Source organism: Athene noctua, chromosome Z, assembly GCF_965140245.1.
Source record: "Athene noctua chromosome Z, bAthNoc1.hap1.1, whole genome shotgun sequence".
In the NCBI taxonomy this organism is placed as follows: Eukaryota; Metazoa; Chordata; class Aves; order Strigiformes; family Strigidae; genus Athene; species Athene noctua.
Window position 1 is genome coordinate 90,259,387 of NC_134077.1, and position 71,812 is coordinate 90,331,198.

The following is a 71,812-nucleotide window of genomic DNA, read 5'->3' on the forward strand; positions in this document are numbered from 1 at the left end:
GCTCTCTGCGTAAAGAGCATGGCTTTTTTTTTTTTTAATTTTAAATTTATCCGCGTCTCAGGAACAACCCGTGCCTGAGACACTATCAGCGGGGAGGAGAAGGAAGCAAAGCAGGTTTTGGGGGAAGCTGTCCACGGAGAGATGACCTGCTGTTGTGCAAGAGGTTCCACCCGCTCCCCCCGCACAGCCCTCGTCAGTCACAGCCCAGACCTGCCTGCCTCCATCGGCTTGTTTGACCTCTTGGAAAACACAAAAATTCCCCAAACTGGCTTCAGAGGTGCAGCATCCTCAAAGAAAACGAGACTGAAGGCTTGAGGTTGCTTTCGTCCTTCTGCCCATCCACGGTGTGATGTTAGTGCGGGGCACGCCAGCACCCCCAGCGCATCCCGCTCCCCCCGTCGCTCCCACGTTCCTCGGTCCCAGCACAGGGTGGATGTGCCCGGCACCAAAATGTCTGCGGAGAGCTGCAGTGCCCGCAGAGAAGAAGCTGGGCCCACCCAAGGTCACACCTCAGAAATGTTTTCTGCTGAGGTCAGAGGCGATTCTGCTTGGTGACACTGGAGCGACGCGGAGGCGCTTGGTGGGGGTTCGCCCTTTGCCTTCAGGCAGGATAATCCTTCGCAGAGCTCTGGCACAGGGTGTCCTCGGAGGCTATTTTAAAATTGTGGAGCATTGTCAAAAGGGAAGAAGAAGACATGCTGTATCTGTTAGAGAGATGATGTTCAGACTGAGAATTTCATTCAGTTTTGGTTTGGTTTTTTTTTGTAGTAGTATTACAGAGATTTTTATAGGACAGTGATTTCAGTGTTACAGAGAAAATGACTTATTTTTAAGTATTTTTGAAGGAAAAGGAAAGTTGTGCCCTACCAAGGTGATAAGCACGTTATACGTACAGGAATTAGAAGCAGCTCAGATTGTGCTGTTGCTTAAAGGAATTGCTGTAGAGAGGGATGGCTTGTCCCTCAGCATCGCAATGATAAATGTCTTTAATGTGGGGATAATGAGGTCGAACCAGTGGCTCTGTCTACCTTTCACTTTTAACTGGAATCGGCAGGAAAAAACATGGTTTTATGGGGGGGTTTAATGACATTTCTCTTTGCTCCTCTATCGTGAGACGTTGTGAGAGAGGATGCCCCTCCAGCAGCCTGTGTGGGGCTCATCAGTCTGGCCCCAACTTTGTTGTAACAGCAGACGTTTACGTAAATAGTCACTGCTGCGGCGCAAGAAGTGGTAAAACAATTTTGGTAATTTCAGATTTGCTTTTGGCTGGGAAGCTGAGCGACCGCTCCCTGGGTTTTCCCCGTCCTCTGCGCTTCCACGTCTCGCTGCCTCGGGGTCATCCAGAGCTGGGCACGGCTGGCAGCGCCGCGGCAGCGACACGCTGGTGCCTCTAGACGGGGCAGGAGCCGTGACTCCACAGGCGACAGTTTCCTCCGCGTCAGTCCCCAAACTACAGTTTAATTCTGGGGTGTTGGGAGGCTGGAGAAACGAGGCGCAGCTCAGAGAGCCCTTGGTAGGAGGTAAAAAAGCAGTGTGTTCTAGTCTTGGTTTATTTCTGATTCTCAGAATAAACTTCTACCTAAAGTTGCCACGGAGATTCTGCAGGAATATTTAAAGTTATTTTCTCCACAAATCTATACTCTGCTAGATACACCCAAGAAAAATCTGTTTTTTTCTGGGCAGACAAGATCGGGCCCGAGGTGTGAGGCAGGGAGAAGCTATGGCGTGAGTGCTACATATTTTGTAAATACAAACTTCAGTTGGACTGAAAGTGGAGAAAAGCAAACTGCAGCATTAATTTAAGGTGCAGTGTAGGAGGCAGCTCAGAAAGGAGAGCCGCGTGCCTCTGAAGTTCTGCTCCCACACTGCACAACGCCGTGGCTCTGTCGGGGTTTGTACCCTGGATGCCGTCAGAGGCGATGTACTCTTTATCAAGAAGTTTTCTTCCTATTTCAAGCCCAACCAGGTTGCTGAGAAGTAAAAATTTTTTTGTTTTCAATGGCACTAATATGAGTATTTTTAATAATTAGCTAGCCGAGGCTCATTATCCGTATAGAAACAAGACAGAGCTGTTGCCTGTGGGAGTCTACAGCGTACTTAGGTTGTCTGATACCTTTTCTCAAGCACTGTGCAAACTGTGAGTATACAAGGAGCAGAACATCACTCCAAAGTGACTCCATTGTGTGAATCTTATTATCTCTACGTCATTAGTGCTCGTGTTACCGATGGCATCGCTCTCTGATGTGTCTGCATACACACGAAGAGTTTTTTCAACCAGAACCAAGTGCAATTAATAAATTAGGTGATTCAGCTCTTTATTCCCTTTTGTCCGTGGCGGAGCTGCATCGCGCCGCGAAGCACTGCAGGTCGTTGTGGGGCTGAGGCTGGGCGAGGTGTGTAAAAGTTTATCAACATGACCTTTATGTGTGCGACCTGTGGACTAGGATAAGCTGTTTTTAATAATCGTGGAAAAGCGCCTTTGCTGAATGGCCCAGGAATGGTCCTTTCTCTCCCCCCTCCTCTCCAGGCACCTCCGCATGGTGGGCTGATCTCCTTCTGTGTTGTGCACCACAATTTGCTTCTCGTTTAGATTTTTTTTTTTCCCCAAAGACTTTCTAAGGCCCAAGATTTGCAGGTAAGAGAGTTGCACTTGCTGTTCCTGCAGAGACAGCAATTTAATCCTCTATACACCGTACTGCCCTGCCAGTTCCAGCACTCGCAGCGGGACCTTTGATGTAAAGTGCTTTTATGTAGCCCGGCCACCGTTAGGCTGCATGTCAACAGGCAACTGGGGACCCGTGTGTTATGGGTGCAAGCAGATATCCAGCTTTGAAATCTGAGCACACAGAGTTCAGGGAGATACAGCGAGATGCAGCTTGACCTCTATTCAACAAACCATGCTGTCGTCTCTGAGAGAGTCTGACCTATTTTCTTTTTATATTATGCCTTTCTGGAAAGCTCTGGCAGTCCTTTTTTGCAAGCACTGGGTCACTGACTCGAAATGTCGTTGGTCTGAGAGGAAACTTTCTCTGGGTAGGGTGTTAGGCAGCTTTTACAGAAAACCTGAGATGTCAATGCTCTGGATCAAACAGCACATTTTGAACTGAATTTTGAAATTTTACCCTGACTACAGAAAAAAGGCAGACCCGGCCTCACCAAACAGCTGTAGATTCCGGTTCTCTCTGCCCAAAGCAGTCAGGGTGGATGCAAAGTACCTGCTCCCTCAGGAGGAACAGAGTATTGCCCAGAAAAAAAGGAGTCAGGCTGCTTGAGCATCACTCCCAGTGCATGTGCCTGCTATTCCTGTGCCAGATACGGCAGGAGAAAGGGTGAGGGCACTGACTCGGCTGCCCAAGGCGGTCGGCTGGTTTTTAGGACTTGGAAAACATGGCAAAATTTGCTTTGCAGGTGTTCTCGCACACCTTGGTGCTTTGGGCATCCGGCGGAGATCAAAGCTGTTTTTGTAACACTCCTGGCTCAGCCACAGCCTGAACCTCCTGCAAGGTCTTTCCACAAGACTGATCTTGCCAGCAGATATTGGAGTAGGAACAGGCTGAACTTTGGGATACCTGGGGAAAACCGAACCTTTTGATAGTCAGTGCTCAGTTAATTTCTGATGAAGAACAATGATAAATACTGCTACAGCAGTCTGCCACCCTACCTTGGAAAAACACGCCAGCCTGGGCATGGCTGCCCTGAGAAACGCAGAAGGCGGCTGGATTCTAGCAGGGAGCATGGCAGTTCTGGCAGTGTGGTTCAGGAAGGCAAGAGACCGAGTGTCACTGGTGGGAGCGGGGGGATTGTTGCTGTGCACCTTTCTCAAACTCTTCTTGTGACTGTGTTACATACATTGCTCCTATTCCCTTTTTCCTCTGGTATTTTTGTCTCTTGCTCTGTGCTTCTCAAAGGGTTTCATCCAACAAACAGCAAAGAGATGGCCAGCAGGGCCAGGGGGGATTCTCCCCTCTGCTCCGCTCTGGGAGACCCCCCTGCAGGGCTGGGTCCAGCTCTGGGGCACCAACAGCAGAAGGACACGGACCTGCTGGAGCGGGGCCAGAGGAGGCCACGGAGATGCTGGGGGGGCTGGAGCCCCCCTGTGAGGACAGGCTGGGAGAGTTGGGGGGTTCAGCTGGAGGAGAGAAGGCTCCGGGGAGACCTTAGAGCGGCCCCCCAGGGCTGAAAGGGGCTGCGGGAAAGGGGGTGACTCGTCATCAGGGGGAGGGATAGGACGGGGGGAATGATTTAAACTGACAGAGGGGAGATTTAGATGAGATCTAAGGCAGAAATCCTTCCCTGTGCGGGGGGTGAGGCCCTGGCACAGGCTGCCCAGAGCAGCTGTGGCTGCCCCCTCCCTGGAAGGGTTCAAGGCCAGGCTGGACGGGGCTTTGGGCAACCTGGGCTGGTGGAAGGTGGCCCTGCCCGGGGCAGGGGGTGGCACTGGGTGGGTTTAAGGTCCCTCCCAGCCCAAACCAGTCTGTGGTTCTGTACATTGGACATGTGGTTGAAAACTGTGGTACTACAGTGAACTGGGGGGGGGGGGGGGGGGTGTGTTAGAGGGGAGGAGGGACCCTTGGACCAGCACAAGCCCCTCGATGGAGGTTGTCTCCTTTGCACCCTCCTGCATGCTGTATGTGGATACCTGGATGCACGTACCTTCTCATAACTTTTCTGTTTTACTTGTCATTATATGTCTTCCACAGCTGAGGCAAGAGGGAGGGAAGGAAAAGTGATTAACCACTTCTGACATACAAGGTAATCTGAGTTGCGAAAATCAGGTCTGCGTGTACTAGAATTAATAAGATCTGACTTTCTACTGATTTGTCTCTTGTGGCTGGTTATCATTGGATCATCTAAGGAGGATGAAAGCTCCAATTAAGATTTTTTCCTATGGCTAAAGGAAATGATATGGGGTTTTTCCCCCAGGTTTTCCCTCTGAAATGTAGTAGGGCATGAGTGCGTCCTGTTGAAGTCAGCACACAGATGACAGCGGTTCTGTGAACGTCCCCAGTGATCTGTAGGAAGAAAATAATTTCTGAAACAGTCGCCTTCAACAGGGGAGGGTGTCCTTGTATAATCGGTCTTTTAGAGAAAGCATCAGCTTGGAAACAAGGGCAAGAAAAGAGATCTGGAAGAGGCATCGTGCACAAAGGTGTTTGGAAGGTCTGGGGATTATGGTGTTTTCTCCATCCCCTCAAAAAATAGTGGAATAAAAGCAAGATACCACTATAAATGTTGTTAAAATTTGTTAACATTTTAAGAAAATAAAGTCGTTAAAAGCACTGAAATGTTTGAAAAGGCAGTTAGGGTGCAGGAGGGGATGCAGCAGGTGCTGCAGGGACGTGTTGCACAGAAGTGTCCCGGGCGGAGCGGAGTCAGCCGGAGCCGTGCCAGGAGGTGGCAGGACTGGCCTTCGGAAAGGGGTTTTGCTGCGTGTCAGCTGCCCCCTCCCCCTGCGGAGGCAAACTGGGGCGAGATGGTCACCCTGCTTCCAGCCACGGCATCGCTCCTGCTGTGCTGGTGTTGGCTTTGCATCAGTGAGTGCTGGTCACCTCCACCGTGGTCAGTATTTGCTTATCAAAGGCTTCCACTTTCTGTCATTTCACAGAATCCCAGAATCACCCAGGTTGGAAAGGACCTTGCAGCTCCTCCAGCCCCACCATGACCCTCCCCCTGACCGTTCCCACCTCCCCCAGATCCCTCAGCGCTGGCTCAGCCCGACTCTTCAACCCCTCCAGGGATCCCGGGGACTCCCCCCTGCCCTGGGCAGCCCATTCCAACGCCCAACAGCCCCTTCTGCACAGAAATCCTTCCTCAGAGCCAGCCTGACCCTGCCCTGGGCAGCTTGAGGCCATTCCCTCGGGGCCTGGCGCTGGGGCCTTGGCTCCAGAGACTCGTCCCCCCTCTCTGCCCCCTCCTGGCAGGGAGTTGCAGAGGGCCAGGAGGTCTCCCCTCAGCCTCCTCTGCTCCAGACTGAACGAACCGTTTTCTGAGTGATTCCTTCCTTCCCTTGTCCATCTCACACAATATCCCTGCCCTGATATGGCTAAAACTTCACTGATAACTCTTTGCTCCTATCACTATGGCAGGTATTTACTGAATTAAGGAAAAAAAAAAAAAAAAAAAAGCAACAATACAAAACTGAAAGATATGGAGAGGTTCTTTTTAGGAAGCAAAGCCATCTCATTTTCACTGAAATGCTAAGGAAGGAAAAATAACTTCAGATTTTCCATAATTAGTTGAGGATGGAGGGGAATTAAATTTAAGTAAAATCACTTGCCTACACACGTCTGCCTCTTACTGACAAACACCATCCCATTTGCTCTCCATTGCGTATATACACTTGTGACTCTTGCAGTTCGCTCTTGTTCACGAGGTTATTTCTCACAGCAATGCCCTGTATACGACCTGGAGGGAATCACAGCAGCAGTCACTATTGGAAAAGGTGTGAATATAACCTGCTCGAATCCTTCCCTGAGCTGCCAAGTTCACGAGGAGGACAGAAAGAACTGCAAAGGGCTGCATTTGCTTCGGAAAACATCCTCATCACTGAGAAAGATCCTGGGTGTCAGGTGCAACCTGAAGCCCCTCTAAGAGGATAATAACAACAACAATAATAATAATAATAACAACATTAACAATAATAATAATAATAAACCAACAAAGAAACCCTCTTCAGCCTAAAAGCACAAAGATCAGTGTCTGGAGAAGGGGTCCCCACTTCCAGAAGATATTTTCAGCAGACCCGAGTGGGGTGAGCCCTCAGCATCCTCCAGGACAGGCCTGGTGTGGTGACAGGCTTTTAGCTTTTATTGGTTAATTTAGTTAACATCCGTTTGTCATGTTGAGACCGCATTGTTCCAGCTATATCTTAATTCTAACCCTATGCACTTCCACAGGGCAAACAGCCTCGAGGTGTTTCCCAGCTCTGATTGCAAAGGGCTGGTGTTATGTCTGCTTTTCCCTCCTGAGCACTTTGTCTCAAAGGCAAGGACACGATGTTTCCTTTTTTTTTTTTTTTCTTTTCTTTTTCTTTAAAAGTTGCTAGCATAATTTGTGGATTAACAGTGGGACCAGGATGGAAAGAAAAAAGGAGGGGAAAACGACATGAACCAGCAAAAAAGCCTCAAAATACCTACTTGAAGTGTGCTTTGGGTGACAGGGCGCTGTTGTAAGAGGTGGCTGAGCTGAGCATGAGGAGAACAGAGGTGCAGACCAGACTCTTCTTTATAGGAAAACTTGGTTATTTAAAAGTGAACTGATACAGCGAGTGGTGAGTTAAAAATCCTTTTTATGAACAGTCATTTTCAGAAGCTGGAGATAAAATGCCATACTTCTGGAAGGCCCTTTGGATACCCTGATACCCAGCCACAGCACGTGGAAGGGTTATGCATCTTTCTGCATAATCAAGTCTGAAACATCCATTTATGCAAGATGCTGGCTGATAGACTTTGAGGGCAGAAATCTCATACTGAGTAACCAGTCTGCTCCCTCACAGTGCTTACCAATGCAATGTCTACCCTTCTAAAAGATCTCAGACAAAAGATGAAACGTCTGTTCTCCACGTCTGCTTTCTGGCCCCATCGCTGAGATTTCCTGGGGGAAGAGCTTGGCTGAGGCAGCGCTGGGTCCCTCTGAGCCATCTCCTCATCCCAGCTGCCTAGCATGCAGGCAGCTGCTCTGCTTTGCCTTTACCTGAGTATTTTTCACCCTTGTGCCCTGTAATTGTCAGTGCACTGGATGCCCTGTGCACAATTTACAAACAAGGGAGGATGAGACAATCTCATCCTCCTCCCCTCCAAGGTGGGTGTTTCGGGAGAAGAGAAGACGACAGGCAGTGCCCAAGAGGCTGCCATCAGTGCCGTCCCGAAACCACCTTCTCAGATGTCCAAGCCCCAGTGTCTCTTGTTTTTTCTCCCTTCTACTCATGACAGTTTTACTGCAGTGTCCTGTGTGTGAATTCCTGGTGCAATGAGTCCGGGATGCTTCTGAAACACTGTGTGGAGTGTTCCTTTACCCAAGGACCTCGGTGTTTTGGAGATCAGCTTCCACAGTTTGCTGTTTCTCTATCACTAGCTCATGTTCTTCCCTGATTTTCATACCATTAAAATTCCCACAGTCCTTCAGCTCTGGTCTCTGGCATGGATGCTGAACAATTTGTTGGGTGTCTTGTGACTGCATGATACTTAGTCTCATCCTTCTTTTTTGGCAAACTTTAAAGAATTTTGTAACTCCAGCAGGAGTGTGGCCATGGCCACAGTTAATTTAGTGGTATGAGCAAACAAACAGGTCGTGTATACCGAGAGCAGGTGCCTGCAGTAACCTGCTCCTTAGCTGGATGTGCTGGCATGGCACGGGTAAGTGTCAGCCACGAGCAGTGGGCCACCCCAGCAGTACCACTGTGCTGGTCTGGGGTGACAGAAAAACTTCTGAGACAGGAAAGACACTTCAGGTGCAGTAGTGATCCTTGTCTGCCAGACTGCTCAGAAGATGCTTTCACTGGGAAAGCACACAGCAAGCCTGCTCTGAAACACGACAGTTGTTCCCACACATCAGATCATTGTTTTGGCTCTCAATGTGACTTGAAAGATACCTGAAAGGAAAACTTTGTGTCTACTGCTCCACAACTGCCTGCATTATCTGCATTTGCTCCTGATAGCACTGCAAGGTGTCCTAGGGGCCACCTTTGTGCTTCTCTTGAAGCACTTGCTTTCTTCTTTCTCTCCTGATCTGCAAAATCATCACTCCTTTCCAGTTCTCTCTTCTGCCCTTCTCATCCTGCGCTGTTTCTCCTAACGCTGTCCTGGGGGTGGAGGAGCTTTACAAACATCAGCCCCTCTCTGTTTTTCATTGTCTGTCAGCTTTTTCCAGTGATTCTGGAAGCAAGAGGCATTTCAGCCAAGGACACTGTTAAGACTGTTGATCTTATTTTTGCTGTCACTACTGTAAATCTGTGAGAACCCGCTCATCTCCTTTTTCCTATCATAAAAGCTTGTCTGGTGAAATTTTGGACATGTTGTGACGAAAATGTGCAACTGCCAGTGGCTTACTGTGGGATAGATGGATGGAGGGATGGATGTGTGCATGATTAGACGTCATGCAGTGGATTGGCATTAAGTTTGCTGCAGATCACCGTGGTCACAGCTGTCACCTTGTTTCTGGGTTGTGACATGGTGCACAGCTATCAGGGGTTACCTGGAGATGGCTTGTGCCCATTTCACAGCAATGGTAACAGGGGAAGCTCTGCCACTGAAGTGCAAGTAACACGGTAGTTGCTGTCCTTTGCAGTCTCACACAGAAGACCACAGTCTGTTTTAGAAAGCACTGCAGAAAGTGTTGTCACATGAAAGCAGACATATCAGCCAGTCCTGGTCTGCTCCAGGAGCCGCAGACTGCGAGACGGAGAAGACAACCCCCTAAGGCAGCAACACTTCCCCCAAGTATAGTGGGTTGGCTGATGTGGAAGATCGAGTTCTGGTCAAAGCTTTATTTTTAAAAGGCTTGCAGTTACTCTTCCTCTGCAGGTCAGTACTTTTGCTTTCCAGTGAAGAGACGTCCTTGTAGAGTTTCTTAGTGGATGGGTTTAGTTTTCAGTGCCATTACTACTAAAAGGCCTATTTTAAAAGCCTGTGTTTTATTAAGTTTTGAAGCTGCTCTTAGTCTGTGCATGTTGGCTATTCAGAAAGGAGGAGGGGGTTCAGGCTTAGTGATGGAGAGGTTAAAATCCCCTCCTCTAGTAGTGAGACCCTTTCCCTTTTCGCAGTTCTGCTCCTGGCTGCTCTCTCAAGCAGAGCTGCCCCGGGAGAACGTGAAGGGTCGGTTTATCCCCCCAACCCTGCTGAGCGCGGGAAGAGTCGCGGAGCTGGGGGCACCCAGGGCACCAGCGAGGGCTGGGACCGAGCGCGGCGTGTGGGAATTAGGTGTAAGCGCTGCGGGCAGCCGGCCGGCCCCGCTCCATCTCTGCGCGGGCTGAGGCAGCGCCTGGCGTGTGAGCCAGACTACATGCTTTTCTTCTCGACACAAAATGCACTCACAGGGGTGTTGGGAGACGGACGGGGGGGAGCGGTAGGCCTGTGGTCTGCAGGACACCCGTCCGGCAACGCTGGAAACAGCAGCTGAGCCTAACGAGGACAGCGCTGCCTCCGGTTCCGTCGGGAGCAGGCTGCTGGCTGAGTCCTGTGGGCGTCGGGGAGGAAGACTCGGCTGCAGGAAAGGCAGCCCTGATTTTGACTTTTGTGGCTGGCTGGGAGAAGACTGGGTGTTTCTTAACCTTGTGATCTGCAAATTTACCTGGGAGCTCCAGGGCGATGAACACATGAAGTTTTCTCTATTCTTTGCTCAGGATAAAGGCTTGTGGGCCGGCTCTGGGCAGTAAGTGCACAATCAACAACCATGTGAAATCTTTTACGTGTCCAAACATGCTCTGTTAACATGAAAAAATATCTGGACAAGCAGGGACCACAACAGCCCCATCCTCTGTGAAGAGCAGAGAGCCTCCAGTCCATAAATGAGAAATTTCTAAAGACTGGAATATCTTTGTATTTATGTACATGCTGCTGTCTGCTTTTCCCTACACCACAAATCTAGCTGTTCCTGTGATGTGGTGATTATTTTCTGAGCAGTAAACTAAGGCAGTTGGGGCACAACCAGAGCAGTCAGAGGCTGCCTTTATCACCCGCCAGAAAATCCACAGTCTTACGGCCGTGCAACACACATGACCTGACCAGGGTAAAGCTGAGGAGGGTCCCACAACCTGCCTGTGGCTCAAAAACCAGCCTAGAACAACTAAGACGCAGGGACACTGTGCCCTGCCCTGGTCCCACGGGCCTCAAGCAGCCTCCTGGCCTTCAGGGATGCTCCTGCTTTGCTCCCCAGCCACCACCACCCATCAGCGGTGTTTAAAATGTTTAACCATTAATAAAACCCACTAAGCTTTTGGTCGCTGTTGTATCTCACAGTGTTACCCCCAGAGAGTAACTTCATGTTGTCTTGATATTTCATTTTCAAGCAGGCTTTAGAGGAAGTGCTCACGGAGATGCCTCTGGCACCTCAGGAGATGATGCCAGCCCACCCCTACGTCCCGCTGGAAACGCCCAGCTGGCCACCAAGTCAGGGAAGAACCAGGAGCAGGGACCTCGGCCCCAGGATGTGTGACCATGAGCTGGGCACAGCCGAGTCACAACCCTCATCCTGCTCCCAGCCCTCCGCTTTCTGCATCAGGGCTTCGAGTAAATGAAAAAAAAAAAAGTTATTTCTATACCTGTTCACCATCAAACTTTGGATACAGCTTTCAGGACTGGGGCTCAAATAGAAAACTATGGAGTAATATAAATGCTGCTGGAGCACTGGGAGCTGAGGAGATGGACGAGTTAGATCCGGGCTACACAGAGCCCACCCACCTTACAAGATTATTTTTACCAGGGTTTTAAGGAAACTTTCCACCTTTCAGACAACTATGGCTTATAGGATTGGTGACTTTTTCACCAAAAACTTTAGAAGTGTTTTCTGGTTTAGGGTTTAAGAGTGGTGATTTTTCTACTCTTCAGGGGAGCATCATTTTGTTCCCGCTTTGTTTTCTGGGGATTTGATTGAGATGACAGACAGACACGCACAGGCCTATTAAATTTGTGGAAATCACACGTCCTAAAGGCCGTTTATGGGCACAGTGAAACATGAACCAGAATAACGGTATCTGCTTGTAAAAACCTTTCTCCACACATCAGCATCATATTTATAACCAACAATCAACTGTTGGGAGTGACGCAACTGTCCTGTACCAACAGTTAGTGAGCAACAGGTAAGGGATTTCTGTGGAGGAGAAAGGGCTGGCCCGGGCAGCACTGCTGGCTTCCTCCCCGGCGTGGTGGAAAAACCCCACAGCTTGGGACAGTTTCTCTTAAATTTGTGTTCTGCCAGGGCTGTGCTTTGCAATAAAGAAGGACAGACAGAAGCCCAAAGCTTGGAAGAGTGAGTAATCCAGAAAAACCCTTCCCCCCTGACAAGGGAAGGCCGAAGTCAAGACTGTAAACTTAACGTTTTATTGAACTTAAACTGATGTAGAACAGAGGGGCAACAACGGCTCAAGTGCTCATTAAAACCGCCCCGGGATGTTTCACGTACAGAGTCTTAACACAGTTTGTACAGAGACAACTGAAAAAGTTGTAAAATACTCTCAAAGTCAGAAAGGGGGATTCACCGCTCTCTTCTAAGCCTTCACATTCCCAAATATCGTCCTCCCTTGATTAACTTAATATTCTTCCACAAAAAAGGGTTAGGGAGGCGTTGGCAACATCCCTCCCCCATTAAGTACAGAAACAGGTAACAGTAAACTTATGAAAAAAAAGGTACTTCAAAGTAGCCACAGGTCTTTGCATGAATCAACACTTAGATATCTAGAAAGACTTGTTGTTACAGTACTATTTTTAGAAAGCTAACAAATGAGAAAAGTTACAATATCAACACTTTAATCCAATTTCTGTTTAAAACCTGTTGAAGTAAATTGCCTCCAATACTTGTCTACGTTTTACAAAACACTTCCAAAATATGTGAACATTGGTCTGTTGGGTTTAACACAAACAAGGTGAAGACTTAAAGAGTAGTCAAGTGATCTTCAAGTGACAGTTTAGAGCATATATACAATTGACAAAAAAATTACTTTGGGCACAGTTTTTCGCCCTCAAACGCCAGCCAGCTGGAAACCAATCTTAACCTATGGAGTTTTTTTTTTCAGCCAACTGGAAAGGGATATTTCCTCCCTTTCGACCACTTTTTTTTTTTTTTCTGTTAATAAACTGTAGTGAGATTCACAGTTTTCACGAAGGGGATGTGCAAAGTTGCCCCTTCTCTACATCAGTCATTTGCTTCGGATTTGTAGCAGTGTATATCCCCAGCCAAGATGCCACCATGGGCAGTGTTTGTTTCTCTGAGCGAGCAGGCCAGTTTTACAGGAAAGGCAACAACCCAGTCAGAGTCTCTGCTTCAGCAGGCTCTGAGCGTTTGCTGAACAGGAACATCAACTCCAGGAAAACAAGAAGTATGTACATTTACAGCACTATTTTGCAATACATAGGCTGTCAGGTATGCTTGTGAGACTTCAGAAGTGCTGAACACAAACAGGCAAAACCTTCGATTAAGGCCTTTACAGTAGCTTGTCAGGACTGACGGTGCTCTGCAGCACGGGGCCTCTGCAGCAGTGCTAACCTCCAGCAACACGTACACGGCCTCGCAACCAAAAGATGCGTGCGATGGTAAAAGGGGGCGGGGGGGGGGAAATCAACTGGCTGCACTGGGTCTCAGCCGTACAGCGACGGCACTGCGGGTGATCACCAGCATCGAGACGGTTGTAGCAGCGCGGGGTGTCCCGTCCTGGCGGTTAACATCAGACCAGGCACACAGCAAGAAGCCCAGAACTGCCAAACTGGGTCCCAACACCAGGAACTTCCCACCCCTTTAATGTGAGCAGCAGCTCTGTCTCTAGGTTGAAAGCTGAGCCCCCGGCGCGGGGGCAGTGGAGCGCACAGCCCCTGCGAGCGCAGGGACCGAACACCGTTGCTAAACCCAGACGAATTCAGCTCTTGGCGGGGAGCAAGACATCTGCCCTTCATTTCGCTGCTTGAAAAGTGGAGTGGAAACAGCTGTGCTAACCCAAGGGACGCAGAGTCCGCCTGGTCGCCCGTGGGTAGCACCACTACCGCAGCCAGGAGGCAGAAGGGGACGCGCCCTCCTCGCTGTGCCGTCTTCACAAACACGTACCGTCTCGGAACACAGAAATTTAAGGCAAAAATTCCGTCGCTCCCGTTTACCTGAATGCAGGTTTTCTGGCAGTCAGATATTTTCTGGTTTACAGTGATAATACAAAAGTTTTTTTCTGATGCTGGAGATGAAGTCTATCAGCAATACTACCAAAATTTTGGCAAAAGATCCAAAATCAGATTTGTAAACATAATGCTTCCCTTTTCAATTGGCAATACGTTGAAAAGACAAACACAGTAAGACACAGAAAGATGTTGCTCAGTTTTGACCAAATAACCTGTGTTTTCACCTGATAAAGTAAGCAATGATTTGCATCAAAATAAAAAAACTTCATCAAATGAAAGTTTGTGCTGTTTGGTGATCACAGTATTTTATAAATACATCTCTTCTTTGTTATATTCCTGGCACCCAGGAGAAAAATCTTTAAATATATACTTCATGTAGGCAATAGCTTCTTTGCATATCTCTCTTTAAAAAAAAAAATACTTTAAGTAGTATATAAATAGGTAACCTACATGTTTAGTTTCATAATCTTGCCCCAAAACTATATATCTGTTTCATTTTTGTAAAGTATCAATCTCCCCAATATTATTAAAGCTGACAAATGATTGAAATGGAAATGCTCTCGCCTTCCACAACAGAAGTAGCAATTCTGCAGGAAAACACCCACAGCAACACTCGTCAGTTGTTTTAACCTGAGCGTTTGGCCTACTTAAGGAGTAGCAGCTTTTTATTTGTTTTTCCTCCCCATTACACACGCTCACACTCACACACGTTTGCACACACACGGTACAGGCACACGCTTCCAGACGGTGACAGGCCACGTCGTGCTCCCCGGGCGCTTTGGCGGGGAGGGAAGCAGTGCAGCTCATAATTTAACAAACTAAACACACACAACCAAACACCTTAAGGCAACCACTGCAACGGGGGGCTTAAATTGCAGGAGTGAGTTTCTTTTGTCACAAAATGCACTGTACACAGCACATCTACGTGCTGCTTTAACCCTCCAAAACAAGGTGATTTTTTAATTTTTTTTTTTTGCTTTGTGCAAATTTCTAAACCTTCTACCATTTAAGGCAAAGAGTTTGCATTAACAAGAAAGGTCAGAAAACAGCCTTCTATCTCTCCATAAGCATTTCAATCTGCTACAATTTTTTCTTAATATGTGCACAACTTCATAGCAAAGGTACTGGCTTCCCAGTATCTACTGATAAAACTATATATACGGACAAACATAAATCTTGAAGAAAGGACCATAAAAAGCAGCTTTAAATACACACATAAGCAACATCAACAACAATAAAAAGGAGTTAAATCTGCTAATACTGAAACTTCTGTAACAAAAAGGTTCAATGCTAACTTTTACCATCTTAGAGAAACTAATCTTTATTTTTAAATAAATAAGCTTCTGTTCATTCACGTGTCCTGGTCGAGGCAGGAGTAGTGCTCTAACTCTTCTTGCTGTCTGTCAAATTCCCCTATTAGGTTTTTAATGTGAGACAGCTTGTTGTGGAGATACTCGCATCTACACTTCTCTTCAGAGTAGCTGGGGCTAGACTGTAAAGATAGAAGAAAACTGTGGCATGAAAACGTTTCTGCAGAGTTGAATATTTCATGTCCTTTGCTTAAAAGCAGCCTCGAGCCAGGCTCGGTGATTACTGCCTCCCACAAATCTGGTGTCACACATACCTCTTTTAACTTCTGGTACTCGTCTAAGACTTCCTCACAAAGCATCTTCAAGAAAAAAAAAAACAAACACAAAACAACAAAACACCATGAAGACAACATGGAGAACATTTCACTACTACCAGAAAACACAAAAATAACCTCCCGACCCCCCACATCACCCCAAATCTGCAATTAAACGTGTAAATAGGCAACAAAAGGGGCAGGTGTTTGACGATTCCCTTTGTCTGTTCGCAGACAGCTCAAATAGGTGGAGTTTGAGGGCTGAACAACTTTTTGCAGGCTTTTGTCAAGCGTCAAAAATCAGGGCTAGCCCACACAGGGTCTGAGGATGTATGACACCTCTAGAAGGTTTCCCTTTGTCTGACTGAGCAGTACCAGGGACTTTAAAATATTCCTGCTCACAAATACACTTGCAATCTGACCAAAAACTAAATAAAAGCCAGCCAAGAATCCTCAGCGTGCACACAGAATTAAAGAATTCTGGTTCTGAACATGAGGAATTTGTATGTCCAAATCAGGTAAGTCTGGGCTGAAGGCCAGAATATCAGGTTTTTAACACCCTTCTCTGCTAGAATCATAGCTGGGATTGGGAAGATGGGTAACCTGTGGCTGCAGGTTTAGTTAAGTGTATAAAACCGTGGGAAACAGAGGGTCAGGAAAGCTTTGGGATCACGTGCTTCCAACCCTCTCCCCGATCTGTGCACCAGCACCCAGCACGCCCAGGCCTCACCAGAGAAGCACGAGCCAGTCTGACACTTCCAGCCCTCCGACCAGTTACTCGGTCTCCGATGTTCTTTTTAAAGCCACGTCAATATAATTTAACAGATAAATATACTGAAAAGTCTGCCTGTGCTGAACGTGTGGGCTTTTGGAAGGGATAAGAAGGAGATGAAACACAATCCTCACAGTTTCATCCTTCTTCACCTTATATTCTTTGGAATCTGGAGAAAGCATGTGCCGTTGTGCGTCAAGGCTCATGAATTTCTGGCTGATACTCTCCATCTGAGCGTGCAAGTTCCTGTATTCATCATACTCTGCATAGAAGTCATTCTTGTAACGCTGGCGTTGCTCGTATGAGACTATAGCTGTGTATTTTCTAGTGGAAAAATAAGCACACATGCAATTTCACACCAAGGACATAATGAACATCAAGCACAGACACCCAAGCTTTAAGTCAGTTAACTACGTGACTGACTACCTCAAGTAAGCACACGTGCTCCAAGGGCATGTGTTTAGGTAATTACAGAAATCTACCGTATTTCTGTGAATGCTGTTTGCTCATATGTTACTTTTTTAGAGTTTTTATTAACAAGGTGCACAAGAAAGGTGCAGCATACTCAGAAAACTAAGTTTTGAAAATTCATTTCTATTACATTGTTGGAAGGGGCTACATTTACAGTGTTGGATGCAGCTGGACAGGCAAAAATGTAGCCAAAAGCCTAACAGCCAAGCATACTTAATAATAAAATTTTATTATTTTAGGGAACTCCAGTTCCACTGCTGTCCATTCAACTAAGGCACTTGCAATACAGCAACAAAAACAAACTGCAGAGAGGTCTGAAACAAAAACCCCAAACCATCACATCACCTCTTAAGGAGGGAAAAACCCTTAAATGCTTAAAGCCACTGATGCAACTGAAACTTTCTTCATTCCCCTCTCCCTCAAATCACCAGGAGCAGATTTAACAAGGTCGTTATGCAAATCCAAGATGAAGCAGGAATGCAAGTCGATACGATTTCCCACACCAGTGCTCCTGGTCCTCCTAGCCTAAAGACCCCGTTATCTTTGGGTGACACAGGCACCTCCACACAGGGACAAATCCTTCAAACCACCTGTAGTTAATTTTAACAAGCAGTAAAACTTTAACAAGTTGAAAGCCTGTACCAACGCAGACAACAACTTTGCTCAGTGATGTAAGCCCAGGCCAGAGGCACCTGATAAGAGTGCTGGATGTTTTTTACAACAAAACTAGAGATGCCCTCCAACATTCTGGGAAGTACTTGTGAAGCCTGTGCAAAGTTACATCCCACAGCAAGAGCTGAGCTCAGGAGAAGAGTCCAGCAGAGCACTTGTAATGTAAGTGTGTGCAGAGGGAAGAAATCAAAATAGGACGGAGAAAGGTGAATCTGTTTGGTTAATCTACCTCTTGCTTAAGATTTGCTTAAAAAACTTGAGTTCCTTTACTCTCATAATCTTTAGACTAAGATGGAAAGTGTCTTTATGCTAAAGCTGTGATTATACTCATGAATTATATAGCACTTAGACAGGAAGAGAAATTGGAAATAAACTACCGAAGTCCTTTAAACTGCATCAGGCTGTAGTGCTCTCAGGTTTCAGTCTTTCTGGAGTGATTAATCTGAAACAGCACAGCCTAATTTTTTTCCAGACCAGTAGATTATCTGTGAGATCCTCCAGATGTTGCTCCTTTCATAGGGAAGTCTTTGTTAAAGTTTTTAATCCCAGTAAGAGCTAAACCAACTTTATGAAATCTTGCATGAAGGAGGGTTTTTTTGTTTGTTTGGTGGGTTTGGTTTTTTATTTTTTTAAAAAAACCCCTTTTAACAGTGCCTATTGGCATCCAGCTTTAATACTAGATTGCATCAAATAAGCTTTCTCCTCAGTATCCCTGCCCTCAGCTGACTGGGAAGCAGACAGCGGGGAGCTGGATCTGTTCATTGTCACCCAGCAGAGGCCGGGAATTAAACATCGGTTTGAGTTCTCGTGAAGCACTAAACTGCTTCCCTGCAGGGCCAGACTTATTTCAGTCTTTTCGTGGAGCATCACTTAATGGAGTGAGAGAGACGCACGGCACTGCCGTGCCATCTGCTTCAGCACAGACAGAAGATGAACCCAAGTTAAAGTGCTATGGGGGGGCCTCACCCCCCTTGCTGATGTTGCTCCTCGGACAGAAGCTGATGAACTTGGCAACTGGCAGCATTTTAACAGACAGACACAGTCCTCCCTCCCCTCCTGCGCCGCAGACGTCAGCCCGGGCTCAGCGCCGCTGCTGCTGGGCAGTTGTGCTGCTCGGACGTGTCGGGCTCGTCCTGGCTTTACCTCTCGGGCTGCTCACCCCAGCTCTGAGCACCGAAGGGCCCTCAAAACCTTCTCAAACTCATCCTTCCAACCCAGGGAAGAGCTTTAGACTGCTGTCCACTGTGCCCATCTTCCCCACAAAAAGCGTATTTTATTAGAAACTGAGGTGGCGCTGACCACGTTATCCTACAATTATTCCATTGCGGCCTCCTTCAACTTTCACATTTTTACAAAAAGGCCACCAATAAAACAGTGGTGGAAAAGTCCAGACACTGGACCTTTGCAGAAGCTATTTCCCTGGTTTGCAACAGTAAAGAAAAATCCTCCTCATAGAAAAGTTTTTCTCCTGTAAAAAAGTATTGAGTCAACCAAATGATTCTGGTATTAGAGGTATTTAATTTTAAAGAAAGTTCTTTAACACTTGACACGGATAAAAAACTTTTTAATAGAGTGGGTAAACTTTAACTTTTTCAAAATATCAATCTGATGTTTGATAACTTGTTCAGGAGCCAAAATTAAACTTACCAGGAAGTCTTTCTGTAATTTTACAGACTGCAACATGGCAGTCACTGCAGGTGTGTTACCTTTCACATGCAAGTTTATTTTTATCTTGCTTTGTAGTCAAAATTAAGCAGGTAAAAGTTAAAATCTGAATCGAGGTTCTTCTGCTTTCTCTAGCTCTTTGGTCTGCAATTCTGTGGTGAAACTGGATATTTTGCTGTAGCTTCAAGTTAGGCAGTGACCATTTCACATCAAAGCTTTAGAAATAACTTTGATGGTTAACTCCTGTCACATATAGGCTTTGTAACTCTGGACTTTAAAGTCTGCTACCTTCCGCCCCCCCTTTCCACCTTAGATGCACTAAGCAGTGAAAACACAGGAAAGATGTTCAAATTTCTGTATTCTAGCATTCAGCTTTCCTCCTGTTTTGCCTTACCTCTAAAAAGAAAACAGCACAGGTTCACGTTCCTTTCTTATAGTGTTCTTGAAGAAGAATGAAATTGAATGTTTTAAGCCTTCTTCTAAAGTATATATATATAATCTTTTTTCTCACTTCTTTCCCCCCCACAATAATCAAGGGACAACCTCACAGTTTAAAACTTGCAGGTAGCTGAATAAAGCAGCTGGGTGACTTGAAGAAACTTGTCATTATTCTAAAATGACATTTTGGTAAATTCTCAATTTTGTAGCTAAACGAGAGTTTTTATAGGTGATTTTTCATCTGCTTCAATGAGTGGCAAGAAAGTTAATTGTTATTTTACTCACGTGAAGTAGTCTGGTGGTTCACTTGCTGAAGGAGAACCTGTGGAGGCAGTGCAAGTTTCTTCAGCTCCTACAGAAAAGCAGAACTTTGACACTTGCGATAAACAGATTTTTAATATAGCCAAACAATGCCGGCTTAATGGCCTTGAAAAAAAATCCTTTAGAGTTTTATTCTCACAGTAAATTACTTGGAATAAGCTCTGTAAGTTAATAATAGGGCTCATATGACCTTCTCCATAGTAGGCAGTACTGGGGTTTAGAAAGAGGGCACGGCTACTTTATTCTACAGGTTCTGCCCTACCGCAGTATTAACCCGAGGTCAGCTTTTCTTGTTTGAAGACACGATGTGGCATCTGCACAGCAATTCAAATTATGCAGCAACAGACGTAGCTGCACAAAAGACAACAGCTTGAGATGTATCTGTATCTACGTAGATATAGATGTATCTCAACGTCCAGGTTCCAGCGAGAAATAAAGCAGAAAGCTGAAGTTCTTTTCATGCCATGTTTTTATCCCTCCTTCCCTGCCGATTACAGACATCCAAAATTAGATTTAATTTCAGCACTCTAAGCAGGAAAGTCAAGAGCATTGTATATGGGTTACTGGCATTCAGGCTTCAATAACCTGCAACAAAGACTTGCTCCTCATTAACGCGGCAAAACTGGGTTTGAAAGTTATTTGCACTTGTAAATTGCTCTTTTGCTCTTTTAAATGGCATTATGAGAGCATGGTACACTTAATCTCTAGTCCCTCTTTTAAAAGGAATATTTCAGGAGCCCCCTATCTTTTTGATAAATAAGAAAAATAGCTGCCATAAGGAAAAGTTAGCTGGCACATGAAGGAACACTCAATATCTTGGTAATCTCTCTCTGCTTTTCACATGGGGTTTTGCAGTTAAAAAACACAGAGTCCTATATATTCTTTATTTTCTTGCACTGCCACTGTTTAAACTCAGTATTTCTTCTAAAGCTTAACTGTTCTTGCCAACCTCCAAGCTATCCGAGCTTTAGGTCATGGGGAAAAAAGAACTATCATGTCATGTTCTACTCTTTTAATATCATATGCAATACAGCAGGAGTAGAAAGAGTGGTGTGAAAATGGGGACAAAATTTGAGATAAATGCAAACAGTAATACTAAGAGTCGCGGTATGTACAATACAACTTAGGTGAAGAGCTTCACTGCAAGCGCTTCACTTCCAAAAATTCAGGTGACATGGCTCAGTCCATGCACCAACTTGAAATGCAGTGCAGATTTTTTCCTTCCCTAGCTGTTCAGAATGTCGTTACTGGCATCTGGAGAAAGATGGTCACCTGTATGTAAATTCATAAATATTTGAAAGCATAAATATTTGCAAAGAAATCCCAAGCCACGTGGGCACCGTGTAGTATGTCCGGGGTAAAAGTGAAAAGCGCATCTCAAAGCACTCTTGTCCACAAGCGCAACAGCGCTTCAGAGAAGCCCCTGCCTCGTCCGAACGTGCCTCCGGGCTATGGTAGGAAAGGGCTAAACCCGACTCCTCATTTGCACGTCCAAACTCTGAAATTCGACAACGCGCGTATTTAACAAAGGGACTGAGCTCTGCCCTGGTGTGTGTGTGTGTGTGTGTGTGTGTGTGAAGAAATCAAGTGTTCTCCAAGCGTTTCTGTTAATCCTTTCAATGCCATTTTCAGTGCGCACCGTTTCTGCACCTTTTGAAGCAATAAATTCTGCAGCTAAGAGAGAGAGGAAGGAGCTCACAGCACAGTTCAAACCAAAACTCCAGCAAGCCACATGGCAGTTTACGGAGGTTTTAGGCTCTCCGTGAAAAGGCAGAAGCTGAGCCTTGCATTGTGATACACGATGAAATACATTTAAGTCTGATCCATGTGTTTCAGTAAGCTAGCATGCCATAAACGTGTGACAGGTTTTTATCTGCAGCTCGCAGACTTTAAAACTGGCTCATGAAAAAAAAGCAGAGAAAGTTTCAGTGAGAAATAAAAAAAAAAAAAATCCATTCCTTGTGTTTTTCTAGTTCCTAGCTCTTGCTTTTAACCAGTTTCTGCCCTACAGCAATCCATTTCAGATTTTTTCTAACGGTTTTTGTACTACAGAGGGAGAATTCTTACAAATGAACCTAATTGTAGATAAGCTTCCAGCAGAACGCCTTCTGCTTTTTGTTGTTTTATTACCTTGTAAATGTGAGTTTAAAAAGAACAACAGCAGAAAAACAATGTGGATTCTTCATGACCATAAAGTATGGATAATGGCAAAGCACTTAACATACACTAAGTGAAAAGACAGATCATTCGCGTTTCCAGTCCCTCGTTTTACAGGTTTCTTTTCACCACGGTTACCCTCACAGTAGTTAAGAAAAGCAGCGTATTAATACCTTCACCTGAATCCAAAGAGGAGGATGTACTCAGCTCCGCAGTTTCTTCTTTTCTGAGGTCTTTCTCCTCAGTGCTCACACTCACAGCATCCTGCGCTTTGCCCTCATCGTTCTCCTTGAGCTCCTTTGCCTTCTCGGGCAGTTTGTGCAGCTTCTTGCCTGTGGATTTATGAGGTTTTGCCTGCACCCCGGCAGGCTCTGGGATCCCCAAAGAATTGCAAGAGGTATATTTTTGTTGCTGGTCCTCACAGGCCTTACTGCTATTTGGACTGAAGCTGTCCATGGGCAGGTTTTGCGTCCCCTGCCCCTCAGGGGTCCTAGGCGAGGTGGAGCTGGCAGTTTTTGGAGGGTTGGAAGCGTGAAGGCGCGTCCAAGGCAGCTGGTGAGGAGTGGGGATGGAGATGTTGGGGGGGCGGAGGGGCGGCGGAGGGGCGGCAGCGGCTTTCTCCCTGAAGGCAGACAGGCGGTCTCTGAGCGGGGACGGCATGCCGCTGCCCAGGCGGGAGATCCTCTTCTTTTTGTTCAGGGGATCGATAAAAGAGGAATTCAAAACCCGTTTCTGTGATAATAAATAAATAAAAAACAAAAACAAAACAAAAAAAACAAACAAAGAAAACCACCCAAAACTTAAAAACCAGTAGAACTAAGTTTTGCTCCCGTTCTGGAAAAGGAACATTTCTCAACTGGCAATTGTTGAATACACATCTTTCTTATCTGAAAACAGATGTCAAGCGACGAAGTACTTCCTGCAGCTAAATACATGGTCTATTTCATTCTTGGTTTCTAAACTTATGATTTAGCAGGTCGTTCTTCAAATCTACCGCTAAAAGGCTTTGGGAGTAAAGACACTCTCTTCAGCAGCTCTATCGGAGGCTTCACCAAAAAGAAGAGGTCAGGTTGGTGTCCTTGAGGCACCGATTTCCGCTGGGACACATCAGGTGAAGGGTCAGCTTTCGCTGTCACACGGCCACTCGGTTTACTGCAGCGGCCCCGAGAAGCACGCAGCAGCACGCTTCTCTGAAGTGCAGAGCTGATGAGAATGGGTAAACCCCCTGGTTTTGCTGCAGTTGCTGTCCCAGCTGTTTTTCAGCTGGTTCGCATCCTCTCCTCTAGCAAGACCAGCTGCTCACGTCGATGTACAGGCGGCAGCTTGGGCCGGGAGTCCCCGGCACGGCTCTGTGCCACCCTGTTGAAATAAATCCAGGTTCTGTGGGTAGGGGGGCAGGTGGGAAGAGGTCCCTGGGACCTGCACCATTTTATGCTCTGGAAGAAAGTTAGGGAGATGCAGAGGTGTGCCCTCCCTCCCCTGTGTAAACGTAAACAATCTCAGTGGTGAGAGGCTTTCTGTGATTCGCATCTTATCTCTGCACACTGCATGCACTGAAGCACAGTCCTAGTCACAGAAAGTATCAAACTTTTCCTTAAAGTAATGCAGAGTTTTCCAAGCCTCTTCTAAAAGGGTTGGCACGGTCATCTTGTGTTGATAGGAAAACGGGACATACGCCTTTTAAGTCCTGCTGCTACCTGCTGATTCAGATCTGTCTTTTCACAGCTGGGCTACCCTGCATCAAAATGATGCCTACAGGGGATAACAAATAATTCCTCCAAGTGGATCACCACTGCTGTTCATCCTTATTCTAGACTTGCCTAAGTTTTACATTTAAACAGTAGCACAAGGATGTTTGTGTATATTTTATGTATTATAGCTGCCACGCGCGAAGAACATTAAACACATGCAACCCTTCAACAAAAGCACACACATCTTGTCTTCAGAAGACCTTCCCATGCACCAGGATGAACATGTTATGTGGCAGTACAAAACAGCTTTAAGTATTTAACCAGAAAGTACAAGGTTGTGGGACAATCACGGGTAATCAAGAAGCTTGGCAAACGACCTTAATCTCTACACCAAGTTAATGCTTCTGCAAGGCTGATGTGCTATGGAAGGGCAGTTAAAATTTAGGCCAATGTGTTGGCTGTTCAAACACAGCAGGGGTACTCTGTCAGAGATCTATGCATATTTACAAAATACTGCATAGACAGGAATTTTTTTATTTTTCTAAATATTTTAACATTATGAAATACAGAACACTAAATATAGCAGCCCTTAAAGCTATGTGACTAAGTTTTTTTGCAGACCTTGACAGTGCAGCCAACTTTATAAAGAAAAAAAGTTCAATTAGAGATAAATGCTTCAGTTTTTCATGCGTTAAAGACAATGTTAGTGCTTCACATCACAACTTCTACATCAGTATAAAGTGTGATAAATCTTAATACACTGTAAATAATGATAAAAAAAGTACAGAATACCTGAGCATCTGATGGACCATCTTTACTGGGAGTTGCAGAAGATAATGAATGACTGGTGCTGGTGGCATCCTCAGATGAATTTAATTTTCTGTAAGGATGACCCAACATTTCAGGTTACATGGCAAAAAATAGACGTCTAAATCATAGTTCTTTCATTATAGGGAGGACAGACATTCATTTCCCAGAAAAAAATTTTTAAATGGCAATTTTCCTTCCCCTAGAGACTGAACTTACCTAGAGAGTATTAACTCCAATGACTGTTTATCTATTTCATTGTATCCAGGCCAATCTTTTTGAATGTCTTTAAACAGATAATCCTTCAGACTGTAAGAATTATCCTTTGTATTCAGGTTGGCTACCTATAGGCAGACATTTAAGAAAATAAATGTTCATTATACCTAAATGCACACTACAGAAATAAGATTGGTACTGCAAAGTAAAATAAAAGCTGAAAACAAAATCACACACCAGTTTTCCAGGCTTTTTTAGATGTGAAGATCAAAGTAGCTCTCATGTAACAAGCACCAATTTTTAGAAATGTGGTCAATTTGGGATGTAGAAATTTGAAGGTAAGAAAATCCTGAACTGCTGCCAGCAGGTATGAAGCGTACTCTATGAAAAACTCTCTCTGCACCATGTATCTGGTTTTTTGTCTTTAATACAGCACTGGGAATGAATGCAAACTATGCCAAAAACTTTAAACTTCACTGCATGAAATATGCTGAGAGGCCTATTTTGTGGGGGGTTTTTTTGTTTGCTTTTTTTATTTTGTTTTGGGCTTGGGTTTTTGTTTTGGTTTTGTTGGTTTTTGTTTGGATTTTTTTTTTTTTTTTAAGAACTGAAGAACACTATCTCCACATACAAATCCAGATTTGTTGAACTTCAGGAGGACACCTACTGTTCTTCGGTTGTACATGGCTATACTGCCATGGCAGAGCACAGACTGTGCTTGGAACAACACATATTTTCCATCATCACATTAATGAACACAGTCTGTCATCATTTGTCTTGATAAACAGAACTGATTTTCCTTCTCAAGTGCCTGAGCCACAAGAAACTATCTTTGTTGTACGCAATAACCTAACTAGCACTAAACAACTACTTATGGTACAATGATGAATTCTTCATCTATCCCATTAGTTTTAAGCCATATCAAAGTTGTACCAATTGGGAAAAGAAGTAGCTATACTTATATCTAACAAGTTATATTTTGAAAACATTTTTTCAGTGCTGAAATGTTTAAGGAGAGGTGTGCAGGCCCAGATGTGCTCTTCATTCTGCAGACGCAGGGTTCAGTATTGTGAGCATGCCTCGCTCTTTACCTTTGAAAATAAAATGGGCTTATACCTTCCTCGAGAAAAATGCCAACTATACTCAAAAGCTTAAAATGAGCTAAAAACCCCTTGAGATCACTGACACCTGAAGTGCTGGTTTATACTTCATCACCTGGCACCTGTTCAGTTTCAGGGAAAACCCCCAAAACGGTCTCTATTTGCCTGATACCAAATGCTGAATAACTCATCAACACACCACCACCACTTTTCAGTTCAGCCTATTTTTTTCCTCCAAAACATGGTAAATACTGAAAATTCATGACTGTGCCCATGTCTGTCTTTCTCCATCTTAAAAAAAAAATTAAAAGTAACAAAGGTGGCCTTAAACAACAATTCACTTGTTAAAAACGACTAAAGCTGTATTCTAAGAGAAGCGATGGTGTGCCTATTAGATCTTAGCAACTTCAGGCTGCTGATTTTAGATTTGTACAAAAAAACCCTCATCCCCTCATTACAGGGCTCAGAAAAACATGAGCAAGGCTTTTCAGGGTGCAGTGCTGCTAGCACGGCCATTTCCGAATGCAAACCAGTACCCTGAGGTACTGGTTCCTTGAGGTTTACACCACACACAGGAAATAAGACTCCAGGAAAGTCTCCTTAAACATTGCCAAGCATAACGGGACAAGAGAAAATTTTTGCATGTTTTATGTTCAAGGGAGCTGAGCTTTTAGAATTTTATTAGAGCCAACTTAAAATATAGATTGACTGCTTCAATTTGTATCTAGGAACATGGCTGTTGTTAAATTGTGTATGTCTTCAGGGTGAAAAAAACCCCAACTACCATCACACTGGGGAAACAAAGCAATAGCACTCAACTTATTCAAGGAATGAGTTTTTAGAATTCAGTGTAGGATCAACCAAAGCTGTATAAATGTTGAATTTTGCTCACTTTAATAGGTTCCAAAACACTTTTTTTCTAGATAAATAGGAAATATTCCTACTTTACACATTAATACATGCATAAATCAGCCACAGTCTATGGGAACAGGGAGTATTTGGAAAGTAAGGCTTTAAGAAGCCTCTTCTGAACTGTTTTAGTAGCAAATTAATAAGCAATGCTCTCGAACACGCAGCCTATACAACATTATAGACTTACTAATAATTTTGATGGACATGATAAAGAAATACAAGTGGAAGTTAAAGGAGCACTGGAAAAGCTACTGAATATAAACAGGTTTCAAGGAAGGTAAAGACACAGTCCACATGATAGCAAAGAAATAATATGCTCAAAACCGGACCACCACCTTTAGCATTTTACGATTTGGCTAGGACACCCTTCCCTTGGTTACAATTCCAACAGATCCCAAGGGAAGTCAAGTACCACTTACAGCCACGTTCAAATGAAATGCTAAACCTATGCGACTGCAATTACTAAATTTATCTCCACATAAACGTATCACAAAAAACATGAAGCACTATGACAAACTATTTCACACAACTGAGAGAATGCACGGTCAGCTTCTCTCAATTAAGCAGTCCAAGTAAAAAAAAAGGAAAAAGGCATTAGGAGAAACAAAGCTAGAAATAGTTAATATTGCCTGCCATTCCAGCAAAACAAAACCAAAAGAATTTTTTCATCTGTCTTTCCTTTCCTCACACTGACCTGCAGTTTGGGGCATCTGCATAAAGTTTAATGCTCCTTTTCAATAAGTTGTTTATTATTTTCTAATTTAAACACCAAAGTGACACAGCTCAAAATTATGATTAAAAGAACAGTAGGAGGGAAAAATTTCTGGCACAAACTCTATGATCTCACCTGATGAAGGACCATTCCAAGGCAATTCTTGTCCTTTTGGTTGACACCATCTTTCTGCAAGCGAGCGAGCAACTCTGGTTTCTTGTAATTCTTCAGTGCCAACAAATGAATCACCCTATCCCTGTATGGTCTCTGACAAACTGCACTCTGTGTGCGAGTCCTCCGTATTACGTTTGCAGGGTTCATGGGTGTTGATCTCTTCCTCACAGGCACAGGATCTGGAATTTTTTGTGGTGCTTTTCTGACCTGTACTTTTCTTCCTGAAATAAGCGTAAAAAGGAAAAAAGGAAAAAAAAAAAAAAAAGAGAATGATGTGGGAGATTGGCAGAAGACAATCAAGTTGATTTAAAAGAATTTACCAAGCCAGTAAACATTGAAAATTATTGAGTTAGCATTTCAAGATCTATAAGAATACAGGTAGCAAAGATGCATCGAGCTAGGCATTAACAAAGAAATATCCTGTATTAAAAAAATGGTGATACCGATAGGAAGGCTTTACTGATTATTTATATAGATGGTGCTTTTATTATTTTTCTAGTTTATAAGCTCAAGCACTGAATACTCAAAATCAGGCTTTTTTTTTTTTTTTTTTTTTAGGAGAGTACTCCAAAGTGTGATGCAAAGGTCTTCCAGATAATAAAGGATCCCCCATTAATGCCTAGGGAGAACAAGTCTACACAATTAATTGAATCACTGCTTAAAGAAATTGGTGCTAACCCCTTCTGAGCTACTGTAAGTTACACCACATTTTAAGCTGAAATGTTCCCCTCTCGTTAAATAAACCCAGGTTTGTCAGCAACATTATACACCTAAAATTTAACAGTTCTTGGGACCAAGGCCAGGGAAGTTTTAAAACATGGTCTGCACAGCGTTTTGGATCAAACTCTATAAAAATATGTGTTTCTCAACTGGAGGAACAATGCAAGTGTTAGCAAGCGATGCATCCAGAATTTAAAAATAACACCACCTGAGCTGAATCTCAGCTTTCTGGTGAAGCTTCAGAAAAAGACCTGAGCTCCTTGCTCTGCTATCAGGCAGGAAAAAAAAAAAGTATCAGCATATTACAGAAAATGACTGTAGTAAGTACTCTTTGCAATCCAACAGAGGATGTAACACAAACCAGGCGTTTTTCTGAAACCAACAGCTCTACGTTTGGTACAAGAGGGGAGACTTAATGAGTTTGATGAGAAAATCTGGAACTTGCTCTCTTCCATCAGACACACAGAGACTGAGCTGTGCTTAGGTACTGCTTGTCCTCAGGAGTAGCAGAAATTTGTTTCCCTTTTGCAGCGGAGGCCAAACCTTTGTAGCCTTTCCATCCTGCACGTTCCCTGGACTTTGCCCTTCTGGTTTTAAAGAAGAAACCTAATCACCCAAACGCACACAGTTAAATTTTTTGAACAGTATGAACTTAGCAGTTTTAAATTGAATGCAGTACAAACGTTTTGACAAGTTAATTTCTGTGTAGATACACAACCCTCCCGGCACAGCTGATGGTGTAACCAGCATTCAAACAAAACACCTCCTGAAGTCATGTCTCTGAATCACTTAAAAAAAAATAACGGAGAACATAACCAAGCATTAACATGATTAACAACCACAGTTCCTAATTTGTACTGCATGAAGCGCGCTGCAGAGCCACCCCTGTGACCTACCAGCCACAAGACCTCTCCTAACCGAGCTTCCTCGATGCCGCCTGAAACAAAAGTGCCCCCCTATATCCTCACTGTCCTACTGTCAATCTTCAGACCCCATTTAATGTTAAGTATTCACTTAAGATCTGTTTAAACCACGTGCTGGTGGAGGACTGTGGCGGGCAGGGCCGCTGCTGCCCGTTCCATGAGTGCCTAGAAAGGGGATGCTCACCTTGCACCTCTCCGCAGCCAGCTCCAGGCTCCTCAGGAAAACGGTACGCAGAACCGTTTAATAACGAACAATACCACCTAAATGCTTTTTGTTTTGTGGAAAATCCATGTTCCCGTGCCAGCATTGCCTTCCTTCAACTATTTTTTTTTTTTTTTTTTGAAAACAAACCATGGTCTTGTGCTAGCAGTTGCTTACTGATGGCCAAGACAAATTTTAATCAGCAGCAGCAAGTGTGAAAAGCAAAGTTTTTCCTATTAAGCCTATGGATTTGTATATGAGACTTCCTCAATGTTAATTTATTTAGATTACGAATTAAGGCTAAGGTTTAGCACAGTATTTAGTTTAATGGTTTAGCACAGTATTTAGGTCCTCAAAAGTGCCGTCACTAAAACAAAACGTTCGGTAGTGAACCAGAGAATTTCAGTGCATGGGGTGGTAAAATCTCCCACCTCAGTGGTCAGAATTTCAACCAGTCAAGAAGTATGGGAATGAGGAACGACCGGCAGGCTTTACTGGGGGAAAAAAAAGGGCTAATGTCTGGATGCAGCACGAGCAGATGTCAAATCTATAACATGAGGGCAAGCTACCTACATCGGAGATCTCTGAGCACACCGACTTTCCCAAGAATATGCTCAAAAACTGAATTACTGAGTTTAAAAACTCACATGCATCTAGTAAAAAACAGAACACCACCATACCTAAAAATGGTCCACCAGGTTTAATAACGTCTGCACTTCCACTGTGTGACTTTTCTGGCTGGGTCATGCATGCTTCAGTCGTTGGATGGGAATCACTCGTTGCACGCGGTGTAATTTCATTCTGTGTAAGTCCCAGGCAACTGAGTTGTGAGTCTCCAGAACTATAAAAACATTGAAAAAGGTTGAGCCCAAAGCACTAGTTCACATTTCGAAGTATGGTTGTATCAGCAACTTTTAAACCTGCCTTAACAGGTGAAGAAAAACCTTTTTTTCCAGTCCTGACAGCTAGCTAGGGCATAAATATATTCCAGATTGTGTCTGCATGTCCCAGTGGTGGCAGTTTTACCTGGGGGTGTACTGTGCTCAGCGCAGCGCTCACTGCTGGGACAACCTGGGCAGTTCCGCTGGCCGTGGGACGGCTGGTGGGCCCCGACCCAGAGGCCTTCACCAGCCGCCTGGCTCCCAGCTGGGCACATCTCTCCTGAGGTGGCCGGTGGTGGCCCGGGGAGGGCAAGCCAGCCTCTCCTGGAGACCTGCGCGCGGCCCACGGCCTGGCCTCCCCTCGTCTTGCTTCCAAAGATGTCCACCCGCGTCGTCGGCCGCTCTGTGCCTCTGGCAGCGCTGCGGAGTGCGTGGGGCCCACCCGCCCGCTTCTCGGAGGATTCGCGTTCGAGAAGAGGCGCTCGGAGCAAACGCTGAGTGAGGGGAAGGACGGTGAGGTCTCCTCGATAACGTCAGGGCGGCCGTGGGGCTTCAGGCAGGGAGGAGCCCGGCCCTCCACGCGCAGCCCAAACGCGCGCCCGCAGCGCGCTGCGTCCAGCCAGGAGGGCACCGCGACTGACTGAGAGCGGCTGCGTTTCAACCGGCCCGTCACTGCTCTGAATGGATACGCTGCGTGGCACCTGCCATTGCAATGGCTCTGACCAGAGAAAAGACACTGGCTTTAGCTCACCCGAAAACACTTCAGCCACCCTCAAACTCCCCATCAAGCCACCAAGAAGAAGGGTCAAGAATCTCATGTCTCAATTTACCACATCATTTCTGAAAGTCGAAGCTGGACCAAGCCCCTGACCAATGTTTCAAGATGATACAGCTACAGTTTTGTCCATAGCCTAGAGCTAGGTATTGATCCCTTGTTCCGAAATCACTTGATTTACAAGAGAAATAAAGGTCCTTCCTGCCATCTAAAGCACAGCTTTTATCCGTTGCCTGTTTCCTTGAAGATCACTGCTTTTAAGTGCTTTTTCACCACAGGAACAGTCGAGCACTGGCTGAGATGATGTGTAATCCCCCTCCTCAGGCCGGGCATTTTCAAAATCCAAGCCAGTTTTGAAGCTAGACCTGCCTGGAGCACAAAATTAGACTAGACACCCTGCAGAGGTCCTTTCTGGTTTTATTTTCTTTTAAATGTCTCTGCGTGTAACACCACACAAGTTTTGCATTAACTTTGCAGGCACTTTGCACAAACCGAGAGCTGGCTACAAAGGACCTCACGAAAGCTAGTCTGAATTAGATTTTGAGAAAGATTAGTGAAACCACATTAAAACTACCTAGACATGCTATCTGGAATTATTCAGAGCTAAAGCATCTTAAATTTAATCTTACTTTAAAAATACTTAATTTAACTGAAGGTGCTCCTTCTTAAAGGAGAGAGTGTCGTCAGAGATGCTGGGGAGAGGCAAGCGAGGAGTGGAGGCAGGACCACTCAGCCCAGGCATGCACTCCTGCCACTTGCTTTCTGCCAGCTGTGGCAGCTGTCTGGCCCTTTTCAGATACAGTTTAATCAAAAAAACCCCAAAAAAACAAAAAAAGCCCACACTGCCTCAGGCTCACCCAGGTCTGCCACTAAACCATCCGGCAAAGCCAGCCCCATCAGTTAAATAAGTTCACTGAAAGGCTGTATTGTAGTAGAAGAGACCTGGCGTAAGGGGAGAAAGAGGAGGATGAGGATGCTGAGAGTTCTCCTGTTAGGCAAAGAGCTATTAAACCAGCTCATTTGCTTATTGTTCCCAAAACCCACTATCTAGAGAAATCTCTGTTCTGGAATTGAGGGCAGAAGCTCGCCTGCAACCGAGAACCTGAGCGGTGCCTTCTGGGGACATGTCCACGTGCCTGCTTGCTATCAGCTTCCCAGATCAATGCATAAACTCTGCCTGTGATGTCCTAGTTAATCAAATGGGACAAACAGTTCTTCCACGCCGCTGGACTACATTGATACTACGCTCAATGTCGTCTTCTAGAAGCTGAAGAAAACTTTATGTAAAAGCAGGGTATTTTCCTGTCTTTTCGGGAGATGTTAACACTGTTCACTTTGACTCAAAGAACCGGGACAAGGTGCTGCTGTATTACATTTGGGTTCTGAAACACCACAGTCATGCAATTATGGATAAGGTCAGCGACTTATGTGGTTCTTAAAAGAAGACAGCTATCCATCCTGGCCAACGGACGAGCACGCTGCCAGCCATAATCACATTTACATATGGTTGTACAATTGATCTGGTCTAGCTTGGGCGATGCCGGGCTCCAAACGCTCTTAAAAATAGCATGAAGAGGTGAGAAAGTACTCAAAAGGTTACTTTTTAAAGAGCAAACTCCAGAAGAATTCTGTGTAAAATTATTTATAATTTTATAAATTATAAGTATTTATAATTAGCAAGAAATCATGCTATTGCTGGGAATTAATTTTCTACTGCAGCTCATCACCGGGAGCACGCTTCTGTTAACGGTGGTTGCTGCATGCTCAAAGCCACAAAATCTACTTAAATTTGCCATGAAAGAAAACGTTAAGTAAAAACTTACCTAGAATCCATTTGCTGGACACAGTAAAAGCTTTCCTGAGGATCATCTTTGCCAATATCTGACAAGAGGAAGTTAAATGTATCCAATTCATTTAGCAGATCAAATTCAGGAATGTGAAAAAGCTAAAAGGAAAAAAAAAAATTTCACGTAAGAACTTCAGTCTACGCTCCTTTGCCTGCAATTAGCTAGGACCATAATTTTAAATGAGAAACAGTATTTTGACAGTTTTTATATTATTTCAGTCGCATCACGAAAAAAAGCTGCTTTGGCACAATTCTCCCTCTGAGTGCAGCGCTGGCCATGCGTCTGTCATAGCAGTGACGGCACTGGAAAACCTACAGTTGCTCAGCCTCTAACTCAGCAAAGCTTTCAAGTAGCAAGTCATCCTTTCCCATTTAGTGGAACTAATATGCACGTGCTTAACTCTAAATGCAAGCGCCTGAGCACAATCCAACGGGCTCAAGCTCAGCTAACAAAACAGACGAGAGCAATTCGCACGGGCTACATCGGACGCTGCCTCTGCGCTGAGATTTATTTGGTCCTAATGAAGCACATATGGGAGTCAGCTCCAAGAAGGGAAAGAAGAGTAAACAGCAGCACCCAAATGACAACAGTAAAACTTCTTAAACTATAAAAGATTCATTTCAGTTCCAACAGGTGCTAAATTCTTTTTCTTTTATTCAGCTCTAGATGCAGTTATTTACATAAATGTGAAATGTAAACAGTTTTTTGTAAGTTTAGTCAGATGTAACAAAACTGGGTTCCTTGCCTGAACTAATCACTCTGTACAAAGTGTGCCGCATTCTGCTGGAGCTTAAAAATGTAAACACGAGAAACCATTAAAATATTTATTGGCATAAGCACATTTTTTAATGTGCCACTATACAAAACAAAACCAAAGCACAATGACTGCCATCCAACTACTTACTCTGAACGTAAAATTAGCTCGCAGTTAATCTAAAAAGCTGTTCTGAAATTTGCCTGAATCTTCAATGGAATATAAATACAACTGACAAAGACAGATATGTAAAAACAGTATTCAGTAGAAATCTTTCTGTCAGTATTTTGCTTGTGAGATTGCCCAGCCTTCAAAAATGCAAACAACATCTGCACAAAGTGCTATTACAAAACAATCCCATTATAGTTTATATTTTTAATCATATGTACTGGCAGAGTTTATTAACAGCCTGGGACAGCGACTGGATATGAAGGAGAAGGACAAGTCACCTCAACACCATATTCTTTTACTTCAGCTTAAAGTACCAGTACGCCTAAAAGAGCAATCTGTGTTTTACGTAAAAACGGAAATAAATCAGGAAAAGCTTCCGAACACATAGTCTTGGACTTCATATGTATCTTTACCTCTTAATAATTATGAAGGTTATTATACAGTAAATATCAACCTAAGAAAACCATAGGGGCCCAAGTGATGCCAAAATTCATCTATAAACATTTGACAGAGTTAACTACAACTGACTGACTGTTTCAGCGTACGGGTTTTACTACAAACACAGCAGCTGTGTGTGTATGAATTTGACAATTTAAATCTAATTTAAGTTGTAGAGGAGGTAATGTTTTTTAGGCTGATACCCTTTTTCAGAAAACCAACAAATATATACTGTGATGAATCTAAGGCTGGCCCTCAATAAATAAGAGACAAGCAGGGGGAAGCAGGAAACTTGCTGGACTTCATCCTCGAAGTGGATTTTGAGCAAATCTTTATTTTCCTGACGCTGCTGTGGTATGGAGAAAATCAAGCCTGCTCCCTTACAGGCACATGCCTGTCAAGGCTATCACTGACAATGTTTGCTCCCAGGAGCAAACTCAAAAGGGAAAACAATGTTTTAAAGCTTCACACACACACATACAAACTCCCTCAGAAAGACACCAAAGGTCATGACGGAACCAGCTACTGCAACTGCTGAGACGGGTTTTCTTTTCTTCTTTTTGCAAAACTTGTATTTAATATTCCATTAAATATTCAAGCAAATTTCAGAAGAATAGTTTTTTAGATTTACTGCAAGCTAATTTTACATCCAGAATAAAGCAGCTGGACGGCAATAGGGTTTTTTGTGCTTTGCTCATGCAAAGAAACAACTGGGTCACTTGCCCGAAGGCTGCTGAGTGGCCAGGCAGCAGGGGGAAGAGCAGCAAGGGCTGCATGTGCGGGGTGGATGTACGGGGGAGCTGGCACTCTTTGCAAGAGCCAAGAAAAGGTCTAGAAACTACTTTTATTCTCAGATTTTTAGGATATATTTTTCACAGACTTCAGAAAAACTAGATGACTGTTCCTCAGGCATTCATTCATTCATTTGGATGAAGAGGATTCAAGAACAGTGTGGGAATATTTCTCTGCTAAAAGATTTCAAAAGTGGTACCGCAACTAACCTGAGAATAAAAATCTAACTCTTTCATCCTCAGTTTCAAAGTTTCATTATGTAATCTGTAATGCAGCAGATGTGAACTTTTCATTTTTGTGAACTGTTCTTTGGACCCATTCGGGATATCCACAGAGCCAAAAGCTTTGTCCCTTGAACAAACCAATTTACTGAAGTCTGTCATAATTCAGATAACCCAGTTTAATAAATTTGGGATAAACCTTGAGGGGAAAAAAAAAGCACATTTTAAGTGCTATCAAATGCAATTCAATCAGATAAGCCTATTTTCCATATTATGGTTCAAAAGTGAAAGCCCAAACATTTAGGAATCATAATGAAGAACAATGACTGAATCTGCAGGTTAACACAAAGCTGGCAAGGACAAAATGTATGAAGATGGAGTTAAAATTCACATCTGTCTTCAAAAACTGGGATGGAGGTCCTAAAATAGAGGTGCAATACCCTTCAAAAGAGACTGTGTAAGGTATCTCACTTGAAGTCAAAACACAACACGGGGAAGCAGCAGTACAGAAAATGATCTGGAGGTTACAGTCGAGCACCCAACCAACACAAGCGGACCTGTCGGGCTTCTGCAGCACTGGGGTGCACCAAGGTGACTTCTGCTGCAAGAAGCAGCAGGCTGACCTGCAGGACGAGGGCGTGAGACTGTCAGACAGGAGCTGCCGCTGTTGGTCTGCCTTCGTCTTGACTTGCCAGAGGTTGCTCCGGAGAAGCGGGATGCTCCCGCAGCCACGGTGCAGAGCCCAGCCCTGGCATGCTCTCCTTTACCAAATGCCACTCACCAGCTTTGACCTGAGGAGATTTCAAGGCTCCCTGCTCACTTCTGTGCAAAGACAAGCTCATGCCCCGACAGATCAAGTAAACTTATCTTACAGAGGCACCCTTCCAAAGCATGGAATTCTTGCTAGGCAATATGCAGTCTAGAAAGTATTCCTAAAACATTAACAGATTTTCAGCAACCTAGAGAAAGCCGTACTTGAACCAGATAAACTTGCTGACAATACCTAGGTTTGCAAAAACTACCGTCACCTCAAACCCTTAAGATAGCAAATATGTCAACAGCAGGAAATCTATTTCTTTCTGTATCTTGCAAGACAAAATAACACTTTCAAGCAGTTTACAGATTCAGCAGCTTCTGCAAATAAGCCCCTTGTTTTGAATAAAAATTCCTATTTTTACACTGTAAATTCATATTATATGGTTCTGAAAACTTCAAAACGCAGTTCAAGGATTTCTGTCTTAACTGGAATTAAGATACTCATCGCAAGATAAGCACAGGGGTGAAAAATTTGTTTTTCTCATTTCAGTGATGCTTGTAGAAGAAGGTCAAGCAGCGTTTATTAAGAAAGTATACACTGCAATGACATTAATCCATAACAGAAAATAAACTTTTGTTTGCACCAAAAAGCAGCACTGCAGGTCTGTTGTCAACACGTTTGTTCTGGAGAAGCTGCTTTTGATTTGTATTCAACCTTCTGTGTATGAAGAGCATCCTGGCTGGTACGTAGGAATTTGCTGTATCGTCTCACAGCAAAGAGCAAGATTTCTGAGCAAAGAAGGCCATGAAAGGAGACAAGAAAGCTCTGACGAGAAGCTGCATGTTCGTGCACCTTCTCCAGGGAGTCACCCTGGTTGTGTCCAGACAAGGGGAGAGGCCACCTTCGAAGCAGGTGTCCACGAACACAGTTCACAACCACCTCTGCCCCTGGTTTAGGCGCTATCCTAACAAAACCAAGCATGCATCCTCCCCATGTTAACTGCTCTGAGCTGGTGAGTCCACGGCATGTACACACTTCCCAGAATAGGTACTAGCACGGGCAGGCAGGGCATCATTTTTCCTCCTCACGTGCCCAAACACATTTTTCCTTGCACACACTTCTTCCCCCATTTATGTGAGAAGCCTGTCACGTGAAATACTCTCCAGCAGCAGCAGATGCACCCCGGCAGGCAGCTGTGCTCAGCCTGGTCCCGGCTGCCCCGTCCACCCACCCTGCACACGCAGCCCTCGCCGCTCTCCGCACTGCTCAGCAGCCGCCAGGCAAGTGACCCAGTTTCAGCTAACACCCAGCTCAGGTCTTAATACCTGTCTTACCCGCTACCTTCTAGCTAAGCCCACAATGGATAAACACTCAAAGACTATCAGCGGTCCGGTTCATAAGATAACACAGATAAGTTGTGACGGATGAGGATTTACGGAGCGGTAAATAAAGCCTACTCGTGCCTCAAGGTCTTCGCATCCCTGCAGTGCCATCAGTACCACCCACACCTGCTCCTCCCGCACGGACGGGAAGTGGCACTGGGAGAATTCAGGTGCTGAAGGGCAAAAAAACCCAAGCTGAGGTGCACTTAAGGCACAGACAGGTGAACACTCAACAGTTTTTCCCACCAGGTTCGACCAAATTTTCTGCTCTCTAGTGGCCAGCTGTTTGTTTCAAACCCTTCTCTTCCACATTTCCTCTCCGCTTTACTTCGCACCTGCCTTCTCACACCACTTCATCACCTGTACCATCACCCTCCTCCTCTTCTGTTTAAGAAAAATAAAACATCTTTAGTGAATCCACTAAGAGACTTAGTCAAAGGTGGCATGTGAGAAAGGCAGTGACAGCAGTCACTGCAGAAGAGGTATTGTCCACTTCTGGAATTCAAGTAACTGCTTGTTTAGACTACAGAATTTGCATTATTTTAACAGAAGCATGGAGGAAGTCTTACCATTAATGTCAAATGCACCTCTCTGGGATAACAGAGATGCAGAAAGCCTGTTTTCTGATGCGTGATGAAAAGGGAGAAGTGGCTGAGCAGATCATTCTTAATTGACAGCAGCTGCAAGAAATTTGCTCATTCTACCTCTGCTCTAAGCTTTCATAAAGACAATGTCATCAATGTTTGCATACATAAATGGGGCAGGCAGGGCGCAAAAAGGGGGCAGGCAGATCCAGTGAAGAACTGTGTTATTATAGGGTCCTCTTTAATAAAATTAAATTTAAAAAAAGGAGTTTAAAACTTTTTATAGTTGAGCTTTTAGGATAAATATTAATGTTTTCATGCTGAAATCAGTTTGGAAACAAATGAAGAGATCACTTCTAATTATTTTCAAATGAAAATAATCTTCCACTTTTAAGTAACCAGAGGAAAAAAAAATAGAACATAAAAGAGTCAAGGTTTAAAACAAATTCAGATGAACTCTGGCAAGCTCCAGTACAGCTCCTGTGCAACCCGGGAAAATCCAGGCAGAGGAGGGCAGCAGCAGGAGCGCTCTTTGTGGCACACAGGGGTGCTCCGATTCTGCCTTCCCCCCTTTGCTGAGGCATTTTTCCCACCACAACCCCCGTCTGCAGACCCCCACACGTGCACCTGCACGTGACATGCAGGTGGAGCAGCGCTGTGCTTCCATCTGGCCCCGGTGTCAGCACTGGCCACGCTGGAGCACTTCAGGACGAGTGTCAAACGCTCTGCAGCCTATTTTAAAATGTCATTTTAAATTATACGTCTTCAAATTGGCTTGCAATTTTTACCATCTAATGGATCTAGTAATACAGAATATCCACTAGAACAACTCAGACCCTTGACTTTAGTCCCTTCCTCTTGGTAATTGATTTCCGGATCTATCATTACCCTCTCTTGCTCTCTCAGATCATCCTCGTTGGTTCTCTAACGTAAGAACAGTTTTCATAACTTCCTCCAAAAGCTCCTGTGCAGACTCACTCCAATTTCCCTGGCTCGTAGCTTTTTGTCACTTCTGCCCTCCTCTTTTCCATCATTCCCACTGATACCGTGCGCTGTTTTAGTACCCTCAATTCACGCCAGATGTATTTTGCTCTCCAAGCCTGAGTCACTCAATCTCTTCCCTTTCTGAACACATCTACCCACTCTTTCCTCTTGTTCTTCCAAAGTACAGAGTCATGTCATCAAGGCGACATGAGCACCGTATTTTTAGGTGCCTCCGCTCAGCAGGTATGTTCAAGTCCTCTACCTCCTTTGTCTCTTCTCAGAATCATTCCAATCTTGCCATCGCATCAGTGGTTTTCCCTCAAAGCTTCACTTTTAAGGATAAGCTCACAAGCCTGAGCTGCAATCTGCTTCCTGCCCCGTGCAAGCATCCACAGCAGCACCCAGCTCAGGCCATAAGCCTCTACAACAGCATTAAAGGATTTAAAAATTAGCAGCTGCAGGGTCCTCCAAGTTAGGCTCCTACTATTATTTTTTGAGCAACATTACCAATTAATCCATTTTCTGAGCTGAAGTTTACTCACAGTTTCTTTAAAGCAACACTTTATTTGCCAAGAAGCAAACCCCTGCTACTGGGGAAAGGCACTGCCCTGCTCAGCAGGGACATTCTGCTGTGTTTCATGCAACTTCCCCTTTTACAGATCCCGAGAGGGATAATTTTTCTCATAGCACAATTTGGCTCTTTGCTACAGTGGCTTCTGCCCAGTTAAGCTTCTTCCTGAGCTTCAAACTTTGCTCCTTTGTCTGCATTAACGTAGATGTCCAGCCTGCACCTTCAAGGAGACAAAAGTGCTCCAGAAACCTACATAAACAGTTTGAACCTTCAAGAAACCGCTTTTAAACGTGAGAAAAATCTCAGCACTGATTTAATTTCATTTTAATACTAGCAGTCTTTTTTGAAAAATTCTGTTTCCTTCAACTACTAAACCTCCTCCTTCATTAGATCTACACTAGAACCTAAGTGGCTAATATCCCTTTCAAGAAGGAAGTTAAGATGCTTTTCTACAGAAATAATGCGACTACATGTGGCTGCCTTGCAAGAAAATATACTACATAAAAACTATTTCAAATGTATACTTTTTACTGATTGGATATGTATGGATAACCTTAAGGGAGAAGGCTTTCTTTGAGTTTCAGTCTTCTCCCCCTCTCCTTCCTTTTTTCCCCTGTTTTTTTCTCTAAGAACTTCTGTTTGCTCCCCAAATCCAGGCAGCTCGCCTTTGTGGACCATCTCACCCGGGCACCGTCCTGGTTCCATTGCTGCCCAGCAGGAACTCATCACCACGCTCCTGCACCTTCCTGCGGCACAAGTTTGCAGAGAAAGTTAAAAATACAGGAGGAGACCCGCAGCAAGGACAGCACAGTTGCTTGAAACATTATTATAGAGACTCACCAGACTATAAACAGACTTTTCTTTTTTCCTCTTTAAACATATTGCTACCGCATTACAATCGCCAATATTCACATTCCTCGGGGTTACTGTCTCTAGCGCATTCTCCAGGCTGCCTAGGCTACTTCAAAATGTTTGATTACAAGGTATTTGTTGAAAATTAGTCTGTATCACTGTAATGATGCGTTTCTTGCAGTCCCTGCTATCCTCCAGCTATCTCCCTCAGCAGCAGACGTTGTCATCTAGGCTGTTTGGGAGTAAGGTCTTCCAGGAGGAAAAGTTCTCCCTCTCAGGGGCCAGCCCGCACTCTGGTGCAAAAGTTTGCTTTAACAATCACATATATTTTACTAATTCACAAATCACCCAGTTCTTAGATCTGTTTCATGCAAACTGTTCCAGCATGGTTTCGGTGGTTCTTGTGCTGAGAAACGTCTAGAGGCTAACTGGGCAGCACACACACTGATTTATGGCCGTACTGAATGCAAACCGCCTCACCGCACCGCTGGTTGCGCTGGTGTGCCTTCTCAGGCCATCGATATACTTCCAATTTTCAGATCCTTTCAGAGCAACTCTACTGTATAACAGAAAAAACCCCTCAGCTTACCTCTTTTTTTTTTTAATTTTTTTTTGGGGGGGGGGGGGGGGGGTAAAGTGACTGCAGGACCCCTTTGACACCAATCTTAGCTCCTCGTTAAACATACAGATGAAATAAAACTCCTCCTTTGCCTCTTCTAGTGTAAGGCTCCTTCTCTCAATTCCCACATCTAACACAACCCTAGACCACTCCCAGCTAGAAAGCTCTTTTTATTTCTCCGCTCCAGCCCTTCCCATTATCCATAAAGGTCTGGGGCTAGGATGTGTATTAACCAGAGATGGAATTTTTTTTTTTTTAAATGCCTTTTTTTCCATGCTAGTATTTTATCCACATCTGGGAGTTAAGACAGTTGCCTGAATTGCACAGGAAGTGCTCTCAAGAGACAAATCAAATCAGTATTTGTTTTCAGCAGCATTTAAGGAACTGTCTCACTGTCACAGGTAACCTGCAACGCCTTGGCACTGACAAACACCCCTCCAGCACTCTTCACTCCGGGACTTCCCCCTGGAAACCAGCCCAGAAGGAGGAGGAAGGCCTTTCAAAGGGCCCTGCAGTTTGTGTGCTCTGGAAATACTCAGAACACAGTTGCACAACAGACAGAAACAACGTGCTCATCGCTTCCCTCTCACTGTATGTACAGTAGTGAGTGTCGTGTTTTAACTTACCATCTGCCTTATTGACCTTAAATTTCTCTCCCTGTTGCAGAGACCTAGGATCTAGGAATCACCTGCAATAAATTCCTTAGTTTGCGTTGCCTTAACGATGGACAGATTTGAAAAGTACCGTGAGATTACTGCTTCTGCAGCAAGCAGCAAAGTCCCTGCAGATGTTTCCACCTCACAAAGCACGAAGCAGGCCTTACAACTCAGTGAAAAAAATGAAAAAGTGCACATCTGGATTAAGTTTTTATTAGAAACAAGGGTGATCCCATTGTAAGTTAACATCTGGCTCTTCAGCAGTCTCACGACCCTGAGGTTTTGACAGCTTTTGATAAAACCCCTGGATTTTTTTTTTACATCTGAGAAAAAGTCTCCCCCAGCCAAGTGACATCCCCGACTTCGCATGAGGCTGCTTTAAAGCTGCTACTAGAGAACAAGGGAAAAAGCAGCACATGAACTTCTACAGAGAGAAAGAGAGGGTGCAGGGTAGATACGGAGTGCTGGTGATTTTTCTTTCACAGCAGAACTTCATGCTAACAGTTAGGTTAATTATTTATACCCCGAGAGTTTATTTTGAGCTCGGCTCCTGCTCCATCCTTTGCAGCGCTCACACACCTGCCGCCACGGCCCGTGGGTCAGGAAGCCAGTCAGTGGGGCCGGCCAGTCTGTTTTACTGGATTTTACTGGATTATTTCCCAAATAAATCAGCAAGTGTGACTTCCCTCTTGATGGCAGCACAAATTCAGACTGATCTGTGCTCCCAGACACTCTCTCCTGGCTTGGCTGGCTAAGATGGTCATTCATTCTAGTGAGGAAATTATTTTGCCACTGTAGTTTTTTATGCAATTTGTAGAAATTGCAAATAAGCTATAATGAGAAAGGATTTTCTTAGAAGAGCTGTGTTAAGAAACTTTTGCCTCCACAAGTCTCTTTGTTACAGATATGATTCTCCCAGCATCCGAGTTCCCTTCAGCCAGACTGACACTGGACCAGGACTGTAGCTGTGGGCAGGGGCAGCTCCTCACACCAGCATAAAGACCTCAACCCATCCTCCTCTCATCCCCTTCCCAGTTATCTCTATGCAAGCACCACACAGTAATGTGGAAAACTGGATCAGTTAATGGATCTGAATCGAGGCTAACAGCATAAAAGGCACAATCCATGCTTTAGTCTTAAAAAATGATTCTTTGGCCATCCCTTAAAGTTTAAATATTAAACCCCAAAACTGAAATCATTCCATTGAGACATCACAGCCTGTATTTAATTTTACCTTCAATTTGCACAACCGACTGATTGTTTAACAGGACCTGTAGCCTTTACGAGGACACAGTTACTCATTTTCCTTCAACTCTTCAACAGGCTTGAAATGTTCCATTTTATTAGAATCTCAGAAAAGGGTCAAAAACCATCAGTAGTCCGCGGCATACAAAAGCCCACGCCTCAAAACCACAGTTCTGCTTCACACCTTGAAACAAGCCACTTGAAGTCCATTGTGAACTATGAAATTTGCACTGCTCGGTTGATAACTTACAAGTTATTCCCATTGCTTTCAAATGTAGGCTAAAAGGTGAGAAAAGATTAAAAAGGAGCTTATTTAGAGCATGATTCACTTTCAGCTACAACTCCTAACATACAGGGAAACATATCTGGCACAAGCAGACCTTAATAATGTCTGTAGGATTTACTTTATTAAAAATAAGTGAAAATGGTTAATCTGCACTGCATTTATTTTCCAATATAACAACCGTACAAAATACCCCTTGGGATCCTTGAAGCTGAACTGAAGGCTGAGAAAAAACATGATCCTACAGGAGAAAGAAAATAAGTAGAATGTAAGCAAAATGGCAAAAGTCCTTGCTCTGGCAGAAGACACTCCGCTGCAGAAAGAGGAGGTGGGTTCACCCAGAGCAAACCGCGGGGCTCCTCGTGCCCGTACCATGACGCAGCAGCGGCTGGGGCTCCAGCAGCAGATCCCAGCTCCTCGCAGCACCCCGGGTGTGGGAGTTAGGGTCTGGTGCTCGGAAGATATCGCGTTGTACGGGAAGATAAAACGTAGGCAGACGGATGTGATGTCATAAACCCAGGGTATAAAAAGCGGTGTTATACAATAATAAACGCCATTTGCCATCCATCACATTGATGTCTGTGCAGATGGACCGAGCGGCCTGGGGTTGGCCGTCGTGTTGTTTTTCCCTGAGCCAGGTCGTTAAGCATCATTAGGCAACAAATGGTGCTGAAACCCGGGAAGTGGGAAACGGCTTGCTAGGGAAGACGCCCGGTGTTCCACTGCTGTAGGGAGGACGCTCCCAGGACCAACAAGGAGGAGAGAATATGAGTTCTCAGGACCAACAAGGAGGGGGAACGTCCTTGTGAAGGTCGCCTTGTGAGGGTCAGATTGCAGTTCCCAAGGACCCGCGAGGACGATGGAAGCTCTCTTGAAGATCGTATCACAGTTACATAAGCAGTGGGGAATTGAGTGCAAGTCTAAAGATTTTACTCGCGCTGGCGCGAGGCTTTTACAACCCTCAGGTTGTGGGAAAGACTTTAAGTTGTGGGGAGGGTTAAACTAGCCCTTAAGAAAGCTATGCAGAAGCAGAAAACTGGGAAGGCAGCAAAAAACTGTTTATTGGCCACCCTGAGATTAGGGGGTGGAACGGCCACTCAGACTACTAACCTCCCAAGCGATACCGATTATATTGAGCCAAAGGATTCGCAGGAGGGCGGTACACTCCCTCAATCCTCGGACCCCGATCCGCTTATGGAAGGGGAAGGGCGAAAACAAGTAAAATCTTTCCGGGGCGGTTTGGTAGAGGAGGCAAGAAAATCCTTCTGGGGCGGTTTGGTAGAGGAGGCAAGGAACACTGCAGAAATATCAGAATCCATACAAACCTGGGACCGACCACCGCCCTATGTGCCCCAGAATGGCGCCAAAAAAAGAGGGGGAGGACAAGATAAAAATGGTCCTAACGAAAAGAATGAGGAAGTGCCAGCAACCACGAGCAAGGCTAGAGGGGAGGAGTGTACGGGTGAGGAGCACAGAGCCGGAGAGACCAAAAGGAAAGGTGAGGGAAGTGTTCCAGGAGGAGTGGAGAGCGCGGGCGAGGGGCGGAGAGCCAATCTAAGCAGCCACCCGGAGAGACACCTTGATAAAGCAGGGCCCTCGCCTAGCAGGAGGTGGGGCGAGCCTAGGGGAAGGGAGCGGGCCGCCCGTGAGGGGAGTGGAAGGGGAAGGAGTCTGACAAAAGGTACTGGAGCCTGGAAGTGACCTGGCAGTCGAGTTCTGACTTCGGGTCAGACAGTAGCGAGGACGAATGGTTTACAGTTGACTTAAACTTAAAGGAAAAAGGAACCGGAGCAGACAGAACTAAAGGCCAACACCCCCCACACATCCACTCTAAAGAGAATCCACGAGAAAAGCAAACCCCCCTCACGGACTGGAGAGAAATAAAAATGACATGTGCCGACTTATTCCCACCGGCAGCACTAGCATTCCCGGTCCGGGTGACAGACAGGGGACAGAGGGTTTACTCGCCCATAAACCCTAAAGACATACAGGTGATTGGTAAAGCAATTGCCGATAAAGGTCTCGATTCCGCCTTAGTCTCCACCCTTACTGATGGTGTTTTGGGGGGAGACGACATGCTCCCGTTTGACATAATACAAACTTGTAGACTAATCTTTGACGGAGCAGGGATGATTGTTTTTAAACAAGAATGGGAGGATATTTGTAGAAGATTATTGGCTCAAGTAGCGGGGGCAGACCATCCCTTGCATGGATCTAGCTTGCAACGTCTGATGGGCACAGATCCAGCGATAATTACCCCTCAAGTGCAAGCTCAAGGCCTACGAGCCCAGGAAATTATGGCAACTACTCGTGCGGCCAGAGACGCCATTTGCATAGCTTGTAGGGTCGTTGCAAAGCCGTCCTCTTGGTCTACTATGAAACAAAATGAAAGTGAGAGCTTTACACAGTTCATAGACCGGCTCCAGGCAGCGATCGACTCTTCAACATTACCTGCAGAGGCAAAAGGCCCAGTTGTAACAGAATGCATACATCAACAATGCAATTCAGCGACCAAAGAAATTTTCCAACCCTGGATGGAGCGAAGCACTCCCGAACCCACTCCCCCCTCAAGAAGCGACCAATTTTATGGCTCAATTTATTATAGCTCAACCTGCGCCACAGCCCCAACTGCAACCATCATTCAATACATGGACGATATCTTGATCGCTGCGCCGTCAGAAAATCAGGTGGGCCACTTGGTGTCAACAATTTCAGAAACCCTGAAAGCAAACGGGTTCAAAATTGTGAGCGTGAAAATTAAGAAAGGACCACGTGTAAGCTTTTTAGGAGTATGAATTACAGGTTCTTATATAACCCCTCCTCAGGTAAAAATCTGTCGGCACATTGAAACACTTTATGATATGCAACAGCTGGTAGGGTCTTCACAATGGCTCCGCAATATTGTCCTAATTCCCCCTGAAATCATGGCCCCCCTGTACGGTCTTCTAAAAGGAAAAAACCCACGGGAGAAAAAAGCTCTGACGACAGAAGCAGTGAACTCTCTTGATTTCATCAAACAGCAGGTATCGTCAAGCACGCTCGCCAGATGGGACCCGAATGTACCACTTGATCTGTACGTACATTTCATGTCAGGAGGAGGAGTAGGAGCACTAGCTCAGGGCTCCCCTGAAGAAGCCCAACCAATACAATGGATAGCCCTGGGAAAACCATCACGTGCTTTCTCTCCAGGGATCGAGTGCATTGGTAATTTCATCATGAAAGGCAGAAAACTTGCCCTAAGACACTTGAGCATCGAGCCCGCCAGAATATACCTACCCTTCCGTAAGCAGCTCTCAACGCAGTCAGTGATGACATCAGAGAATTTAGCTATAGCCCTGACTGGATTTGGTGGAGAAATCCGGTACGCCACAAAACCTCCCTGGACTCAAACGTTGGCAGTTGTACATGTTGACCCCCCATCTAAGGTCATGGACCGACCTCAGGAAGGACCAACAGTCTTTACAGATGCATCTTCAACGCCATCGACTGCCGTAGCAGTGTGGCAATCAGGAGACGAATGGCACCGTATCAAAACAGCCAATTATGAGCTTTCAGTTCAACAGCTAGAAGCAGCAGCTATAGTACTAGCATGCGGGCTGTTCCCAATGGAACACCTCAATATAGTGACTGACTCCATGTCTGCAGCTAAACTTTGCCTAGCCATGTCAGGCCCTGGCGTGACAACATCCACAGCAGCGCTAATGCTCAAAGAGGCACTCTCCGCCAAGAAAGGCACCTTTTCAGTTCTCCATGTCAACAGTCATGGTTCTGTTAAAAGGTACTTCCAAATTGGTGATGATAAAGCTGACACTGCTGCAAAAGAATTACGGACGCTAAGGGAGGCCCGTCAACTACATGAATCTCTGAAATCGAAATTAGAAATATTAGCAAAGACAGAAGGCTTTACCAATGCCATTCCATCAGAAGACCAAGTACGTCTTTTGGCAACTGCCCTGCTAACGTTAAACCAATTCCCCAGAGAAGAGGCGCATAGCCCCGCCCAAAAATACTGGACCACTCGAGCATTAGAAGAAGGTCCACCGGCCACAATCAGAAATGAACTGGGAAAATGGGAACAGGGGTGGAGGCTAATTTTAACAGGACAGGAGTATGCTGCAGTTAAAAAGATGGTGAAATTAAATGGTGCCCTCTTAAGTCTATTAAACCTGACCTCTAGGATGAAACTGATGAGAACTATAAGTTTTTATTCGCAGGACCTAACCATCGGGTGCCCCCATAACCCATATGCTCCTGTGGCGAGAGAGGAGAGCGAGTTGGAGATTACCCTGACTACAAAGGATAGTTCTGCTTCACCAGAACCCGAGCATCAGCTGAGACGCCCCCGCAAAGGGCTGCTGCAATGTTTTTGTGTAATTTTGCTGCTGCGATGTTTCTGTTTAATTTTGCTTTTAGGGTTCATAGTATCTTATGGCTTGTATAAACACCAGCCGTGGGAATGGGTATTAACGAGATGGGATCAAGAGATACTGCAAACAATCATCACTTCGGGGCCCCCTAGCTTCCAGGTAAAACTCTGCGACTTAGCCCCAGTAGAGTCCTGTTTACACACATCGAGCTATTACATGTGTCCCGGCTCTAACCCCGGCAGGCCTTACTGTAACGCCCCCAATCAGTATTACTGTTCCCACTGGGGATGTGAGACAATTGCCTCAGATTGGGCACCAGGGGCAGGACCAGACAAATATTTGAAAGTACAACCAGGACCTTACGGGTGTGTCATTCCTCTAAAAGACCCCTTAAGACCAGGGCTAGCAGCAACCCATGGGAAAATCAAGAATTGGTGTCTGTACCTTAGGTTCAATGTCACCAATGAGGATGATCTGAGATGGATGACTGGGAAAACTTGGGGCGTCAGACACTATGAATCTAGTACGGACAGGGGGAGCTTGTTTTTTATCAGAAAACGGGAAATACAAAGCAGCACAGCAATCGCCCCCAATGTCATAGCCAAAAGTGGCAATGACGTCAAGCAAGGAAGAGAAAGCTTGCCATTATCCATCCCTATCTTGACTACCCCCCTAGTAGCTAAGCAGATAACCCCTCCAAGCAAACCCAAGGTGGGCCCTTACCGCTTACCTGATAAGCCGTTCCTTAATGTACTGAATGCTACCTTTTGTCATTGAACCAGTCAGATCCAGACCTCACGAGCTCCTGCTGGCTGTGCTACGATATGAATCCGCCCTTTTATGAGGGCGTCGCCCTCAATGCCTCCTTTTACTATTCGCCAGACAATAATCCAACTCAATGCAGGTGGGACACACCACGGAGAGGGATCACCCTGAACCAGGTCAAAGGCCAGGGCGTATGTCTGGGCAATACCTCTCTGGCAAACTGGGGTAGTTTTGTTCGTGCGAACACTGTTAGGGTCAACAGAGCCTACAAATGGGCAATCCCGCCTACACCCGCAATGTGGGTCTGCCACAAGTCAGGAGTAACCCCGTGTGTCCCTTGTTCTCTTTGATAATTCTGCCAACTTTTGTGTCCAAGTTCTAGTTGTTCCTAAGGTCCTATATCACCCAGAAGAAGACCGTATCACTATTTCGAAGAACCTCACCGGATTGATAAAAGAGCAGTACTAACAGGCATCACCATTGCAACGCTGCTCGGGCTAAGAGCGGTCGGCACAGCCACGGGAGTTTCGGCCCTCGCAACCCAGCGCCAGGGGTTATCCCAGCTACAAATGACCATAGACGAGGACCCGCAAAGAACTGAAAAATCTATCTCCTTTTTGGAAAAAGTCTCTTTCCTTTCGAAGGTCGTTTGCAGAATAGGCAAGGGTTAAACCTTCTACTGTTATATCAAGGAGGTTTTTGTGCCGCATTAGGGCAAGAATGTTGTTTTTATGCAGCCCACACAGGAATCGTACAGGACACCATGGCTGAATTGAGAGATCAGCAAGCCCAAAGAAAAAGGGAAAGAGAAGCCCTACAAGAATGGTTTGGCTCTTGGTTCAGACAGTCTCCATGGCTAACCATCCTTTTTTCCGCTCTGATCGGCCCACTCACAATACTGTTGGTACTAATTTTTGGGCCTTGCATATTGAATAAGTCAGTGTCGTTTGTGAAAAGCCACTGAGAAAAGGTTAACATTCTGTTTATCGATCACCAGCAAATGCTCTAAAGCATGGTCACTCGGCACTCAATATATTACCTCCTTAGTCTGTCATTTTAAGTCTGATAGTCTAAGTATTATCTATAGACTTAATATTTTATGTGTATGCTTTATTTTTATATTTACATATTTTTATGTTAATAACAAAGAACTTTAAATATTTTACCTTTAGAAACTCCCTTGGTCTTCCCCCAGAGTGCTGGCCAGACTCTGGGTAGAACCCAACAGGAGATTTAGAATCAGATGTTCCCGCTTAAAGGAATTTGCCAGTCATTTTGGCCTGTTGATTTCAGAGCAGGACCTGCTTGCAGCGATGTTGGATGCCTCTCCTACAGATGGACGCATCACGTAGGGTTTCCGGTTTGTGAGGAAGGGCACTCTGATTCTCGCTGCACCCAGGGTTCCCTAGCAATTGCGGGCCTGAATGTTAGCATTCGTATTGACTAAGTGCACTATTTTATATTTTAATCACAAATAATACATTTAGTTTACCTTTTTATCAATGATTGCAGCTGCTATATAATTCCAGCCTTTATGAAACATTTTTTTTAGGTACGCTGTGTTTTTTAAGGTTTATCTAATTCCTAATCAATATAACCTTCCAATAAATTTGACAGGTATTGTCATATCATTAAAATAGCATGGGAGGGGGGAAATGTGGGAGTTAGGGTCTGGCGCTCGGAAGATATTGTGTCGTACGGGAAGATAAAACGTAGGCAGACGGATGTGACGTCATAAACCCAGGGTATAAAAAGCGGTGTTTTACAATAATAAACGCCATTTGCCATCCATCACATCGATGTCTGTGTGCAGATGGACCGAGCGGCCTGGGGTTGGCCGCCGTGTTGTTTTTCCCTGAGCCAGGTCGTTAAGCATCATTAGGCAACACCCGGGTCTCCTGCGCTCTGAGCCGAGCGGCCGCGTGCTGGTGCTTTGTCGTGCCCAGCAGAGACACTTGGGGCACCCAAGAAGATGCTGGAAGTTGTACAGTGGTATTTGCTGGCAGGGAAAGGAAAACCAACCGCTCCTTTGCCCAAAGCACCATTAGGATGTGGTGGTCCAAAACGGCCTGCTTTCCCCCTCCCCCCCCAAAAAAGAGGGGTGAAAAAGGGGACAAAAAAAGGAAAGGTCGCTTTACAGACTGGGACTGGCTTAGTCTCAGAAGAGACGATTCAGTGCCACCATTTTCACATGTACCTGAGCTCTGGGTATCAGCTCGAGTTGCGTGATTAACACAGACAATCTCCCTACTCACAAGGTCTCGATAACGGCGCTCTCCTCGTCAGGGCCCCCCGCCGCTCCCCGCTGTCACAGGTGACCTGCTCTTTGCCCACTCCCCCACGCACGCAGCACTACTGCCCCGAGCACTGGCAAACCAACCTCCCACCTCCGCACCTTCCGTGCTGCTCCCCGTCAGGCGGACAGCCCGGCCGCTCTCCGGGAGGCAGGGAACAGCACCCCTCTCCTGCTCTCATACACTTGAGCTAACTGGACTCAGCTAGCACATGTCTTAAAGACAGAAAAGAGTTTCAGTGCAGCCAAACTGCCTCCAAAAAACTTCTGAGCTCCCCCAAACAATCCTCAGTCCTTCAGCTACCTGTCTGCCAAGGGAAATGCGCAATAAGGCCAAAAATAACAAAAGCCACCTGCGCCTTGTCTCTGTAATTTCACAGCACCGAGCGCAGCCTGTTCCTGACCTGCGAGGATGGAAGTGACCTGCACCGCTTCTGTGTGGACACTGCAGTCCATGAAGACTTGCAAATGTTGGGCGGGGGGGGGGGGAATAAAAAAAAAAATCAAGGAGCCTGCTAGTTGGAAACTACTTTTCTCTGTCACAAGCTGGCTTCTGGTCAGACCTGCCCCTTGACACAGCAACCCCACCAGTGCCCGCAGGAGCCCACTGATAAGAATATCCCATTTTACCAGCGATGCTGACTTTGCTCAGCTTTACTGAACCCTAAAATCATGCTGCTGGACACAGAAACATAGGGCAGCCATGCTGACCAGCTTTATTTGCTTTGTCCACAGGGTGCTACAGGGAGTTTGCCAACCCACTGCAAACACTTACACCAAACAAGTTGCAGCAAAGGATGAAACCCTAACAAATACAGACTCTATTCCAGCAAAAGCAAGTGCTTATGGACTTAACAGGTGCCGTTCAGGATTTGGCATCGCCAAAAAAACCAGTTATAACCGACTCCTGCCCTTTCCGCCCTCCAGGCACAGGCTCTGCCTCCTTCACTCGCACTTGTATCACCCTTCCGCGACAAAACCCATCTCACTCCTCCAGCAGAAAGCTCCCGGCGCTGGGCTGGGCGATGAGCAGATACTGCTCACAGGGGTGCAGCGAGCGCTGGAGCCAGTGGAGGGCAGGCAGGGAGCATCACCGGTGCTCAGCATCACCTGTGAGCATCACCCGACACTGCAAAATCCTGGAGAGGGACGCAGGCAGAAATAACACCATTGGAGAGCTGAAGTTCCCACACAAATTGACGGTGGGGTCTTTAAAAATGACTACGCTTGTTTTTCCACGATCAGAGGCTTATACGTTATCTCCAGTTACGCTGCAGCCAACGCCACACACAACCTTAAGCCCTGAAATGGCTTGCTGCAAATTTGTCTGCTCCATAAACCTTCCAACTTCAAGCCAGAAAGTTTTAGAAGCGGGATGAGTTTGAGATTACTAACGTATGTGCTAGCTGAGCTGATAGGTACAAGTAAACTCACTTAAAAAAATGTGGTAGGTTACATAAGCAAAGTCTGGCGCACAGTTATGAATCCTAACCCTTGTCCGAGGTTTTCTAGAAAGAACTTTAATGCCCCACACAGAAAATAGCGTACGAAGGCAATTCATAAAACACCGAGACAGACACGTGAGGCAATGATTGTGTAGGACCACGCAGCTGCCACCACCTCCTCGCAGCAGCTCACAGAATCTGACGCAAGCTGGTTTCTGAGCTGGAGAAACAGTGCTGGTGTAACCAGCCACCTCCCCTGCTTCCGCGTGGGGAAACGTCATTCAAAAAAATAATAATCTGAATTTAGCAGGGCATCAAGCAGAAAGGTCCCACCTAACTGCTGGCAGGTGGTCTGGAGCAGCAGGGAGCAGGGCAGGGGACACTGGCCCTCCAGCCAAACCTTCTGTAACCCCACTGTGTCTGACAAGCTGACTGCTCTGAACAACCACCACACGGAGCTCTGGCTTCAGCACGGATGCACGAACTCTTCTCCAAACCCCCTTCCCTCTGCTCCCCCGGGATCACCCAGTTTTCCTGCGTTTCTTCTCCCGCAGCAAAGATGATGAAGTTTTGGAGAAGCATCTCTCTGCTTGAGACCAGGAGTCCCACCACTTTCCCACGCCCATTCCCCTCGTACTTCCCCACCACCTGCCCTCATTAGGAGTGCTAAGAGGGTGTGTCCCTCATTAGCCCCCTTCTGCCACCCATGGATTACTCTAGCCCCCGCCCAAACTCCCCAATACTGCCTAACCCCAGCCTCCTGTGGCAGCCAGGTGCAGAAGACCACCATCCCACGCGTGAGCAGATCCACCAGCTTTACTTTGATCTGCTGGTCCCATCAGCTGCCCCCTCGCTCCAGTATTGCGGGACACAGGCAGTATCAGCTCTACCATCACATCACCCACAATTTCCCAAGCTGCGACCCCGTATCCGTCACTCCTGGTGTGGAGCCCCAACCTCCACGGTCTCTCGCAAGCAGAGGACAGTTCTCCTCCCTGACATCTCCCTCACGAACCAGGATTGCACGGAGGGCTCGAAATGTGGGTGCCCAAGGGTCTGCACAGACCCTCCCCACCCTCTCAGGTGCTGCCCGGCTCTTCTGGCTGATGACGGTGCACACTGGACAAATGATTTCCAAGGCCTGGGAACAGTGACTCCACAATCTCTCATTCTGCAGTTGCAACTACCCATTTCAAGTTTCATGTCATGCAGAGCTTATTTTTTCCCCCTATATGTTACTCTACCTATGGTGAAAAGCATATTCCACCGTTTTTGTCACCAATCCCTATTGGGATCTGGAGCTCCTCAGCACCACTCCCCAATTCACCTGAAAAAAATTACTATCACATCCAAGCTTTGAGAAGTGAAACTGACCCCAGGACTGGCACCCAGGAATTCAGAGGTGGAACCGCTTCCACCCAGAAGAGCCACCACTCAGCCAGACCCATTTCTGCACATCGTTCCTCCGGTGCCAATCTGCGCAGCGTCGCCTCTCACCTAACCTGTGAGCTGACCCGTTTTCCCAATCCACTCACCAGCTTGACCAGTTCTGTCCAAAGTGTCTGGAACAGACTTAAAAACTCTATGATCCCACATCTGGGGCATAAACTCCAGAGTCACACCTAGTTAATCCAAGGAAGTGACCCTGGAGGAACTGTTAATACCTGAACCCACTGAAGCAATGTGCCCATCTCCTTGATAAGGTGTCAACCCAGCTGAAAACCAAGCTACAAAACAGCTCCAGGAACACTTCACCTAAGTAATTTTAATAACTCTTTATTTGCATCTGAAGATTTTATTTAAGATAAGGAATACGTTCTCATACACAGGACTGGTTAAAAAAAAGTAGCTAGAGGAGCTGCGACAGGTCTTAAATCTCTAACGTGGGGGGCAAAAGCTCAAGAGCTAACCACTGTTCTTCTCCACTATTCTGCTTAATAGTCTTTGGGCAGGGACTGCATCTGCTCACAAGACTCGAGATCACACACACATGGCACACCACAAATAACTTGGGTATTTATAAGGCACCACCCTTGTGCATGGAGCTAATTATCTACTGTTTTTCAGGCACATTGACTCAGAGTGAGCAGCAGATGCCCCTTGTATCAGCACATTAGAGATTGTGATGTATAATAAAATTTTTCAAAAGCTTCGATAATTTTTAAAGAGATGTGTATTACATAGGAGGAGACTAGAATAAGATACTGATGCTCTCTGGCAGGGCCATCCTAAGGGTTTCCCCCCTCCTCCTCCTTTCAGCATCTTCTCTTCTTCCCTGCCTTGGGGCTTACAGCCACCCACTGAGCCCAGAAAAGTTATTTGTCAATTCAGAGCACGGCCCTGTATCAGCAAGGGCTCCTCGGAAGGAGACGAAAAGGCATTTGGAAGGAAAGACGACCTGCGCTGACAAAGTCCATTTTGGGCTGGGCTTAACAAAGTTCGGATCACCGCCTCGGACCTCCAGATGTATCACGGATGGAAACAACCCCTTGTGTGGTGGCAAAGACATTTGATACGTGGATATGGGAATGCAGCCTCCTTTGGGAAAGCAGTGGGATTAGTTTTGAATTTGTTTTGTGTGGGTTTTTTAAGTATACAGTGTCTTCACAGGACCTGGACAGCACTCCTTCAGCAGGAAAACACAAAACACTGAGAAATCCTTGGCACAGGGCTCCACGTCTTGGTTACTACACAAACCTGAGAGACCCAGCCCTCATCTTTACACCAAGAGTACTGTACAGATATCTGTACAGATACAAGAATACTGTACAGATTATCCTCCTGCTCACCGTAAGTGGGCATTACCATCGTTTTACAAGCAGGAACAAAGAGATGGTTATGATCTGTGTTACCTGCTAGTTTTGATGTGAAAAATCCACGTTCTGGTTTCCACTGAGGCTCGCTGGCACTCGATATACTCACCTGTAGCTCCTGGCTCCTTTCCCCATACCCACGACCAGTGCACAGCAGTGGCAGCCTGCACCAGGGGCAGTGCCAAAACCAGACTGCCAGCGCTGGCACCGTGACCGGGTAAGGAGAAGCAGCGCGCAGGTGCAGAGGGGAACGAGCCTCCCTGGTGCCTCTCACCAGCTCGACCCTCCTCCTGGAGCCACAGCCCTGGGGCCAGACGGGAGCAGCCTCAGGAGGGGGAAAGCGGGAGAGGTGTTGGCTCAGAAGGTGGGACTGACCTTGCTAGGGAAGCTGACAAATCATCATTATTATTATTATTATTATTCCAATACAGCTACTTAGCTGTATTGGAAAAAAAAGTTGTATTCTTGCTGAACAGCCCACAGTGCCCGAAAGAGGAAGGTCCAGCTCCTTTCTCTACCTGTTCCCTCCAGCACTCATGGGCCTCTTCTATAACCTCATCCAACTTGCTAACCTTGAAGACATTCCAAAAATAAAAGTCAGATGGGTAGTTTTCTCCAATGAAAAGAAGTGGAACAGGACCTTCCCCTTTCAACAGTCATGAAACCTCAAATCCAGTTCAAGCCATCTCAAAATTTCACTCTGGATGTTCAGCTGTGTCTCTAGTATCACCTGTGCAGGGAAGGAATCACAATCAAATTGTCACGTTTGCTAGGACAGAGTTTAAGCTTTTCCTGCAGCCCTATGTCTCATCAGCCACAATCTTCTGGCACCTGAAACAGGATACCCGTCTTAAGTGACTTCATAGCTGACCCCTGGTTCAACGAGGGCAGTCCTGTGCACTGAAAGAGGTAGAAATTCTGCAGGAAGGTAATGCATCAATACCACTGGAAGAACTACAGCTTACCACCCAGCCTCCCCAGAAAAACTGTAGGCATTAAGGCTTTTTTCCCCGGTAACAGATTTGTGTGAAAACAGACTCAGAAGTTAGTGGCAACACAAAAACAAGCAGAGCCAGGTCACCCAGGCCCTGCTGACATAAGAACACAGGTTCAGAACAGCTTGCAGTCAACCAGTAGTTGATGAAAATGCATTTGTAGTGAATATTTGTGTTGCTCAAATTGATTATTTCCGCACTATCAGTTCCATTAGCATACCTGCAATCTCAGGTCTCAATAATCACATGAAAATAGACACACAACTTATCAACTGTCCCGCAGGCAACCTGGAGGCAAAACCACAGAGGTGTCACATAGGCATGTCCCTTCTTTTGCACCGAAGTGACCACCACCCACGTGCAGTCTGGATACGGGTAGGAAACGCGCTGGTGACGATTTTCATTTATGTGCTGATGGCAAAATAGAAGGACTTGGGCTCTCCCAGCTGCGCTGCTCTGGAAGCGTCCTGCAGGAGCCAGCCTCTCCTGCACACTTCTGTTCTGGGAGGATCTTCAGTCTCGTCGCTCAACCTCTTCCAGCCCAGCTTTTGGTCCCTGCTAGCTCACTTCACCCCATCCCCTTCCCTGGGACATGGGAGCTGCCCTCAGACCTTAGCTGCCCACCCACAGCTCCTAACTGTTCTTGCTCCCCATCTCCTCCATCATTCCCAGTTAACTCCAGCCTGCTTTTCTCTTTTCCCAGGGCTTATCTTCCCAGTTTGCTTGTGCCATCACCTCCAGCTCCCCCTTCAGCCAAGTCCCACATTGTTGACTCCCCAGCTGCTCATCTAGGGTAGCATCTCCCCACCACAGGTGCCAGAGCCCATCCTCACACCCCTTAATCCAAATCCAGCACATCTGTGGGGACATGCAAATTTTGAAAAGGCGAAAAAGGTGTGCGCCTTAGAGCCAACCTTGAAAGCAGAAAAGCAAAACCTAAGACACCTGCCCCACCTGTGAGCAGCAGCACATCCTCATTCCCCACAGGACGCTGCCAGAGCTCCCTGAACAGCCAAACCTTTCAAACAAATGAGTTTTCTAACCCCCAGCCCAGACCCTGGCTGTCTGAGGCAGCTACAAGCCATGGGGGAATTCAACCCCAGTAAATGAAAAATGGCAGGGCCCTGTGACTCCATTTCAGTTGCCTGGAGAGGGGGAATATCAGGCAAAGATCGCGTTTTGCATGCTTACTGACTCAGCCGCTCTGCAGCTGGGACATCCCAAAGACTGTTTGAAGAATGAAGACTTAAATGCAAAACAGACTCCCAAGGGTCACCATTATCCTTTGGTTTGAAAAGCTCAGATTTTACAGGCCAAAACTTTTGCTTTAACAGCATGTGGAATAAAATACACACCTCCAGCTGCTTTTACCTGGAGAAGCACAGCTGAAACACGACTGTACATGGACGGGCATCCTGCAAAAAGCCACACCAGCTGAAGTCCCCACTGCTCGCAGACACTAGTCAGCGCAGCGGTCCCTGATCCGCTCCAGATGAGGTCCGGCCACCACCAGCAAGAGTGAAATTATTGTGCTGTAGCCAAGCCAGATGAGAGGCTCCGGGTGTACCAAGGTAAAACAACTCCATTTCTCCTTAGCCTGTTCTCTTTATACTGCTTCTGAGGATCATAGAGAAAGCCAGCTATAGAGCTAAGCAATAAAAAAAAAGTGATTTGGGGTTGGTTGTTTTTTTTTGCTAGGCTAAGTTGCTGTGCAGAGGGTAGAGCTTCACACTATAACTTGAGCTCCTCTAATCAGTTAGCTGAGAAATGGAGATTCTGCTCACACCACTTATTCTGGCCACGTGCTCTCTGCACACTCCCGCCCTGTGAGCTCTCGTGCTTCTCCATCCAGCACCGCACCAGCACGTAAAAAGAAATAGAAGAACACCACAACTAAATAAATTGGTTCCAAAAAGTCCCAGAGGGCAATACAAGGGATGGATGTACCAGGGCCAGCAAAGCCACGTCCGGGAGCTGCGAGATGCCAGAGCAGCTGAGCCCCAGAGCGCATCCCACCAGTGGGCATGGCTCTGCCCAACGTGAGCAGGGACCCCTCAGCCTTGCTTTTCGGGCAGGACCCCAGATGTCCTGCCTGCCTAGGGGACATAGATCCTGCCCCAGGGTGAGCCCTCCGGCAGAGAGGCTGCAGCTCTGGCCTCTGAGAGCAACACACAGCACTTAACCGAGCTAAAGCCAGAGTGTTACTCCCTACTAAACAGAACCTGATTTAAAAACAGTCAGCTGTGCTTTAAATTAATACTGCCACAGGTGATGCTTCAGGATCTTAAAGCATGCTGCTCAATATTGCCAAAGGAAATCTAGGCAAGGATGTCCTGCATCATCTGAATCCTGTCAACCCCAGGTCATGATGATGGAGCGTATCTAGTGAGCAGGGAATCAGGATTTGTCCTCACCTACACTGAGAGATCAGTCCTGCCAAAGAGGTACAATCAGTATTCTGTATTTCTGAAGGTGGAGGTGAAGCTACAGTAAGAATTTAGGAGTCATATGAGTTTCCTTTAAGGGTTTTCTTAGCTGGTGTGACAGTTATCAGAGGTAACAGCACAGACCAGGTGCCTTGTTCTTTATGCAGACTGTTTAAATTTGAACATTAAGCAATTAAGTATACAGAGCCTGATTACAGGCTGCCTGGGTTCTACAGGTGATGGGATAAGCAGGTCATCAGAGGGTTATCCGGATTTCTCACCTCCACGCGCTTTCTGTGGTATTACTTGTGTTACACAGATAAGATCTCCCCACACCGGGCAGAGGCACCAGCAGAGCTGTAGGTTACCTTCCCTGAATTCCCTTCATCGCATTCCCCAGTTCTCAGCAATGCTGATTTTAAGCCTTCGCCCCAAATTTTTCAGTTGCACAATCAGAACTGAAACGAGTCAGCAAGGCAGCTGAGTGCTAAACTAGAGAGAGGGAAGGGATCATCGGCTACAGAGCATCAACCCTGTCCTCCCCCGGCACCGGACAGATGTGCCAGGATGCCGATCACAGCCGGACCTATTGAAAACGGAGACAGGAGAGACTTTCTCCTCGCTCCCTCCCTCATTCCTTCCCCCGATGCTGATATTCTTGTCACATATTAACAAAACAAACCAAAAAGCGTCTGCAGTAAGATAACTCTGAGGATCACTTCCCAAAGAGTGCCACGAGAGGTGTTTCTGCCAGCGCAGAAGTTAGAAACGTGATTTGGTTCAACAGTTTAAAAGACAACCCCTTCTAAACACAGAAATTCCAGAGGCTAGAATAACGACACTTGAAGTTTTTTACGTTCCATTATTCCTCCGCTTGTCACTGCTCAAACAGCACGTTCAAACTCCGGGAGGAGCGGGTTATGGAAAGCAGACCTGCAGGGAGGCTCATTCACAGTTAGGGAGAAGAAGAAATAGTGGAATTAGGGAAAAGAACTTCAGTTATGGATCGTAATTACCACAAGTAGCTCTTAATTCGGTTTGCAGTATTCTGATGACCGGGCACGTGTTACTCATTTTTCATGCAAATTATGTTAACTTGGAAATTGATCCTGGTTTAGGGGGGAAAAAAAAACCCCAAACACCAGTAAATAATTTACCCAAGTTGTTTCATAAATCAGAAACAATTAAACCTCTGCCAAGATGCATCTACCTGCCGTTAGAGAAAGCAGTCTCGTCGCAGTGGCACAGCTCCCGACTTGCCATGCACTCCGACGCGCGGAGCGCCCGCTCTCAGCCCGCGCAGCCTCCGCCGCATCCCCGGCGCGATCCCAAACACCCCAAACAGGGAGCTTTAAGCTCCTCGTCGCTTCGGTCCCAGCCCCGGGAGCGCGTCCCGCCGGGATGCGGGACAGCATCTCCCTTTCCGAGGGGCGCCAGCCGCGTCCCTGCCGCGATCCCACGACGCGCGGCTGCAACATCAGACACCTGAGTCACTTTTCAACCCGGCGCGGACGCCCTCCGGCTGCAGACTTCTTGCAGAAAGCCCTGCCGCTGTCCGCTCGCCTCGCGGAAGAAGAACGCGTAAACCGGCGAATTCGTTAATTTTAGCCGGCGGGCGCGCCGCCGAAAGTTTCCGAAGCGCTGTCAGCGCGCGGGGAGCGGCGCAACAACTTCCAACGTCCCACGCCGACCGCGGGGACGCGCCGCGACCCCCGGAGCGCGGGTGGGGGGTCCCGGCCCTGCCCGGCACCGGCGATGTCCCCCCAGCGCAGGGTCCGCTCACACCCGCCCGCGCCACCTGCGCGCCCGCCGCCGCGGGGCTGAGGGACCCCCGCGGGAGATGGGGGACGGGGGTCCCCTCGGCCCCGCACGGGGACGCGCGCAGCGGAAACACCGCGAACCCCACGCGCGCCCCGCCGCTCCGCGCAGCCCCGCTCCGCGGCGCCCCGAGCGCCCCTCACCTCGCACGCCCCGCAGCCGTCCGCGGCGCCCACGGCGGACTCGTCCATCCTGGCCGGCGGCAGCGCCACGCTCGGCTCCTCCCCGAGGCCGGACGGGCCGCAGCGCGGTCCCGCCGCTTTACGCGCCCCGCCGCGCCGCCCCTGCCCCGCGCTCAGCCGCCGCCCGCCGCGGCCATCCCGCCGCCGTCCGCGCCGCGCGCAGCCGCGCCGAGCCCATTGGCCCGGCGGGGCGGGGACGCCGGGGGCGGGGCCACGGCGTGACGTCAAAGCCCGGTCCCGGTCCCGCCGCGGGATGGCGGCGCCGCGGGGCCGGCGGCCGGAGCCGAGCTGGGGAGCGGGCGCCGGGCTCCTCCGGGGCGCTCGGCTCCGCCGCCGTCACGGGGCTTTTTGCGCTTTTGAACAAAAGGGGAGCGCGGCGGGCGCCCGGGCTGCGGGAGCCGGCGTCTAGTGCCGGTGAGAGACGAGCCCGGAGCTGCTTTGCCCCGTCGCGGGGCGGCCGCTCAGCACCGCCGACCTGCAGCGCGCAGCCTTTCCATCCCGGTCTCGAGTCACCCGGCGAGGAGTAGACGAGTGCAAAACCACAGAACTTGATAAAATCCCCGCGGGTCTCTCCCCTCCCCACAGCTCCCCGGACGGAGGCCAGCCCGCGCCGTCCGAAGGCTCCGGTGCTCTGCCGGAGGAGCTGACGGGACACAGCGCCCGCTGTAGCACCCGCCGAAACCACGGGCCGAAAATCCTGCTGGCTCCAGGTGGACATTTCAGTTACTTACACGCGTAGAAAATATTTTGTGGGCAGCTTAAAATACTTTCGTTTTTTTCCCATACCTAACCTTACTTCTGCTCTACGATTCATCTCAGTCAGCTGGCACCAAAAAAAAAAAAAATTTGTCTGGGCTTTTCAGGGTTAGGCAAAGCTTGCTGTTCAAAACGTGTTGACTGTTCTCCCACAAAGCACAATTTTCATGTCAGTTAAAACTTTGTCTGCACCTTCAAGACAGTGTCCATATCTGCCCCGGTCTGGTCTCCCGGCTGCCGTGCTCAGGTTATAATTTACTCTTTGAGTTTTCACCCTTCCACCAGTTTTGCTCTTTTCCCCCTCTAGCTGTTGCTCTTTCTCCTGTGCTGCCCTAGACCAAAATGTCTTTCTGGTACATACATACACACAGGTATGGGTACGTGTATATGCATACACACATACGTACACGCACCCCCTCATAAAACCTCTCTCTTCAGGCCATTGCTCAATAGTAGTTGTTTAGCTTCACTCTTTTGTGATGATTATTTCCTGCCCAAAATAAGCAAGCAAAATATATAGGAAGAAGAAAGCTGCTGGTAACAATCTCTTGAGCATTTAATGTGTAATTCTACCCACATGCTGTCATTTCTTATTTAGGGAAGGCTTAAGGAAGTCCTTACAGGTGTGTCTGTGCAGTGCTCCAGCCTTCTGTTGCAACCTGGACCGCCTCTGTATGTTTCTCTGCAAGGCTGGTGCTCCGGAACGTGAATCTTTAACGCGACTACCTTATCCTATACATTATAAAACTTCAGGGGCCAATAGGGGTTTGGTGATTCCTTCAAAATGCCTTGATGTCTTGACGTTTTCACCAGGCCATAATACATGCAGCAGGTGGTAATGCAGAGTCTGTACAAAAATAAAAGCAATAAGGTAAAAGGCAAAATGTTTGTATGAGCGCCTTGAAGAGAGTCCATGCTTTCCGTAAGCTAGGACATCCATCCTCCGCCTCTTCCTCTGAGCTTTCTGTTCCCTTGACACATGCTGCCGTTGCTCAGCCCTTTAGAGAGTTTTTTTTCTTTTTGTTTTCCTTCTGTTTGTTTTTTTTTGGGGGGGAGGGGGTGGGTGTGGTGATATATTTTCTCTGTATTGTCAGGTTTCAGGTGAAAAAAACCCTGAGAATAGAGTCATCTGCTTCAGCTGTGAGACTTTGCCGTCCGTTTCCCCTTCAGGAAGCTCCCAAACACATCGCCACAAAGGCGGCAGCAGATCCTCTCGCCCGCCGACAGCCCCGTGGCAAGCAGAGAGAACCTCGCCCGTGAGACAGGCGGCTAGGCGCTTTACTGAAACGAGCCAGCGGGAATAAACACCTTCAGCAACTGCAAAAGCAAAGCCTGACTTGTGCTCATTTCACCCGCTTGCTGATTTTTCTTTCTGCTGCTGGTTTCCAGACGTGAAAACATGCAGATGGTAAATAACCGTTTGTAGGAAATGAAACATTTCTGGTCATTCAGTTAACTTAGGATCTGGTCCAGCTCCTGTGATGATCAGGATCAAAGCGAACAAGGATACAATGTGAGACCTGCATAAAAATAACGGACAGCTCTCCGGGCGGATGGCGGTGCGGCAGGTCGCTCTCTGGTTTCACAAGGTGAGAGCACGGGCCCTGTTCCCACAAACAGCCCCCAGAGGAAAACCCTGCGTGCGTCCCGCGGGGGTCAGCGGCCTTGCACTCTCCGTGCTGCGGCGTTTTGGATCTTTAGGGCTTGTCTATGTAGGGAAGAACCCGTGGTCTTGCCGATGTGTGAAGTTGCACCTTTTTAATTAAAGGTGTGATGCTGTGCTGAGCTACTTACACTGGTGCAGCTTTGTAAGTGGACACCTTTAGGCTAATTACAGAGGTTTCTTTCACAGCAAATTGTTTAAGCTTTTCTTGGAACAGTGAGTTGAGAAATGTTGGCACAAACTGCTTTACTGGCCAATGATAAGTAAAATAATTTCTTCCATGGGCACAGGTAGATACGGAAGAAGACTCCCCCCATTTTAAATGCAAATTCCAACATTTGTGCAGTTTCTAGACCTCAGAGTAATTTCAAACAGCATTCTACAAGTGGCAAGGTGAAAAATCTGATTTAACCTTAATTGCTTCTTTCTGATGGTTGCCTTCTGTAAGCAGAGAATATTATCTGCATGTGAGCTTTGGGTTGGGGGTTGTTGTTTGAAGTGGAAGAGGAGAGCACATGAAGGAAAGGAGCTGACTGGGCTGCTAGTTTTGTATACTGTTTCCTCGTCCATAGTCTACTTTGCCCTAGAAGAGCTGCTTGGAGAAAGGACCTGTAAAATAAGAAGCTTGGTAGCTGGGCAACGGCGTCATTCATCCCTTGCCTGTTGAGGTGTGACAGAGCGGCGAATGTGCCGAAGGAGGCAGGGGGTGCCTATGGAAAAAAACAGATGCGATTCAGAGGTGCACAATTATGCTCGTAAAAAAATACAAGCACCAACGGGAGACAACAGATAAAAGCAGAGTCTTTTCATTCCTTCTACTGCTTTTCCTCTATTTCATACCGTACTGAAATGAGCAAAAATGCCTTGCAATTTTTCAACACTGTAGCGTGTTTACCTGCACGCACACACACAAAATTAAAGACCGAGCGTTAGCAACAATTTTAAGGCATATGTCAGTTTGCACACTACTGTGGTATGTGGTTGAGCTGACAGGTGGTAGGAATCGGGCTATCGTCCCCAGGATGCCATTGCCAGAAATCAGCATTGCTTTGCTCTCTGTTTTCAGGAAGGGAGGAAGGAGGTAGCGATGCTTGGGAAACTCTTTGTTTCTGGCAAAGGTTCCTCCAGAGCCCTGCGCTGGCAAGCAGGTGTTTTGCCAGTCATGAGGCCGAGCCTAAAGGACACAGCTGGCATAAAGATGAACCAATAACCAGATTGTATTTGATACAAAAGGGTCAGCACATGGGTGAGCGCTGGGGGTACAAACAAGCCAGATTATACATAATGGACATCAATCCCACTGACCCCAGCAACGACACCGCACGACCAGCAATGGGTGGGATAAATGGTGAAATGCAGTTTCCCATAGAAGGGACGGGAGACACCCGAGTCAACAAGCCAAACACATCAGACCAAGGAAGCCACACACTGAATCTCTACACAGCCCACGTTTACAACGGCCAGACCTGCCTGGAGCCCAGTCCCAGGGAGGCGGGAGGTCCTTCCCCAGCAGGGAACTCTGCACAGGGCACCCACCTCACACACAGACACTGCCCCTCCTGCCAGGGGTCCCAGCTGTTCTCCCTGCGTGGGACCCCTGACCTTGGGTTACTCACTGCGGGACCCCTGGGGCTCCTTTACCCCGTGGCTCTGTCTGCCAGGCCGGCCCACCCTGGGGGGAGCCTAAAGGGAAACTCACCCCCCCTTGGGAAGGGCTGGGGGGATCACCCCGATGTCAGCCTTAATGTGGGGCTGGGGGTTGAAGCCCCGGCATTTCAGCAGGCAAAGGCTCAGAACGCCCAAAGTGTTGCTGCTGCAAGAGAGCAGAGCGCTGGGGACATGGGACGGGAGGTGCCTGATGAAGGCAACAGATCTGAAGGGACCTTCACAGCCACAAGACTTTGCCATGATCTTCCTCCCGCTAATGTCAACGGCAGGGCGTCCGCACGCTCCTGCTCAGGAGGAGCAGATCTCACAGGTGGTTGCTGTCACCCAGCCTGTGGGGTTTTGGGGGTTCCCTTTTTGTCCTTGGTAATGGATGGTGCTGTAACCAAAATCTGGATGGCTTCAGTCCTGCACGCTCTTGTTACAGTGCAGAATCCAACCCACTGAAGCATGCGGCCAGCTCGGATAAACAGGACCCCTTGAGTTCTTCTGGCTAGCACTTCCTCTAATGAATATACTCAAAAAAAAAAAAGTAGCCAGCGTTTGGGAAGAAACAGCCCGTTACTGCTGCAAAAGAGCCAGTTGCATTATTTGTCCCTTCGTTAACGAACTGTGGGCTCTTTGTAGTTTATGGAGCAATGGAGGCTGCGGTGATAATTCATGCAGAGTGGTGAATGATGTGGGCATATGTTGTGGTCTGCCAAGAAAAATCTCCATTTCCTCATTATACAGGTTAAAAATATACTTCCACAGAGAGTGGAAACAATATTTTAAGTCTACCTAACAAGTGGTTGTACCTGATTTTCAGTAGTCTTCAATAGTAAATCAGTTATAAGAATGTCAAAATATTGCTTTAAAATTCAGTCGCAGTATTGACTTTTTAATCTACTTAAATACTTATGTGGTTCTTCCACTGCATTCGTAAAATGTCAGTGTAAGTTAGTAAAATACTGTCATGCAAACTATGCCAAGTTGCGCACTGTGCAGTCGCTGTTTTTATAGCCATCACTGCAATCCCTAATCCCTCTTCTACACGGGACCGTTCAGCCCTGTAGCAAAAACCAAAACCTTCCTGTCCCTTCCCGGGAGCTCCACAAGAGGTGTCACATAGGGCCCAGGTGCATAATCCCTGTGCGATCCTGCCTGGTCCTTCGTACAGCTGCCTTCCACACCTGCCTAGTGCCAAGGCTGAGCCTGCACAATTTCTGGTCTATAGAGTATTTTTACTACTGCTCACCGGCTGTGTGAGACCGAGAGGCCGTATTATTTTCACATTGCCCAAACGGGTTATTTAGGGAGGTTATTGGTCCGTATGACGCACAGGAAAGATCAAAAAGCATTTAGAATGTAGAATTATTTTATTTAACCTCTATGCAATTTTGAGCTAGTGGCTGTTTTCCATCAGTCCTGAAACTGTACTTACGCCTATGCGTGTTTGTGTATATATATATATATATATATATATATACACACCATACGTATATACGTGGTATTTATTTCTGTGGTATATCTACCAAAGCGTAGGCAAGATTTCTGTTTTCAAAAGCCTGTTGAAAATTTATAAGAACAGAAAAATGTTTTGTGATAACTTAGATCTGCTAGTCATCACTGTTACTTTTTCCCCCCAAAATTCAGCAAAATTGTGAAACAGAAGTACACCTGCACAATGTCAGCTGCAGTTATTCTTGACTCCTGCGATCTTTCCTTCCGTTAAATACAATCCTTTCTTCATCCCTCTTAAAGAAGAAAAAAATACTGCAGGCAAAGAATTAGTGGGATATACACAGTGTACTGGGTACATGCCATGTAGGCGTGGTAACTGCTAGGAAGTGCCCACCGCATACAGCATGGTGTGCCGCCTTTGTTTTAGCAGAAGTTGCATGACTGAGATGTATTTTAAATTCCCCCGGATAATGTGAAGTTGCTAAGGTAACTGAGATTTGGACAAAGAAGCAGGAGAACCACTCGGTAATTCATTTGGTCGAAGCACATTATCCACTTCTGTGATCAATTATACACAAACGTAATCATGTCATGACAATCTGACATTTCTGAAGCAAATGCTGGGCTTTTGTTAAGGAATAGCTTCAGATTCAAAAGGATGAATGTGTGCTTCTCGGAAATTATCTAGTGGTTTTTAAGTAAATTAAATTATTGTTTATTATTAGACAGAAGGGCTAACACTGGTGTAATTTACTCTGCATATAGCTGAGGCAGGAAGAGCTATGATTCGCCCTTACGTTAATACTAATGTTTAAAAGAGATTAATAGAATGAAAGAGTGGTTCAGGGAAGGTTCTGTGAGGTTTTTACTGTTGTTGTTGTTGCTGCTCTGTTTTACATAAGTTTGTGCGTTTTGGGCCGTGATCCCAAAAGACCATTTCTGCTGGTAGTTCAGTACGCACCTACGTGTTTGCAGGACGGAAGGTAAACTGAAGTCATGTATGTTGAAAGGAGAAGCGCTATCAAGTACTTGCTCTCTGACATGAGAACGTGGTTTGATTAATCCGTCGTTCGTGATGTTTCTCTCCAAATCTCAGTCATTTTCTGGATCGCTCATGAAGGCATGATATTTGTTCCCCTGACTGGTTAAGGTGCTTTCACTGGGTAAAATGATATATCCATGTTTTTTCCTTCATGGTCAAAGAAATGGTCCAAAGCCCGGGCAGATGCTGTGGACGCCATCACGGGAGCTCCCTGCTCGTCTTCTGATGTGACTCGTCCCCGTGGCACCCCCGACTCCAGCTCTGGGTCCTGGAGCAGGCGGGCGCAGCCGAGGGACCTGCCCAAGGCACAAGGGGCTCCGCACCAGCCGGATCAGCGTGTCGGTGCCTGAACGAACCGGGGGGGTGTCCTGCGCCCCAATTCTGCCTCTCTTGCAAAACGCCGTCTCTTGTCCCTCCGTTCCTCCCTGGAGAGCATGAGTTTTGCCCAGAATTCAATTTTTAAAACAGTCCCGCCCGGTCTGGGGACATTTTTCCTGGTTTCTCAAAGAGAAGGAGGTCAGTCCGCTGTGTCCAGGCTGCTTTCAGGGCACGGTGCTGTTCGAGGAGGACTGGAGCATCACTTCAGATGGCAGACGGACGTCCAGGAGGTGCCTCTCCCTCTGCACAGCTGCAATAGGAGGAAGAGCTCATATGTCACGCTCTGGGGTTTAGAAACCTCACGCTTTTGCAGTGAAAACTCACCTCATTTAGTACATTAATTTCTGTCAAAATAAATATAATTTATGCTGGCGTTTGCTGGTCCTAGCGGTTTGCACCGCTTCAGCCGAATTCACCCTTAGCCCATGGCTCTGTGTAATCCTGCGTCCAGTCCTAGGAAGCCTCGCGCTGGACCAAAACCACTTTGCCTCCCTGGTGAAATGCACTAAAACTAAAAAAAATCCCTGTGATGATTTGAGGGAAATCAAATCTGGAAGCTGTGTAGGAAAAGGGTGTTTTTGTTCTGTAGGACAGCCCGCCGGGGTGTCCAGCAGCGGGCGCAGAGTCTGCTGCCGCGTGTCCCTACGGCGGTGCCAGCGCTCGCACGGGGAGGGAAAGTGAAAATACAAATTGCTGAATACAGACGGGCCTGTGCTCTGAAGTTATCTAGTGATTTTTAACTAAGTTATAGCTTAGTGTTGGATGGAAGGGGTAGCACTGGGATAGCGCTGGGATAGCGCTGCTCTAGACTGGGCAGCGAGAATGCCGCAAATAGTGCTTTTGGGTTTTCTTGATTATGTCTCTGCTTAGCCCAGGCCAAGTTTACAGGGTCAGCTTGTCCACGAACACACTGGCACGGCTACGAGTGAGGGCAGAGGCATGGGCCACACCACCTGCTACGGATTTCCCACCAAGAGAAGAGAATAGCTCGCCTTACGGCCTCTTCACACCCTCCCTCTTGCAAACAACTCTCATCATCTTCCCCGCATCTCTGGACCCTGCCTAGTATTTCTGGACTTAAAAACAGGCATAAAATTAAATCAGGAGCAGTCTTGTTATTTCATGAAAATAGGTAGGACAGACCTAAGCTTCGGTTTCCGTGCACTTTAAAAATATGAGTTATAATCTGCAATATTCTTGGCTTCGCTCGTGAATGAGCGCTCTGTGATTATACTTCCTGTAAATAACCAAATACAAGGCAAATGTTATTAAAAGGAAACAAACGTGACTCTTGCATTCTCTCCTTGTTTTTGGCTTTATAGATGAAAAGAGACTATAATCGCATAATTTTCCCCAAATGGGGAAAATCAGACTGTGATAGTGAACTGTAAGAAGTTAAACTGTTCTCCTTACGAGAATGACGCCTGATTTCCAAATTTTTCTCTTTATTTGGAGCTTATAGAATGAGTAAAATATTCCAAATTTCTTGAAGTTTCTTTTTATATCACTTTTTATCATACTGCATATCAAGTAACTTTTGTTTCATTGCTGGAAAAAAGTACAATTACGAATATGAGAAGGATTTTTCACTCTGCACTGCCTTTGCATAGTTCGAAACACACCAGCCTTGATGTGGAATCTTCTTTCTTACGGAATAGTCCAGCTGCTAAACTTGCTCCTTGTTATAATATATGCTTGAGACCTTATTGTAGTTTGAGTCCTTATTGTAATTTTTTTCTATAAACAGAAATACAGCCTCCTTGCAATAAAATATGTGTCATATATGCCTCTGTTACGCTGGAGAATCATTAAGCCCATTAGAGACATGTTTTTCCTGACTATAATTTCTCTGAGACTTGCAACCTGTAATTTATATGTAACTTAGTGTGTAGCAAGACATTTGGGTTTTTTTCTTCTCTTTCCCTGCACCATTCTTAAAATTGTCCCAGATGTTTAGATACAGCCCTTGAAACAGGGGCATGCAGCACTGGGTTCCTTTACAGAATGGCATTGTTCACTGCTGTAGTAATAAGATTTGTTTTCCCTGTTTGCTAGAAATAGTCACAGTCACCATTCAGACGCCTTCAGCTCTGCCAGAATACCACAGTTACTGTAATTCTGCATCCCACTTTGCTATTGTTTTTACTATCAGGTAATTGTTAGCTAGTCACCTCTTCCTATTTTACTTTGTACTGTATAAAATGTGTATTTGTTTTTTCTTTCTTGTATTTTAAACTATCTTTTCTCCTTCCTTTTTTTTTTTTTTTTTTCTCCTTTTAGTTGTAAGCATGGAGTTTTCTCTACTTTGTTGAACGGAAGTTTAAATTTAGACGTAGGCTGGAACTGCTGAAACCAGCTTATTTATGTTCAGTTGGTTTTGGTTCACATTTGCTCTGTGAAGCTTATTCATTCATCCAGAACAGTTAAGTACGACTTGGAATGTTTGCCTTCCACATTAGTTTCCAGTCTTTAAATTTCTGTCATGCATTTGAAATGAAGACATGAGTTTTGGTGTAAAAGCCAGGTGCTCCAAGTGATGCACTGCATTAGGCAGTTGGTTACGCTGTTCTGTATAAATAATAAATAAATATATATGTCCGCCCTGAAAAACAACAGAAGGAAAGAAGAGGTGCCACATACCAATACTGCTATCACTTGCTGTTGGGTGAAATCCTGATTCCACTTCAACTGTTGGAAAAGCTGCCGCTGACCACAGAGCAATGAGGGTTTCATCCTAGAGACCATGAGGACATGACAGAAGAAAGTAAACCCAGTGTTTTCTTTTCTTTTCTTTTCTTTTCTTTTTTCTTTTCTTTTCTTTTCTTTTCTTTTCTTTTCTTTTCTTTTCTTTTCTTTTCTTTTCTTTTCTTTTCTTTTCTTTTCTTTTCTTTTCTTTTCTTTTCTTTTCTTTTCTTTTCTTTTCTTTTCTTTTCTTTTCTTTTCTTTTCTTTTCTTTTCTTTTCTTTTCTTTTCTTTTCTTTTCTTTTCTTTTCTTTTCTTTTCTTTTCTTTTCTTTTCTTTTCTTTTCTTTCTTTCTTTCTTCTCTTCTCTTCTCTTCTCTTCTCTTCTCTTCTCTTCTCTTCTCTTCTCTTCTCTTCTCTTCTCTTCTCTTCTCTTCTCTTCTCTTCTCTTCTCTTCTCTTCTCTTCTCTTCTCTTCTCTTCTTTTCTTTTCTTTTCTTTTCTTTTTTATTTTAACATAAAAACTCTTCACTCTGGTCCTTTCTCCTCACACTCCTGACCCACCGAAAAAAAAAATATTTTCTGGCTCAGGCTGAAGCAGAGGCAAAGGCAATTTAGTTTCATAACAAAAGCAAACTAAATGAAAATACCAAATCTGGGGCTAGGGTTTCAGCGGTGCTTAGTGTGAGGGGAAACTCACGTATGATTAGAAGCTGGTAGGTGTTACAATTATACAGGTATATAATAGCAAAAAAGACTTGTTCTTGCTCTTGGCAGTGACTTGCAAAGAATGTAATTTCTTGGCACATAATATTAATTTACCTACCTTTGCAGCATCTTGAATTACACTAATGGAAGTTATTCTGTAAATGCAAAAATACAATTACTATAAAACGTCTGCCTTACTGCGGAGCTAAACGGGAGAACAGGAGGTTGGGATTAACCGTATTGTTGTGCCTTACAATAATTAATTTATCCTTGATCCTGAAAACCTTTTCATGTATGATTTGTCATTTCTGGGAGTCGTTTCACTACTGGAAAGCCACTGAATGTGAAGCCCACAGTGGGATTAATTAGTAATTAGTTCTGCAGATAATGTGAGATGATCATGAAGAAATGGCCAGCCTTCAGAAAGGGACTTTCTGGCAATAATATTATTCCTGAGTGATGTGTGTTGCCCAGGTGCTGAGTGTGCTGGGGCAGGGGGAGGGCTGTGTCACAGGGAAGGACCGTGCGTTCACAGCTGGCCTGAGGTATTACTTTGCAAATAATTCCAAGGCAGAAAAATGCATGAGCTCTTTTCTGTTAAGGTATAAGACATCCATTTTAGGCCACTCTGCAGATTACACTGCTGGATGTCATTGCTGTGGCACTGTAGGAACTGAAATGCAGCTTCTTGGGGAATTGCCAAAACAAACAGAATAGAAAAATTAATAAGCGGCTGCCACTGAGTCATCCTATCTGCTAGCCCTTCTTTAGTGTCCTGAGGAAAACTCTCTGTCAGAGTAGGAGACTGACAGTCCCCAGAAATGTGTTGGACCACTTCCTTGGAAGCGCCTTGCACTGAAGTGTCATGCTTGCAGGCTCCATATATATGTGTGTGTATATATGTATATATATATATATATGATTTCTGTTTCCAGGACACCCATGGAATAAATCTTGCAACTTCAGTTGTGTAGTAGGTCCCTATGGCATCTCATTAGCATCTTTCTAAGTCACTTACTGTCATCAAAACCCTTAATGACTTTTCTCAGGATTTCATTAGGTTAGGAGCGAATCTAATTAGCTTCTTGGTGTTAACCAGAAGGGCCCTCTAGCTCTTTCTCCGGACCAAAGACTTCACTGACAAGATAAAATTAATGTCTTCACCTTTCA

The 71,812-nt window shown here is 46.0% G+C and overlaps 1 protein-coding gene across 1 annotated transcript; it reads right to left on the reverse strand.

Moving 5' to 3' along the window:
- Positions 1–12,049: 12,049 nt before the first annotated feature.
- On the reverse strand, positions 12,050–34,768 carry ELL2 (elongation factor for RNA polymerase II 2). The gene is made up of 11 exons (XM_074932729.1): positions 34,739–34,768; positions 32,871–32,992; positions 30,072–30,232; positions 27,508–27,767; positions 24,652–24,776; positions 24,418–24,505; positions 22,108–22,666; positions 19,742–19,808; positions 16,363–16,534; positions 15,439–15,483; positions 12,050–15,306 (listed from the first exon to the last, which is right to left on the reverse strand). Exons 1-11 carry the CDS (start codon positions 34,766–34,768, stop codon positions 15,166–15,168), a joined length of 1,770 nt encoding a protein of 589 aa, XP_074788830.1. The 3' UTR covers positions 12,050–15,165.
- Between the last annotated feature and the right edge of the window lie 37,044 nt (positions 34,769–71,812).

Excerpts from the sequence above, each read along its gene's own strand:
- ELL2 (XM_074932729.1), bottom strand. The coding sequence starts at position 34,768 with ATGACCTTTGGTGTCTTTCTGAGGGAGTTT. Across the intron at positions 24,506-24,651 it reads TTGGAGTTAATACTCTCTAG|AAAATTAAATTCATCTGAGG; the intron begins GTAAGTTCAGTC and ends TCATCCTTACAG. Across the intron at positions 15,307-15,438 it reads AGTACCAGAAGTTAAAAGAG|TCTAGCCCCAGCTACTCTGA; the intron begins GTATGTGTGACA and ends CTATCTTTACAG.